This window comes from Schistocerca americana, unplaced genomic scaffold, assembly GCF_021461395.2.
Source record: "Schistocerca americana isolate TAMUIC-IGC-003095 unplaced genomic scaffold, iqSchAmer2.1 HiC_scaffold_41, whole genome shotgun sequence".
In the NCBI taxonomy this organism is placed as follows: Eukaryota; Metazoa; Arthropoda; class Insecta; order Orthoptera; family Acrididae; genus Schistocerca; species Schistocerca americana.
Window position 1 is genome coordinate 2,508,469 of NW_025726137.1, and position 72,089 is coordinate 2,580,557.

Sequence of the window (72,089 nt, forward strand, 5' to 3'; positions counted from 1 at the left end):
TTGTGCTAATATGACATAAACGAACACTTTCCTCAACACTCTCTTGTTATTATCTACAAGCACTTCATGAACAATAAGTATGTTGCTATGGACACAGTGGTAGTACAAGAATCCAGTTGAACATCCTGTAGATTTAAGTTTGCTTATAGGTTCTCATAGGAAGGGATCATCACAATGATATTTGAACTCTGAAAAAAGAAAATCTTGAATGACTCCATATTCAATACACATGACAACTGCACTAATGGTTATTAAAAATATTCCTGAGATTGAAAATTTTGTTATTTTGCATTTTCAAACAAATGTCACAAACAAATGATAACTGAAGCACCTAAATTTGAATCACACATCAAACAGCTTCATAAAATGGTCTCTCCTTGTTACAAGCATGGCCAAAATCAATTCCAGAAATTTTATTTAAATATTTTCCTGGTTCTTAAACTGACATCACAGGCACTTCCCGTATGTCTTATTTATCTCTGGAATATCCCCAAATATGTCCCATTTAGTAGTTCAACAAGAACAACTTCCTTCAGCACGTGCTTCACAGCATTGTAATTATGTACATCATTCATTCTACACCTACAGCAATGAGACCCTCAGTTATATGGACCATGTCAGAAGAAATGCATTGTTTGCACTCAACACAAATAAAAGGAAAATAGAGACTAACCCAGTTATTTGAGAATTTTTTGGTTCCGGAGTAGTTGGGTGATACCTTTAGCCCAAACTGAACAGACCCACGAGTGATTGCCTAAAGAAAAACAACTGTAGGTAATTCCAGGATTTAGATAATGTCTGTTTTATGTTTTGTAGTATATTTCATTTTTAATAACATTAAAAGCTGTTCATGATTTTATAGTGAGTTTTCAGTTTTGTTTTTTCTTTTACATGTCTAGTTCTGTAGGACCGAATTTACAAGCAAACTTCCATGCTCATGGAACATATCAGCACATGAAATTACAACATAAAAGCAATAAATAAAATGTTGAATCCTAAGAGGACATCAAGCTGTAAGTTCATGTAAACACAATCAACAACATGACACAGGAATGAGCTTTTCTTTTCAAGGAACTCCTTGGCAGAATAGAAGAAGTGACCCATGAGGACACTCTTGAGTATTGATTTCAAAGTGTGTGCATTACTTAAGATTTTGGAATTCTTGTGGTAGCTTACTGAAAATGGATGCAGCAGAACACTGCACGCCTTTCTGCTTCCTAATATTAAGTGAAAGTTGCTAATCCTTTGGAATACTATTAACAAGAAATGACAGTAAAGAATATATGTAACTTACCACATATGCCCAAAACCACCGATTTCTGAGCTAAAAACACACTTCAAGAATGGGAAGAGTTATCCCAAAATATATCATGCATCATCAGTGAATGGGAACAAGCAATGTAGACTACTTTTCATGCCCAACTACCACTTACTTCAGATACTGTTCTAATAGTAAACATGGCAGGATTAGGTCTGAACGAGATGCTGCAAAGTGGTTTTCCATGACAGTTTACTATTTGGACATCTAGAAATTTGAACTGTTCAGTCTTACTACTCAAATGCCCATTCTGGATAATTAAAATGTTAGGTTTTGTTGAACCCTTTGTTAGAAACTAAAAACTGAGTCTTACTGTGATTTAGAGTTAAGTTTGTAGAAAATGAAGTGTGTCTTCAACTGCAGTACTTGAAACAGTGCCAATCATTGACACAACATGTACATTAATGTATGAGGGTCACTCCAAAAGAAAGGCACACTACTTTTGTAAAAACACAGTTTTCATTCTGCATCTGTGAAAGTTATACAGTGTGTAGATACATTCTTCCCACTTGCTTTCAAACTGAGTTCAACCTGTTCCCGTGAGTGGAGCCCTCACACCATGTCTTCAAGATAGCTGCTACACTTGACGTTTGTCAGAAGCAATGTGCTCTCATAGAATTCTGGTGCTGTGAAAACAAGACAGTGGTAAACATCCACAAGAGGTTGAGAAAGGTGTATGGAAATGCTGCTGTCGATCGCAGTACGGTTAGTTGGATGGTAGGCAAGCAGGTTATGTGATGAAAGCAGGCACAGCAATATTGATGGTTGTCCTTGCAGTGGCAGGCCTCGTACCACACACACTCCAGACAATGTATAGAGTGTTAACGAATTGGTGACTGCTGACAGTCACATCACAGTGAACGAATTGTCACGCTACATTGGGATAGGGGAAGGAAGTGTTTGCAGAATATTGAAAGTGTTGGCGTTAAAAAAGGTTTGTGCCATGTGGGTTCCCAGGATGTCAACAGTGGCTCACAAAGAAACAGGAAAAATGGTATGAAGTGAACTTTTGGAACAGTACGAGAATGGTGGAGATCAATTTTTTGGAAGAATTGTGATTGGTGATGAAATATGGCTCCATCATGTTTTACCAGAGACGAAGAGGCAATTGATGGAGTGGCATCATGGAAATTCACCCAAGAAAAAAAAATTCAAACACACACCTTCTGCTCGAAAAGTTATGGCTACGGTGTTTTTCAACTCTGAAGGTCTCTTGCTTGTGGACATAATGCCAAGTGGAAGCACCATAAATTCTGATGTATATGTGATGACACTGAAGAAACTTCAAGCTCGACAGATTCATGTTTGACCACATCAGCAAAAGCAGGATGTTTTCCTATTGCATGACAATGCATGGTCACATGTCAGTCAAAAAGCCATGAAAGCGATCACAAAACTCAGATGGACAACACTGAAATACCTGCCTTAGAGTCCTGACCTGGCTCCATGTGATTATTATCTCCTTGGGAAACTGAAAGACTCTGTTTGTGGAACAAGGTTTGAAGATGATGACTCCCTTGCACATGCTGCCAAACAGTGGCTCCAACAGGTTGGTCCAGAATTTTACCATGTGAGTATACAGGCGCTGGTTCCAAGATGGCGTAAGGCAGTTGAGAGGGGTGGAAATTATGTGGAGTAATGAAAATATTGCTCCTAAAGGATGTATCTACACACTGTAAAACTTTCAAACATGTAGAATAAAAGATGGATTTTAAGAAAATAGTGTTCATTTCTTTTGGAGTGACCCACATATGAGTACCACTTACAATAATCAAGAAAGCTAAATATGCTGGGTATGCCTGCCAAAACAAACTGCTGACCCCGGACAAAACCTTCAAAATCGCCAGACATCTGTGTCAAATCACATTATTTTCCTAGGCACACACATTCTGTAGACATAATTTTACCCTGAACTCCAAAACAGTTACCAAAAACTACTTTAAGCAACACCAAATTTTAACATTTTGTTTGTGGAGGACCCCCAACTCTCCTTTTGTTAAGCGATATTCCATTCCCCCAAACCCCTTACTCCCTTCCCACCACATCATTTGTCCACTGCTTGACTGACCCAGAATTGCCTCTGATCTCTAGTGCTACAAGGCACATCATTTATATAAATAAGGAGCAGGAGTGGCCCCAGAACTGACCCTACGTCGCCCCCCATTTAACTGTGCCTCACTCTGATTCCACATCGTAGCCATTCTCAGTGCTATGAAGAACGACCTTTTGTTCTGTTCTTAAAGAGATCAACAAATTGTGAGCCACTCCCCACATTCCATAATGGTCCAACTTCTGGAGCAAAATTTTGTGATTGACACTATCAAATGCCTTAATTAAGTAAGGTGACTAGTGTTTGAAACCTTTTGTTTTATCCATCCAGTACCCCAAAGAGGAAATACACCAAAGAGCCAAAGAAAGAGGTACACCTGCCTAATATCCTGCAGGGCCCTTGCATGCACACAGAAGTGCTGCAACAGGATGTGGCAAGAACTCAACAAATATCTGAAGTATTGCTGGAGGGAACTGATACCAAGAATCTGTAAGAGTACGATGGGATGGAGATCTTTTCTTAACAGCATGTTGCAAGGCATCCCAGATATCCTCATATCTGGGGAGTTTGGTGGCCAGCGGAAGTGTTTAAGCCCAGAAGAGTGTTCCTGGGATCACTCTGTAGCAATTCTGGAAACGTGGTGTGTCGCATTGTCCTGCTGGAATTGCTCAAGTCTGTCATAATGCACAATGGGCATGAATGAGTGCAGGTGGTCAGACAGAGTCATATCTAGACACGTCAGGGGTCACATATCACTCCAATAGAAAATTTCCCAAACCATTAAAGAGTGTCCACCAGCTTCAACAGCCCCCTGCTGACAAGGAGGGTCCATAGGTTCATGAGTTTGTCTCCATACCCGTACATGTCCATCTGCTCGGTACAATTTGAAACAATACTCATGTGACAAGGGAACATGTATCCAGTATCAACAGTCCAATGTCAGTTATGACAGGCCCATGCGAGGCATAAATATTTGTGTCATGCAATGAACGGTTCAAGAGTGAGCCTTCAGCTCTGAAAGTCCATACTGATGATGTTTCATTGAATGTTTCACATGCTGACACTTGTTGATGGTACACCATTGAAAACTGCAGCAATTTGTGGAAGGGTTGCACTTCTGTCATGTTGAATGATTCTCTTCAGTTGTTGTTGGTCCTTTTCTTGCAGGATATTTTTACGGGTGCAACTGTCAGAGTTGATGTTTTACTGGATTCCTGATAATCACGATACACCTGTGGAATGATCATATAGGAAAATCCCCACTTCATCAGTACATAGGAGACGCTGCGCCCCTTCGCTCGTGCACCGACTATAACATCACGTTCAAACACAGATCTCGATAACCTGACATAGCAGCAGTAACTGATCTAATAATTGCTCCAGACACTTCTTTTATATAGGTAGCACCAACCAAAGTGTCATAGTCTGCCTGTTTACATATAATTGTATTTGAATACATATGCCTGTACCAGTTTCTTTGGCACTTAAGTGTAATATAGCATTGTAGAGTTTTCAGTTGTTAGCACAGTTCTGAAATCGAACTGTACATTTGACAGCAAATTATGTGAAAGGAAATGATCAATTATCCTTGCATACTCAGCACTTTCAAGAAATTAAACACTGATAGCATAGAAATACACAAGTTGTAATGTAGGCCCCCAAAATATTAAAACTGCAAAAACAGTAAAGACAAAATCATCAAACATTTTACAGTAAATGTTGAAATAACCTGAAAATACAGGTATAATGATGTTTAATGAAGAAGGCAAAGCACCTTTCCTTCATTTAATTTGTCAAGCGAATGCTGAGTGGTAATTCGTCAAAAAGAGATTGTCAGTTTCAGTGAGTGAGCGGTTCTGATTGTATCCCTAATAAGAATTGTTTTGTACATCTGTTCTCCACTGGCACAACTGCCAGAACTACTGAACACCCCAGTTAGTATATCCATCATATCCTTCCATGTGTCCACCTACCTGTCACTATCTCTGCTACCCTTCTCTTTATATATTCAATATTCCTGTTACTCATTTCTGATACAGCTTCCACATGCCTGATGTGAGTTCTGCAAGCAGTCTCTTATATAGACTTACTCAGTTCTCTAGTAACTTGTGAAAAAGTCTGCCACTCGATTCACTGATGAATATGCTTATGTAATCATTCCACAAACTGCTATACCCAAGTATCTGTACATGTTGACCAATTCAGATCACAACTCACTGACAGCGTAATCACAGGACACTACGTTTCTCCATAATGTGAAGTGCTCAGTTTTAAATTTCTAGACATTTAAAGCAATATACAAATGTGACATGTTTAAAAAGTTGAAGAAAGGATTTAATATTTGCTCACTTCTTATACGACAATGTACAGCAATGAGGTGTGTCACTTTAGTTTTACGTGGTGAGAGAAACTGATTCTCGAAAGAAATCACCAAGCTGCTTCACATTCATAGAAGTACAAATACAAATTCAGTTTAATTGTATAAGTTTGTTTGGATGAACAGAAAGTATTTCTGAAGCAGATTATAATAATTTTAGTTCATCATAAGAGAATACTTGTACTTAAGGTTTTTCATCTTCTAATGAATGACAGCAAACTGATACAGAAAATGGCTGTGTACTTCCATATAATTATCACAACGCACCATGCAAATCAGAAGGGTGACAAAGATTTTTTAAATTGTGCATGCATAGCGTCCGAGTCTTTAACAACTTTGAGTAGTATCACTAATATCATAAATCTTGACAGTATGTTACACAATGTTAGCACTATTAAAACTTAGCAACATTTCACTGAAGACGGAAGGTGTGTGGGAAAAGCAATAAGACTGACAACACTGCAAGTGATCTACCAATGCTGTGTTGTTGTTCTTGTGCGTATTGGTGTAATCATACCTTCCAGATGCTCAGTCCAAGTTACAGATCTGTATAGCTGTCACATTATCTTTGAGAGTGCTATCAGCAAAGTCGGGTTTTTGTTGTGTGTTATGAATATGGAACAGCACAGTTTAATGAGTGGAATGCAGAAATGTGACATTTGAAAAGTTGAAACAGGCCTAAGGGGAACATTTCTTATCAAGAGCACCCCTTTTTCACTGGCACAAATCATTTCTGGAACGCTGAGAACAACTTGAAGATAAACTTCACTCAGTGAGACTTTCAGCTTCAAAGACTAACAAAAAGTCTAATGTTTGTACACTCGTGAGAAATCAAATTGACGTTTAACAATAAGGATGGTGGGCAACTTGTTGAACACTTTCACCATACATCAAATTTTGACTGAAGTTTTGTACATGTAGAAGGTTTGCACCAAAATGGTGCTAAAAACTCCAATTCAGCAGAAGAAATATGTGCACTGATTTTTAGAGGACTACCAATGACCACAAATGATACAGTTACGTGATCACAGGTGATGAATCCTAGATTTTGGAGTATGATCCTGAGACAAAGCAGCAAAGTGAGGAGTGGCACAGAGATTTCCACAACCTTTCTGTTGTGATTCACTAATCTTTCAAAGTGCCGCTGCGCAGTTACGCGCGTCCTCCACATGCGGCGCTGTCTGCCAGCCATGCAGCACCAGCGCCACCTAAGCGGCCGGCCAGCCAGCGGCCGCTAGACTCGGACACCATTCCGATTTGACTGTTAAAGTGTACACACATCTTACTTTGTTTACTTGATCTATGACTTACATATATTGTGTCATCCTTGAAATATATTTGTTCAACTTGAAGTTATAATAATTGGCGGCGAGGTAGTGAATTTTTCTTTTTCATGGTTGACCCACAGGTTTCCATAGCTAATTAAGTCAACTATTGCAAGGTCTCATTGAACAGCAAACACTTCTCACAAATGCGATTCGTAATTTTGTCGTGGCATCTAATGTGGGGTGTCTCTTGTCATGGTCTCTCCCTCCTTTTCCTCCTTACGACGAGACGGCGGAAGACTAGTCTGATTACGAAAAACGTCTACGACAGCACTTCTTGGCATTTCATGTCTTGGACGACCAAACATGTAAGTCTCTTTTCCTTTCATGAATTTCACCTCAAATGTATCGGTTGTTGTCGCAATTGTCTCCTTTGAAAGATCTTGCGTCTTTGTCCTTTGCTGAAATGTGCTCACTTCCGTCCGTATATTTTCAAAAGCATACGCATATGGTAGCCTATCGTGTTGCCTTTTATCATTGTCAAAAACAACCGAATCAGTCCTATCGTGCTTGGGCTGCTGAACTTCACGGCCTTAGTTGAAAGTGTTGATATGTTACTGACATTCACAAAGAATCCTACGCCGATTCCATGGTACGGGATGCTATTATCTGGTCGGCGCCCGACAAAGAAGTCAGGCAACGTGCCCTTCAGTTGGCAAATCCGACTCTAGATGAAGTCCTATCCATTGCTCAGTCTTTTGAAATTTTTCGCGCCGCATGAGCACAAATAGAGGCATAGAGTGACATCGGGGATGTACAATCTCTGTGAGCTGTTGACGAAGCATGCTGTTTGTCCCCGCCAGCCGACGTGGCCGCAGTATGCTCCCAAGTGCAGCTTCAGCCTAGCCGTAAACAAACCTCTAAGAAACTGCAGGAAACCCCACGGCAACTTCCTTCATGTACGCAGTGTTTTACGAAACATTCACGAGAGGATTGTCCACAATGTTGGGCCGTGTGTCACAAATGCACAAAGAAGGGTCATGTGTCATCTGTTTGCAAATCTGACCGCATACATGATGTTCATGAATATGATTCTGATTCTGCTTCTTTGTTGTCTGTCAATAGTACTTCTTCCCTTTCAGGGAAGTTATTCCTCACTGTCCAAATGCTGGGTCGGTATGTTCGCATGCAGGTGGATATTGGTTCTGCTGCCACTATCATCAATTCTCGGACGTATCTTCAGTTGGGTTCTCCAATCCTGCTACCTGTCACTAGGCAATTATGGACTTACAATAAACAGAAGATTTTTCTCTTGGGACAACTTGGTGCTGAGGTATCTTACAAATCTGTAGTTTGTATTATTCCCATATTTGTGGTCGAACATAGTAATGCGGAGAATCTTTTTGGTTTCGATGCCTTTTGTGTTTTTGGGTTCTCCATAGATGACTGTCAATATCGTCTCTGATGCTATTCCTTATGCTCAATTGGATTCCTTGTCAATGACATTTTGGTCCCTTTTTTTGTCCTGGGTTAGGCTGTGCAAACGACTTTGAAGCTCATATCAGGCTCAAATCCACTGCTCAGCCTAAGTTTTTTCAGGCTTGGCCCATTCCTGTGGCCCTTCATGATCGGGTCAGACGGGAGCTGGATTGTCTCACTGCTTCAGGGGTCTTGCTTCCTGTCACTTCCAGTAAGTGGTACTCTGCTGTCATTGTCGTTGCTAAGCCCAATGGTGATATTAATCTTTGTGGCAATTTCAAAGCCACTGTAAATATTAAATGCCTCATCGACACTTACCCTAAGCCTCGACCTGAAGAACTGTTCACTAAACTTGCTGGAGGCCAGTATTTTTCTAAACTTGACCTGTCAGAAGCCTATCATCAGCTTCCCCACAATGCTGCTTCCCGGCAGTTTCTGGTCCTTAACATGCCTTTTGGCCTCTATCAATACCAACGATTGCCATTCGGGATTGCCAGCACCTCTGCTCTCTTTCAGCGATTCTTGGAACAATTATTGCTCACTGTCCCTGGGTGTATAAATTACATAGACTACATTGTTGTCAATGTCTCCACCACTGAAGAACACCTTCAGAATCTCTGCACACTTTTTGTGGTGTCACCACCAGACACCACACTTGCTGGGTGGTAGGCTTTAAATCAGCCGCGGTCCGTTAGTATATGTGGGACCGGCATGTTGCCACTATCAGTGATTGCAGACAGAGTGCCGCCACACAGCAGGTCTAGTCTAGAGAGACGCCCTAGCACATGCCACAGTTGTACAGCCGACTTAGCTAGCATTTTCAGAGACGACAGTTTAGCATAGCCTTCAGCTACATCATTCGCTACGACCTAACAAGGCGCCATATTCAGTTACTATATCTTCTGAACAGATAATATTGTGACGCATGTACTGTCAAGAGCAACGTTCATCATTAATGGATTAAAGTTAAATATGAAACTAATTACATCCGCTTTCTGAATTCTAATTCCTTGTCATGTTCCAGACCTCATGCCAGTATAGTTCTTCTCTCCTCACGGCAGCCTGCGTGAGCTAAGATGCGTGGATTTCGGGCTCCTCTAGTAACAAGGTGTTGGCTCTTCTGCCAACACGACATTTTTTCATGTCTTAGAGACTGCTGGCCTTAAGTGTAATTTGCAGAAATCAAAATTTTTTCCAGCCTCTATCACGTACTTGGGGTTTCAACTCTCTCGGTATGGTATTTGTCCTCTTCAGCAAACTGTCGCTGCAATCAATGCCCTTCCCCCCCTACATCTGTTAAGGAACTGCATGCCTTCTTGGGGAAAATAGCATACTATCACAAGTTTCTACCGTCTACTGCTTCGGTGGCTCAGCCGTTGCATCGCCTGTTGCATAAAAACATGCCTTTTCACTGGTCCATGTCATGCAATGTGGCTTTCCAGAAATTGGAGACTATGCTGAAACAGGACCCGTGCCTGGCTACTTATCAACCTGGCCAATATCTTGTTCTTGCCATGGACGCCTCTCAATACAGAATTGGTGCAGTCCTTGCCCACCATTTTTCTGACGGATCTGAACAACCTATTGCTTATGCCTCCAAAACGCTAACAGATGGCCAACGAAAGTATTCTCAAATTGAAAAAGAAGCTTTGGCCATTATTTATGCTCTTCATAAGTTTGGTGTTTTCCTCAATGGATCCAAATTTCATCTTGTTACGGACCACAAACCACTTGTTTCCTTGTTTCATCTATCAACGTCGCTTCCTGACAAGGCTGCACACCGCCTCCAGCGTTGGGCTCTCTACTTGTCTCGTTTCAATTATGAGATTCATTTCCGGCCAACGGCTCAACATGCGAATGCTGATGCACTGTCTCGCCTTCCCATGGGTCCTGATCTGGCATTCGATAGGGATGAACTCTTGTGTTTCCACCTGGATGGGCCCGAGCAGCGGGTTGTGGACGGGTTCCCCTTCACTGAGGACTGGCTGGTGGCTGCTACAGCTTCTGACCCTACCGTCTCCCAGGTTTTACGCTGTATTCAAAAGGGTTGGCCAGATCATCTGTCTGCTAAGACTTCTGATCCATTGCGGAACTACTACGCTTTGTGTTACCACCTCACACATAGGGATGGTGTTATCCTCCTTTCCACCGAAAATGCTTCACTGCGTGTTGTGGTACCTGCATCTTTGCGTGCTTCGGTATTGCGTCTCCTTCACCAAGGGCACTGGGGTGTCTCTCGCACAAAATCTCTGGTGCGCTGTCATGTGTACTGGCCCAGAATTGTCTCAGAAATCGCACATATGATCACTACCTGCAGCCCTTGTGCGTCACAGGCCACTGCACCGAAGTCATCTTTGTCACCATGGCCTTCGCCTGAGAAGCCCTGGAAGCGTATTCATGCTGACTTCGTGGGACCTTTTTTAGGTGCTTATTGGCTTCTCACTATTGACACCTACTCTAACTTTCCTTTCATTGTCCGTTGCCCATCGCCTACCACCGCGGCAACCACAAATGCTCTAGCTCGCATTTTCTCTTTGGAAGGCCTTCCCTCTACTCTTGTTACTGATAATGGTCCACAATTTGCCTCTTCTGATTTTGCTGATTTTTGTGCCCGTCACAGCGTCATGCACATCATGGCCCCTCCATTCCATCCACAGTCAAATGGTGAGGCTGAACGTCTGGTCTGCACATTTAAGACTCAAATGAGGAAACTGCTGACTTCTTCTGCTGCTGATGATGTGCTTTTCCAATTTCTGGCTTCTTACCATTTCACCCCCATTGGTGACCACAGCCCGGCTGAGCACTTACATGGCCGACTGCCCTGCACGCTACTTCCTCTTCTGCAGCCTCCCACCTCACGGCCGCGGATGCCTTTGCTTGGCCAGTTCACCGCCGGCGACCGTGTATGGGTACGGGGATATGGCAGGCAGCCGAAATGGAGTCCTGGCCGCATCTTACAACACTGTAGCCGACGCCTGTATGAAATCCAGATAGACACAGGTGTTGCAGTGCGTCATTCGGACCAGGTTCAGCCTCGTGTGCCGGCAACACCTGTTCCGGATGCCGCTACACCACCTTCGTCTCTACCTGACACTCAGGATCCTGGAATATCTCATTACTCACAACACAGTCCTCTCACCATCATATCGGTGCCACCACAAGAACTGACGCCAACAGGAGATGTGCCCATGCAGGAACCAGATGACCACCACCTGTCAGAACAACTCTACTTGCCTCCTTCTCCTACGGACGCGGACACATCGCCCTTGTCTCCTGTTATAACAACCGGACTTGCCGCAACGGGCAGATTGGTGCATGGGGCCCCAGCACATGCAACCCCCATGTCTCCTGTCATTTCAACCCGTTATCATCGGGGACACATCCGTCCATACGGGAAGCCTCCTCCTCAAGGCTTTATGGCCAGTCCAACGACACCTATGGATGTTAGCAATCTCCAGCCCACCTCCATCAAGATCTGTGCAAAAATTGAAAGGGGGGGGGAAAGTGTTGTGAATCGCCAGTCTTTCAAAGTGCCGCCGCAGCAAGGCCACCTAAGCGGCCAGCCGCGAGCAGCCGCTAGACTCGAACTCGGTTCTGATTTGACTGTTAAAGTGTACACACGTCTTACTTTGTTTACTTGATCTGCGAATTACATGTATTGTGTCGTCCTTGAAATATATTAATTCAACTCGAAGTTATAACACTCTCTCCAGGAAAAACTGCCTGTCAATTATTTTACAAAGATGAAAGGCCCAGGAAAAGTGTGAATCAAGGGAGACTAGACACTGATTACAAATGAATGCTTCGTCATGACAATGCCCCATGTCACACAACCCCTTCCATCATGAAATGTTTGATCTGAAGAGGCATTCCTAGTATTCTACAGCACCCCATTCTCCTGATTAGATTCCTTGTGACTTTTCTCTTTCCTGAAACTGCAAAATGTTTCAAAAGGAAATCATTTTGGGACTTTGCAGATCATTCAAAAGAACATGACTGATCACATTAAAAGCTGTAACAGTTAAAGCCTTTCAGTGCCACTATCAAGACTGGCAGTGATGACTCCACCAGGGTACAGCTGTCAAAGGGAGCTACTTTGAAAGGGACAGTATTATTGTTCAAGAAATATAAAAACTTGGTAGATAAATAATCAGTATCATTGCTTTTTTTCACACACCTTGTTTGTGCATCTTTCATCATGTACTACTTTATTATCAGTAATTGCAACACCTGCAAAAATACTGAGGTTACTGTTAATACTATTTCCCTGTCCATTAATATACCACATTAACAACAGGAGCCCCGACATATATCCCTGGATGAGCCTGAAGATACATCTACATCTGGCGATGACTAACTACTTGAAATAATGTGCTGCATCCAGCCTAATGAGAAATCTTCCATCTGCTCACAATCTTCAATGGATACCATATATCAGTGATAGTCGATCAGATCACTACCACCCACTAACAGGTACTCTATTAGGTTTTCATAAAATTCTTAGAAAGTATTTGTTAAGTAATTATTATTACATAATTGTTACTTTCTTAGTTTATAAGTCACCATTACTGTAGAACTGATGGGTGGGTAAAAAATTTTACTACCAACAGGAGATAAAAAATTCAACAGAACGTAAAAACAGGTTGACTAGCCTTGCCATATATGGTCATTGTTTCATTTTTTTGTCAAATGCTTTCACAAGTCTAGAAATATTGCACCAACCTGACAGACTTGAGCCATGGCTTTCAGGGTAGTGTGCAAGAAACACAAAACTTGCATTCTGTAGGACTGATACTTTTGGAATCCTTACCTGTTGCCATTGTGGTGGGGGGGGGGGGGGGGGGGGGGGGAGGTTCATTCAGTACAAGTTATCTCAAGGTATCTTACAGTGATTGTGTTTGTGTTTTCTGGATCTCTTCTGCTACCCTTCCTGGAGATCAGTGTAAAATTGGGACACTACTCCTGGATTTTCTTTAGTAAAGGAACATTCTGAAACACTGCACATCATTTCTGCTATTCATGTGCCACACTCCACTCCATTTCCTGTGTCGTCCATAAGTGCCTGGACTAACTTTTGTGCCACTTACTGCCTTTACAACTGACTGGAATTTCTTTGTGTTTTGTGAGATGTCTTTGAATAATATTCTGTTACAGTAATAAGTGAAGGCATCCCATTACTCTCAACAGCCACCCAGATTAATTTAACATCCCTGTCTATAATACTACGCTTTGTTTTATGTGTACTACATAGAATGTTAGTCTCTTTTGGAGTTTCTTAAAGAGACCACAAACTGTGCACAGTTCCTCCCATCACAAACTATTCTATCTATCCAGTACTAGTTCAACTATCCTAAGCTTCAGCTACAGTTCCACTACATCCTCCTCCCCAGAGTTATATGTTTCCAGGTCCCCATTTAAAATAATAATACTACCTATATATGTAGTTTACTAAACATGTAAATCATTATACTAATTTTTGTTGCCCTTATACCTTCAGTAATTATTATAGGTACAAGTGTCTCACTATCAATGACCTGAGTTTCAATGTGAACATGACATGAAGCAACGTCTAATGAGAGACACTTAATCACTATAACAGTACAAATTATGCAATGATTTCCAAACTCATCATTATATTGGTACAACTTACAAACATGAAACTTGCTGGCAGATCAGAACTACGTGCCAGATCAGGACTCTAAGCTGGGACCTTTACCTTTCCCAAGCAAGTGCCACTGACTGAGGAATCCATGCCCATCTTATGGCTTGCCCTCACAGCTTTATTTCCACTAGTATCTCATCTCCTACCTTCCAAACTTCACAGAACTTATCATTACATCACTGTTAGATTTCTTCTTCTTCTTCTTCTTCTTCTTCTTCTTCTTCTTCTTCTATTACAACTGCCCTTTTATGGACACCCAACAAGTGAAGGATTCAACAGATTCAGTGTTGCACAAACAGCTTCCATGAATTCAAACTGTCCCATCTGCCATCTTCAGTGTTCCCAAGGCAACAAGACCTGTATTTGGCAATTTTTCATGTCATAAAAGTCAAAGTAACATTTCACATATCGATGTTAGGCCTCCTAACGCCATCTGTCTGTGAAAACTTCCAGTAACAAGTAACTCCATAATCAAAGAGTGTTTTGAAACAGCATGGATTTCTTTAATCTGTCAATAACTAGGCTTCTCTTATATATTTACACATTTAGCAACTTCCTGTATTACATTATAGTATTCTTTTCAGAAACTATTTTTGCTTCAACTGCAAAATTTAACAAAATGTATTTATGAGGTTTTCATTGCCTGCCACCAATATTTCATTTTTTCTTTGTATATTATCTTTCCAGCTCAAGATATTTGTTCTTCAAATCCTAGAAGAACAGCTTGTGATAGGATGGATGCTCCGCCATACACAATCACTGTGCAGCAGCTTTGATGGAAGCAGGGACTACTCCATAGCAGGTACAAAATAAAGTATAGGGTTGTAGATAGAGAGCTACTGAAGGAATCACGTTTCACTCTCAAAAGGTCGGAACATGAAACCTTGAAATGACTGTTTCCATTGTTGTTGTTGTTGTTGTTGTTGTTGTTGTTGTTCCTGTCTTCAAGACTAGTTTGATGCAGCTCTCCTTGTAAGTCCAACCTGTGCAAGCCTCTTCATTTCTGCAAAACTACCACATACATGCATCTGAACCCACTTCTTTACCGAAGCCTTAATGTCCCTCTGTCATATTTACACCTCACATTGCCCTGCATTACCAAACTGACAATTCCTTGATAGTTCTCATTGGGTTCTTTCAACTGAACCCATCTTTCAATGAAGTTATTCAATAAATTTTCTTTTTACCCAGTTCATTTGATTATCTGCTAATTTGTTATTTGATCAACACCATTCTTACATACACATCAAAAGCTTTTATTCTCTTGTCGTCTGAAATGCTGATCACACACGTCATTTACTACAGTAAAATAATTTTAGAAACGTTCCTGGCATTTAAACTGAAATTGGATGTTAACCTGCCCTCTTTTTCATAAACTGCTATTGCCAGTCTGCATTTAATTGCCCATCTGCTTTGAAAACCATTTCACTGCCCAAATAGCAAAATTCACAATACTTGTAGTGTCTCATTTCCTAACATAATTCCCTGATTTAATTTGCCTCTGTACCATTACATTGTATTGCTTTGTTGATATTCATCTTCTCAACAAACTGTCCACTGCACTCAAGTGAAAGCCTTGGGTCAGTGACGTCATGTAGATTCAGTATTTCTACATTTCCGAAATGCATAAGTCTCTGTTCCACTTATGGTTATTATCGAAAGTAGGACCATTTGAGGGTAAGGAAAAATTTATGACTGGGCTGAGGATTCTTTGATAGGAAGCACACAGCAAGTGTGCTAATTCTGGCATAGAGTTATTGACAGATGTAGAAGTGAAATCTGGTGTGCACTAGGAAAATGTGTCAGGACTGTCATCATTTGTATTGTACATTTGTGGCCTCATCTACATTATTAACCTCTGGCTTCTTGTGGATGATACAGTTATCTGTAATGAAGTATTGTCCAAAAGAAGCTGCCCAAATATTCAGTCAGACCTTTAGAATATTTAAAAGTGGTATATAGCTTGGCAACTTGTTTTTAAATGTTTGCAATGTAAAATTGTGCACTTCACAAAACAAAAATATGTACTACCCTATAACTGAAGTACCATGAGTGACAGTCAGAATCTGTGCAGATAAATGGATGTACCGATACAAAATATGAGGGTGATTGAAAGGGAAGCCTTAGAAGTTCAACAAAATTTCGGAAAGTTGTGCTCTGGGGTTGGTAGGTGGCAGTAGTGTTCCTTGGGACTCAGAACGACAGACAGAAGACAGCACCATCCACAACAATATGGCTGCTTCCCTGTCAACATGCACTGCAAATGAGCAAGACTGCGATGCATTTTTTCTGTAGTGTGGTATCAAAATTCATAACAGAAAGACAGTGCAGTATGATGGTTTGCGTTTGTCATTGCACCAAGGGTATGAGTGGTGTAGGATGTTTGAAAGTGGTCTAATTTCTGTTAAGGATGCCCCAAGACCAGTGCAGGCTCACTGTGTAGTAATGGATGAGAACACTGGGTTAGAGGAGCAGCTTGCAAAAGATAATAGATGCCTGACTCTGAACAAAATAGCTACAAGTTTGAAGATTAATATTGGTTCAGCACAGAATATTGTTCACAATGTACTGCAGTTCAATAAGATGTTTTTGAGTTGGATACCATGTCAGCTGACTGTCGAATCAAAAGAGCATCACGTCAGTGCCTGTGAAGGTGCATTTCTGAGAAAAATTGTTATAATCAATGAGACTTGGGTCCACTTTCACCAATGAGAAATGAAAAATTCAAGCGACGAATGGCAACACACCTCATTTCCGAAACCAAAAAAATCCACACTCAGGTGTTTGCTGGAAAAGTCATGCTCATTCTCTACTAGAATGCAAATGGAGTAATTCTGGAGCATTATGTATGTTGTGGAGTGATGGTAACTAGAACTACTTCTTCAGAAATGTTGAGAAATCAGCAGTAAATGATGAGGACTCTTGACTTTAAGAATACTGCTACAGCAAGACAATGCCAAATTGCACACAGTCCTTAAGAGATTGAGATTATTCAGGAAATTAAATTTGAATGTCTGATACATCTTCCTCATTCACCAGACCACACTCCTAGCGAATCACCTGCTAAATGCACACTCACAAGCAACAGTACATAAGCATTTCAGAAGTGATGAAGAGGTGAAAACCACAGTGCACGACTGGCTACACACATGACCAAAATAATTCTTTCATCTTGGTATCTATGCACTTCCAAATTTGTGGAATACATGCATTCAGCATCAGGGAGACTACATTGAAAAATGACATGTAAGTGTTTTGTCCACTGTTCCAATTAAAAATATTACTACACTTTTAAGATTTTCATTTGAATCACCCTCTTAGAACAATGACAGAGTCTCAATCATATGTAAAGTAGAGTGACAGAATGAGGTTCATTGGCAGATAACGAGGGAAATGCAGTCAGTCTATGAATGACGCTGCATACATTGTGTGGGAACTGTGGCAAATAATTGACATATACAGAAAAGGGAAGCATGAATGGTCACAGATTTGTTTGACCTCTGGGAGAGTGCCATGAATATTCAGAAAGTACTTAACTGATAAATGCTTTAATATTGACAAAAACTCCCCTGTGAAAACCTACTTATTATGTTGGTAGAATGAGCTTCAAGTGATAAATCTGGGAATATACTACAACCCACTATGTACCATTTCCACAGCAGTCACAAAGATGAGGTTAGACTAATTCAGTGTGTAAACAGGATTTAAACAATCATTCTTCCCACTATGCATATGTGAATGGAATGCACGAAAACTGTAACAACGTGCAGTGGAAAATATCTTCTGCCATCCACTGCACAGTGGTTTGCACACCATAAAAGTAACTGTAGAATGAATAAAACTGTAGATCAACTACCTTCCTGTCCCACTCTCTTCTCGACCACAACCGTCTTTTATGTCATTAAGCTCTTGTAACTGCAGTCTGATTTCTGAAGTCATAAATAACTTTTCACTCACTGCATGTCACACCCACTACCTTGGAAATTTCAATAAGGGTTGTAAAGACAATTCTATTAAAAGCTTTCTCTGAATCTACAAATGTTTGGAACACATGTTTGCTTTTCTTCAGCCCTTCTGGGGTAAGTTGTTAGTTTGGTATTGTTGTTCCAGAACTGACACTATTGCTCTCCAAGATATAGTTGTAATGCTTTTTCCATGTAAGAAATTCATTCTTTATTTTGTAGCCATAGCTTATCAGGCTCACAGTTTAGTATTATTCACATGTGTCAGCACCTACCTACTTTGAAACTGGAATTTTTACATGCTTCCTGACATACAAGGATATTTTGCCCATCTCACATACGGCACTTGAGGATCAATAATTTTTTCGTTGCTGAATATCCCACTGATGTCCGTACTTCAGATGTAATGTCACCTACTCCATGGACATTATTTCCTCTTAGGTTTTTCAGTGCTCCATCATACTCCCCTTGCATTATCATATCTCTCATCTCATCTTCACCTACTATTTCTATTGCTGTAATAGTGTCCTCAAGTTTGTTTCCCTTTATACAAATTCTCTATATTTTCTTTCCACCTTTCAGCGTCCCCTTCTTTGCTTGGTACTGGCCAGCCATCAGAGCTCTGGATATTCCTTCAGCTGCTTCTCTTTTCTCCAACGGTCTCTAATTTTCCCCATAGAAGCAACTCATCTTTATCCAAATTATGCATGGCTCTAAGGCCTAGGCCTAGCCATTGTCTTGCAGCCATTTGTGCTTACCCATTTCACAATTCGTCAATTTTATTTTCCAGATATCTGTATTCACTTCTGACTGCCTCATTTGCTTCATATTTTATATTTTCTCCTTTCGTCAATCAAATCTCTTTTTTATTATTATTTTATTTTTACATGTGTGACGTTCTGCTGCTTTCCCTATTTCATCTCTCAAACCTAACTCTTCATCATTTAGTGCATTAATTTCCCTGGTTTAGTTCAATGTTACCTAACACTCCTTCAAACTCTCAAAGATCTCTGGTTTATACAATGTATCCAAGTCCCACCTACTGAATTTCGTACTTTCCCCCACATGAGACACATGAAACTAGTACCTTTTGTCTGCTCACATAATCCCTGTAACACCAAAGATACATTTGCTAACAGCTTACTCACTTTCTGTGAGGGTTCATGATCTACAAGAGTAAACTGCAGCAATGGGAGTGGGCAGGTACAGTTTGCCTAATGTCTGCAGTGGAAGGACAGCAAAGCAACGTCAAGATGCTTTAAGTGTGCATTTTAGTTCATTTATTCTCATGCTAATTACATTCAGCAGATGCCATTTTATTGTCAACAGAATATTAGCCCCATGTAGCACAAAAATACTCTTTCCACTACTTTGTTGCACAAGTTTCACATGTGTGATATACATTACACTGGATTTGTACCTTGTAGAAATGTTTCTTCAACTGCAAACATTCTGCAGTAATTCTTTATCAGTTTTGGAACATTTTGATATTTTTGACTGTTAATGTGTGAATTAGCTATAACAACAACAACACCAACAACACCAACAACAAAGGAATAATGACTTTATTGATGGAAAAATAAGTAAATATTTATCCTTAGTGACAAGAGATAAGATGTCACGAGCTGGAGAAGCCATTTGACTTTGATGGAAATCTACCAAAGCCTGACGAAATGTCAAGCGATGATGAGACTTTTGTCCAACTTACTGACCTAAGATCTGTAATTTTTGTTGTAACTGCAACCGAGACAGACACGGGGTTGAAATGACGGAAAGTGCAGCGGAATACCTGAAGAGGACATGACTATTTTACCTACAGAATATTTTATCAATGGGCTACCCTATCATTAAGTCATGCAGTAGACCTGAATGCTCACTGGAAAAGTGTTGCCTCTAATTTCCCCTTGCTTTCAGAAACTTGCAGGGCAACAGCCTCAACGGGTGCGGGGCAAAGTCAGGACATGCGGGGACCAAGCAGCAATCGGTATTGTAATTGTCAACTGTCGAAGCTGCGTTGGTAAAGTACCGGAACTTCAAGCGCTGATAGAAAGCACCGAAGCTGAAATCGTTATAGGTACAGAAAGCTGGCTTAAGCCAGAGATGAATTCTGCCGAAATTTTTACAAAGGTACAGATGGTGTTTAGAAAGGATAGATTGCATGCAACCGGTGGTGGAGTGTTCATCACTGTTAGTAGTAGTTTATCCTGTAGTGAAGTAGAAGTGGATAGTTCCTGTGAATTATTATGGGTGGAGGTTACACTAAACAACCGAACTAGGTTAATAATTGGCTCCTTTTACCGACCTCCCAACTCAGCAGCATTAGTGGCAGAACAACTGAGAGAAAATTTGGAATACATTTCACATAAATTTTCCCAGCATGTTATAGTCTTAGGTGGAGATTTCAATTTACCAGGATATAGACTGGGACACTCAGATGTTTAGGACGGGTGGTAGGGACAGAGCATCGAGTGACATTATACTGAGTGCACTATCCGAAAATTACCTCGAGCAATTAAACAGAGAACCGACTCGTGGAGATAACATCTTGGACCTACTGATAACAAACATACCCGAACTTTTCGACTCTGTATGTACAGAACAGGGAATCAGTGATTATAAGGCCGTTGCAGCATCCCTGAATATGGAAGTTAATAGGAATATAAGAAAAAGGGAGGAAGGTTTATCTGTTTAGCAAGAGTAATAGAAGGCAGATTTCAGACTACCTAACAGATCAAAACGAAAATTTCTGTTCCGACACTGACAATGTTGAGTGTTTATGGAAAAAGTTCAAGGCAATCGTAAAATGCGTTTTAGACAGGTATGTGCCGAGTAAAACTGTGAGGGACGGGAAAAACCCACCGTGGTACAACAACAATGTTAGGAAACTACTGCGAAAGCAAAGAGAGCTCCACTCCAAGTTTAAACGCAGCCAAAACCTCTCAGACAAACAGAAGCTAAACGATGTCAAAGTTAGCGTAAGGAGGGCTATGCGTGAAGCGTTCATTGAATTCGAAAGTAAAATTCTATGTACCGACTTGACAGAAAATCCTAGGAAGTTCTGGTCTTACGTTAAATCAGTAAGTGGCTCGAAACAGCATATCCAGACACTACGGGATGATGATGGCATTGAAACAGAGGATGACACGCGTAAAGCTGAAATACTAAACACCTTTTTCCAAAGCTGTTTCACAGAGGAAGACCGCACTGCAGTTCCTTCTCTAAATCCTCGCACAAACGAAAAAATGGCTGACATCGAAATAAGTGTCCAACGAATAGAAAAGCAACTGGAATCACTCAATAGAGGAAAGTCCACTGGACCTGACGGGATACCAATTCGATTCTACACAGAGTACGCGAAAGAACTTGCCCCCCTTCTAACAGCCGTGTACCGCAAGTCTCTAGAGGAACGGAGAGTTCCAAATGATTGGAAAAGAGCACAGATAGTCCCAGTCTTCAAGAAGGGTCGTCAAGCAGATGCGCAAAACTATAGACCTATATCTCTTACGTCGATCTCTTGTAGAATTTTAGAACATGTTTTTTGCTCGCTTATCATGTCATTTCTGGAAACCCAGAATCTACTATGTAGGAATCAACATGGATTCCGGAAACAGCGATCGTGTGAGACCCAACTCGCTTCATTTGTTCATGAGACCCAGAAAATATTAGATACAGGCTCCCAGGTAGATGCTATTTTTCTTGACTTCCGGAAGGCATTCGATACAGTTCCGCACTGTTGCCTGATAAACAAAGTAAGAGCCTACGGAATATCAGACCAGCTGTGTGGCTGGATTGAAGAGTTTTTAGCAAACAGAACACAGCATGTTGTTATCAATGGAGAGACGTCTACAGACGTTAAAGTAACCTCTGGCATGCCACAGGGGAGTGTTATGGGACCATTGCTTTTCACAATATATATAAATGACTTAGTATATAGTGTCGGAAGTTCCATGCAGCTTTTCGCGGATGATGCTGTAGTATACAGAGAAGTTGCAGCATTAGAAAATTGTAGCGAAATGCAGGAAGATCTGCAGCGGATAGGCACTTGGTGCAGGGAGTGGCAACTGACCCTTAACATAGACAAATGTAATGTATTGCGAATACATAGAAAGAAGGATCCTTTATTGTATGATTATATGATAGCGGAACAAACACTGGTAGCAGTTACTTCTGTAAAATATCTGGGAGTATGCATGCGGAACGATTTGAAGTGGAATGATCATATAAAATTAATTGTTGGTAAGGCGGGTACCAGGTTGAGATTCATTGGGAGAGTCCTTAGAAAATGTAGTCCATCAACAAAGGAGGTGGCTTACAAAACACTCGTTCGACCTATACTTGAGTATTGCTCATCAGTGTGGGATCCGTACCAAATCGGTCTGACGGAGGAGATAGAGAAGATCCAAAGAAGAGCGGTGCGTTTCGTCACAGGGTTATTTGGTAACCGTGAAAGCGTTACGGAGATGTTTAATAAACTCAAGTGGCAGACTCTGCAAGAGAGGCGCTCTGCATTGCGGTGTAGATTGCTCGCCAGGTTTCGAGAGGGTGCGTTTCTGGATGAGGTATCGAATATATTGTTTCCCCCTACTTATACCTCCCGAGGAGATCACGAATATAAAATTAGAGAGATTAGAGCGCGCACGGAGGCTTTTAGACAGTCGTTCTTCCCGCGAACCATACGCGACTGGAACAGGAAAGGGAGGTAATGACAGTGGCACGTAAAGTGCCCTCCGCCACACACCGTTGGGTGGCTTGCAGAGTATCAATGTAGATGTAGATGTAGATGTATCAGAATGCCAAGGGCATGCAGGCTGATTTTACAAGACCACATCATTGAATCATGCTGACTGCTGTTCCTGCAACTACTTGATGGCACTGTCCTCATTCAGCAACCCACCTAAGTCACACAGCCTAGGCAAGGACCATGGTTAGTGGCATGGGGGACCTTCAGTGACCACTGTAGCAGAACATAATTAATGATTTCTCATGAAGAGACAAATTCTGGTCATATGGTAATGACAACAGTGGCAACATAGTTAGCACACATACATTAGTGGATTACACAGAAATGATATTTGAGGGTATAGTCCAGTCACCAAAGTAAAAATAGGGGAAAATTTGTGCACTCACAAAATTTCCTACAATGCTAGAAGAGTGTGTTTATAAACAGCATCTATACTAAAAATTCCCACCAGTGATGGTGGGGGGTACTGAAAAGTTTAGTTTCCTATATTCTTCTTACATAACTCTACTTCTAGTGAACATACTTTCAAAAAGACTACATTAAATTTGCTAAAAACAAATGTCCTTTTCATTTTTGTCTAGGATTAACATTTTCCACATAGTGGGGGATCGAAAAGTTCCAGATAATTGATGTTAGTAAGGTATTTTTTTTATTTTCAGCAGAATCACTTTATGAAACAACTGTAACTGCTTTCAGACTTGAAAGGCCATCTTCAGATGTTGCAAAGGATGACAAAAAAATCTTAAATTAAGACTTGAAACAGGTGCAATTATCTTCAGTTGATTTACTTGTGAACTCAGTACAAGGTTCTGATGGTAAAAAATTAATGTATATCTCTAAATGATGTGGATTTTTGAACAAATATTTAAAATGTGCCATCAAAGTGCAGTGGAGCATATTAACCCCTTCACTGCTAGATATGTGCCCTCTGCATTCCGTGCAAAGACAACATTTGTTTTGGCTGTACTGCTCGCCAGATGCTGGTGCCCGTGCTGAGAGACGGCATTCTGGCTGATATGAAATACTTATGCCATCTTTCAGGAAAAAAAAAAAAAAAAAAAAAGAAATGCAGATAAGATACTAAGATCTTATTTAAAACTCAGAGGAGAGCTGTATATCTTTTTGTTACCTAGTTATCAAGTTTTATACCCGGAAGACTGTCGCATGCGATGTGTCCACACGTGTCCTCGTACATCGTGAATCGTGTGGTACTAATAGACATCTTGTCTCAAATGATTTCAGATATTATTGAAACAAGGTTTTTACAAATGATATCCCACAATGAGGCACATATGTTGTACAATAAACAATTTTAACACTCTTATTTTCTGAGATACAGAAGTAGCTCAACCACAACAGTGAGGCAAGAGCAGTGTAGGAGACATTCAGAGATCCACAGCACTGTAGGAGAACCTGAGTGGTGTACGTACACACATCCATCGGAACTAGGAAATGACATTGCAGGATGTGTATATGTGCCCACAGCAGTGAAAAGGTTAAGGGAAATATATCGTGTTCCGGGGGTGTAACAGGGTGGAGGCAGAGAAGTGGGAAGGCTGTAGTGTGAGAAGAAGTATGCTGCCAGACTGTGAGCATGCAGTTCACACATTTGCAGGCCTTCAGATTTAAGGTCAAGCACGTGATTCCCTAATCTAGCTACCCAACTACATCACAAGAAGCAAGTACAGGTCGTCTCACTGAGCTGTATCTACCCTCCACAGCTATCCCTACAAATCACCAGTGACACTGTGCAGAGGTGTCCAGGGTTATTTAATTTCCACAAAGTGCATTGGCACTACACAGTACACATGAATGAGTGTCAATAGCAGCACAAAAAATGCTACTCTCAGGATCCACGTAAGTCACTGCACACTGTTCTGTTTATTCTCCTTCATCCTGTGCAGCATGTGCTGCTCTTTTAAGTTTACATACTTTCCCAGCATTTCCTGTCCTGTTCTCTTAAGCATAATTGCTGGTACTCACAGAATGAGCTGAAAACAGTAATCTGCTGTAATGTGTTGTTGGAATTATGTCAACATACCTTAAGTTCTACATCACCTGGGTGACCTGATGCAGGCAAGAATTTCAACTTCTGGACCTCGTCATTTGGTCAGAAAGTTAAGGCCGGTGTGATGCATTTGACAACACTCACACTGCAGAAAGTATTCTAGACAGTGAAAGGAGCCACAAAATTGACACTGTCTAATAAGTATAGATGGCACATTACACTTTGTGCAGGTTCTTCAGTGTGGTAGACAGTTGACAGCTCCAGTTGTCGGGCATTTATACACGACAACTCACTTAACAATTGCAAACGAGTACTTACTTGATAAACTGAAAATAGCTCCAGTATACAAGTGTAACCTCTGTCAAGTTATTTCGCCTATGCACGAAGGGGAATGGAGAGGAAATTCTGGGGGGTATAGTCTGTCTGTAAACATACAAGAGCAACACTTTTAATGTGGGAAGTCGCATTTCCTGGAAGAATATTGCAGATGCCATACAGGATGACTGATAATCAATTAACCTTTGACAGGACAGAGCAGTGTGCAGAGATTTATATAGATTTTGCCTATATGCGGGCCTACGGAACAGGGAACTGCACAACCCCAATATGGACACCTGCCTCCCCTTGCACTGATACATCTTGTTACACCCACAGAACAAAATTTTTCTCTGAATATGACTTCACTGCACTGGTACACACATTTAATATTTGTTCCTAAACCACTTCATTTAATAGTCACATCTTTTATACCCCTGAAATGCTATTTTTAATAATTTGCCATTTTTCCAATGCCTGCAATGTAGGCAGCAGTAATCCTAGGGAGTACCTTATTGTAGAATATTTAATGTAATTTAATTGTGTACTGGGAATTGTTTCTGCCAGAAATTGTGGTTTTTGATGTGTTTGAGAAAAAACATATAAAGTTACCTTTAAACTTCCACCACCACCACCACCACCACCACCACCACCACCACCACCACACTGCATAGCACAGCACACAGCACCAGTGGGGATTCTTAGTATGTTGTCCATGACACTCCTTCCTGTCACTGTACAAATATTTGTGACTACCTGATTTTTCCCCTATTTTTGGTCTTTGTTAAATGGGTAGAAAAGGAAAGCAGAAATGCACTGGTGCATTTCCCAGTGTTCCTTTTCGAAGGAAGGTGATGAACTGCCAAACTTCTCACACCACTGCAAAAATGAGTGATTCAGTTATTTGTGTCAGTGGCATTTAGAAACAGCTAAAAATCCCTAAACCTGAGAAGTGATTTGGGCCCAAAATGAATCTCCATTATTCTATACACAACATACAGCAGAGATTGCTCCCATGTTAATTCTAATATGGTATATTGTTGATCTCTCAAGGAAAAAAATGTTGCCAGTGGCTGGAAAGAAGTTTACCCACCTAGGAGGAGGCTACCAAAAGTGAACCACAAACCTATTGTCATGTTTCACTGATGCCCATCCATTACAGAATACTAAAATATATAGGGTGTATCAAAAAGATTCATCTGCTTTGGCATGCCTGTATTTCTGAAACTAATAAACATATACAATGAGTTGTTTTTTGATGAACAGAAAACTCAAAATGTTTTCTCATATCTTTTTATAGGTCTTCAATATGCCCCCCTTGAGATTCATGTCATATGTCAATGCAGTATTCAAACCGTTCCCACACTGCAGTGAGCATGTCTTGGGCTACAGCTTCAACAGCTGCTATTATGGGACGTCTAGGTTCACTCATTGTTGTTGGTAAGGGAGGAACATAAACAGAGTCTTTATAACCCCCCCCCCCCCCCCCCCCAAGAAATAATCACATTTGCTCAGGTCCAGTGAACTTGGAGGCCAGTAATATAAGGCCGAATCATTTGGTCCAATGCAACCAATCCATCATTGAATAATCCTTTGATTGAAAAATTCCCTCAGTTCCAGTTGCCAGCATGGCGAAGCCCCATCCTGTAGGTAAATGAATCCATTTAAACCAGTCTCCAACTGTGGGAAAAAAAAAAAAAAAAATTTCCGAAGCATATCGAGATATGTGCTACCTGTAACAGTGTTCTCAGCAAAGAAAACTGGACCAGACACCTTTTCATTCCATACCTGATATTCTCCCATGACGATTGTTAACCTTCCCATTTACATTAAATGTTGCCCCGTCACTGAACACTAGACATGGAAGGAAACTGTGATCCTCCATCTTGCCTAGAATGAAATTACAGAATGATTTTGTTTGCGCCTTCACAAAGAGCTTGCAGTAGCTGAATTTTGTACTGTTTCATGTGTAAGTGTCCTCGCAACACAAGCCAGATGGACATCGAGGGCATGTTGAACTGTTGAGCTACATGGTGAACACATTTTTGCCGACTCTTTGTGAAACTATGGTAGATGCATTCAATGGCCATGTCAGACACTTGGGGCTGGCCCAGGGATTCGCCTTGGCATGAACAATTCTGAGAAACAGGTTGTTTGTGCAATCATCTAATGCTCTGTGCTGTAGGAGGATCCACACCATACCTAGTACGAAAGCCATGCTAAACAGTTATTACATACTGCCACTGCACACCATTTTTACTAGAACTTAAGTGGATGCACAGTGCTGCTACCTGGTGGGAGCCATACGAAACTCAAGAGTTTGATTTTTCCAACAGTGTGTTATTCATGGACACATCTCAAATAACATAATAGCTGTGATTTTTTTTTGTTTTTTTGTGCTCAGTTGGTACTTCTTGAAATACCCTGTATTCTGAAATCAAACACAATGAAATTTATCAACCAGAATTATGTCCTAGGTTCTAACTGGTATGGACTGCAAAAACAGCAATCACACAAAAATAAAACTTTGCTATTTTCACACAAAATGCGACAGTTTGAGGCACTGATATGGATACAGTATTCCTTGACTCCAGGAAGACACTCGACTCTATACAACACCCATGAATTTTACCAAAATCATGGCTGGTTGAGTTAAGAACAAAATTGTTACTACATTGAGTACTTCTCAGTAAGGATGATGCAGGGAATTGCCACTCATGGACAGCCATCGACATATGTAGGAGCAATTTCGTGCTTGCACCCTGGAAGTAGGTTGAGACTATATATTTTTACATTGTATATGGTGGTTATAATTAAACTTCCGCTACCTGAGGGGATCCCCATGAAAAATGGTTGATTGTACAACAAAAATTTTGTGTAAGAGAAATAACGCACATCACGATACACAACCAGCAACACAAACCCTGCAGTGCTCAGTCTGAACGTCATTCCTATAATGTTGGGTACCCATACAGTCAATAGTTTCCTGTCTACAGAGGCTCAATTAGTGGAATTTTAATTAGCAGACAACTGAGTCAATGGCATTTCTGGGGGAGGGGGCAGCACTCTGCTGAGATTCAGGCACCTGTCCAGAGACATTCCCCTCCCCCCCCCCCCCCCCCCCCCAGGTCTAAGGTAATCTAATGTAAAAGACCAATGAAGTACATAACAATGCTCCAAATAGAAGTAAACAGGGTGTTGTCAATCAAAGCAGCTCGTCACATATCTAAAATACTTTTAGTTCCTCTAATAACTAATTACTGAAGAAGAGTACAGCATAAGGTACACAAAGTATAGCTCTCATATTGTTATACGTAATCCAGTCAAGAGTTGACATAAGTTAACAACAATCATTGAAATGCCTTGTCACCCACTTACTTGGATGACCAAAGTCTAACATTCATATCATCACTACACCATAATACTCAATTATTTCACCTATCCTTATAAACCCGTTCTTGTATAAAATTACTAGTTTAAATATATTGACTATTCACTTATTTAGGAACAAAATGTAACTACTTTTAATGAATTCATCCTATTTATAATATGTTTATAATATATTTATTTTGTACACTAGCTCACACTACTGATGTCTGACAGTGTTAGTTTTATGCATGGTGTTGTTATATAGTGCCTGAAGATAGCGTTGGTGCAAGGTCGAAACTAGTAGCCCAATAAATGTAAAATCTTAAATACAGCTGGAGGAGTTTCATTTTTAATAAAACTGTATAGATATTGGTGAAGGTTCATGATTTTGACTGCTGCCACCCACAGCAATTTAATAGCAGACTGAATTTAAATTCATTTTTGTATTAAATTCTGGTTCTTCCTAATCACAGTGTTAAATGCTTGAACTATGTATGAGGGTCACTCCAAAAGACAGGCACACTATTTTTTTTTAAAACCCATCTTATATTCTACATGTTTGAAAGTTTTACAGTGTGTAGATACATCCTTTAGGAACAATATTTTCATTTCTCCACATAATTTCCACCCCTCTCAACTGCCTTATGCCATCTTGGAATCAGCGCCTGTATACCCACATGGTAAAATTCTGGACCAACCTGTTGGCTCCACTGTTTGGCGGCGTGCACAAGGCACAAGGTAATCATCATCATCATCATCATCATCATCATCATCATCATCATCTTCAAACATTGTTCCATGAAGAGAGTCTTTCAGTTTCCCAAAGAGATGACAGTCACATGGAGCCAGGTCAGACTGTAAGGCGGGTGTTCAGTGTTGTCCATCCGAGTTTTGTGATCTTCCATGGTTCTTTGACTAACATGTGGTCGTGCACTGTCGTGCAACAGATAAACGGCATGCTTTTGCCAATGTGGTCAAACACGACTCTGTCGAGCTTGAAGTTTCTTCAGTGTCATTACTTATGCATCAGAATTTATGGTGGTTCCACTTGGGATGATGCCCACAAGCAAGAGTCTTTCAGAATCAAAAAAAACCGTAGCCATAACTTTTCCAGCAGAAGGTGAGGTTTTGAATTCCCCCCCCCCCCCCCCCCCCTCCATCTCCTTTGTTGAATTTGCATGATGTCCCTCCATTGATTGCCTCTTCATCTCTGATGAAAAATGACAGGGCCATGTTTCATCACCCATCACAATTCATCTCCACCATTCTTGTACTGTTCCAAAAGTTCTCTGCATACCATTTTTATTGTTTCTTTGTGAGCCACTGTCAACATCCTGGGAACCCACCTAGCTCAAACCTTTTTTAACGCCAACACTTTCAGTATTCTGCAAACACTCCCTTCCCCTATCCCAAGGTAGTGTGACAATTCGTTCACTGTGATGCATCTGTCAGCAGTCACCATTTCGTTAACTCTCTGCACATTGTCTTGAGAGTGTGCAGTACGAGGCCTGCCACTACAGGGACAATCCTAAATACTGGCGTGCCTGCTTTCATCACGTAACCTGCTTGCCCATTGACTAACTGTACTGCGATCGACAGCAGAATCTCCATACACCTTTTTCAACCTCTTGTGGATGTTTCCCACTGTCTTGTTTTCACAGCACAGGAATACTGTGACAGCATGTTGCTTCTGACTAACATGAAGTATAGCAGCCATTTTGAAGACATTCTGTTATGGCACCACTCACAGGAACAGGTTGAACTAAGTTTGGAATCAAGTGGGAAGGATGTATCTACGCACTGTAAAAGTTTCACACATGCAGAATGAAAATTGTATTTTTACGAAAATAGTGTGCATTTCTTTTGCAGTAACCCTGGTACTTTTCTATTTCAGATAGCACTGTACATTTTCATTTCAATGTTTGCAGGTTTTGCTACCACTAATGACATCGGGAGTCAGCTGAGTTATCAATGTCTTAACAGGGTTAAGGGTCTCTGGAAAGCACTATCTTTACAAAGTTAAAACAGCACTAATTTAACATGGTTACTCAGAAAGTATTTGACCTAGCAAGTTGAAATTTTTGCAGGTTATCTATTGGAGTATTTGCTACGGCTTAACAGAGTAATTTTTAAAAGTTTCAGTTCAGTTGTTAGAGATTAATTTCTTCCATTTGAATGAAATTTCTCTATTTTTTTGCCATTTTTTGTTTATAAAGAAATATAAAGGTTTCTGGAAAGAGACTGTGTTAAGTTATGTGGAAGGGACTGTGTTACATTTCCTGAAGATCTGAAGCAAAATGGCTTGGCAGATCCTGAGAAAACATGGAACGTATATGAAAAAATAAAACTTTTAGGAATTGAGCAACAAAGTTTGGATTACCTTTTTAGTGCATTCCAGATTCATAAGATGGATTACCTTCATCTTCTACAAACTCCTCTAGCAGCTTTCTCTCTGTTCTCTTGCTTGTTTTTTTTAGGCTATTTCCTGTCAGTAGCCTGAAGATGTAACATACCTAAGGCAAGCATCATTCATACCATGTTGAAACATACCTTCATTCCTATGTTTTAAAATACTTTGCACCTTACAATGTTGCCATCATTGAAAGTAGCAACAGCATCACACACACAAAAGTGAACTGTTTCCTTTTCTCACAAATACAGTCTTGTGAATTCTTGGCTATGCATTTGTATTTGTATTTCTTTATTGGTCCTGTAAATCATGTTTAGGTACATATTTTGCACGAACAATGTAGGACAAGTCAGGTTGGTACAGTATATACAACATCATACACATTGTTATTTTGAAAGGAAAAATAATTTAAAATTATTCAATACATGTTGAATATTGATGACAAATTCAATATAATTAAACAAAATGATAGACTTAATAAGACTATTTGAGCAGTTAGACTACACTTTTCTGATACTCTAAAAACTCGGAAACAATAGAAGCAGTGGTCAAGCAAGTACTCTTTCAGTTTCACTTTAAACTTTTGTAAATTTTGCATCTGTTGCAAATAGGATGGCATGTGATTGTACAACAGTATGCCAGTATGATACACTCCTCTCTCACAAATGTTTGTACTTACTGTATTGACATGGAAGTAATGCTTCCACCTAGTATCACGAGGGTGGTAATCACTGTTATACTTGAAGATATTTCCATCTTTTAAAATACTTCCTTTTGTGAAATTTAATATTTCATACATATATAAGCAAGGAAGAGGCAATATATTGAGATTTTTAAATATTGGTCTACAGGAGCCTCTGTACTTAGCATGGTTTATTATTCTAACGATCTTTTTCTGTAGCCTAAATGTTTTGTTTGTACCCACAGAGTTCCCCCAAAAGATAATGCTGTACATCAGCAGTGACTGAATACTGCCATGGTACATTGTGATCACAGATGCACAGCTTGTATTTTGTGTAAGGATTCTTACTGCGTACGTAAGTGTGTTTTGCTTTTTATTTACATTGTTAATGTGTGTCTCCCATTTTAGGTTTTGCTGAATATGTATACCTAAAAATTTTGTATCACTCACCGATGATACAGTTTTTCCATCGATTTTAAAAATTGGTCTTGCAGGATGTAGTTTCTGAGAATTGTGGAAATTGACTGTCATTGTTTTTTCATTATTTATTATTAGCTTGTTTGTTCTGAACCATTGTGTCACATTTTGTATTATACTTGTAGCTGTTTTTTGTAGGCTTTCCTCATCACATGATTTGATTAGGATATTTGTGTCATCTGCAAAAAGTACTGTTGTCCCTTTAGTTATTTTTCTGACAAATCATTAACAAAAAGAATGAAAAGAATTGGCCCAAGGACTGATCCTTGAGGAACTCCATATGTATAGTTATGTGCATTACTGTGAAAATTACATTTTTTTTGTGTTTTTATGTCTTTGTATTTTATCTGAGTGATCTGTTGACGGTCATGAAGGTAGGAATGTATCCACTTGTTTGGCAGGCCTCGTATTCCATAGTTACCTAGCTTTTGCAACAGAGTATTATGATCAATTACATCGAAGGCTTTACTAAGGTCAAGAAATATGCCAGACACATGTTGCTTATTATCTACTGCAATTAGAATTTCATTTAAGAAGGTATAAATAGCTGACTGTGTTGATCTGCCAGTTCTGAATCCGTGTTGTGCATCACTTATTATGTTTTCTTTATTTAGAAAGGCTGTCAGACTTCTAAGAAATAGTTTTACAAGAATTTTACCAAAGCCTGACAATACTGATACAGGTCTATAGTTTGCAGCTTCATGTTTGTCCCCTTTCTTGTACGGTGGTGTCACTTTTGCCATTTTCAGATTTTTCGGGAATATACCACTCACAAATGATGAATTGAAAATATCCGTTAATGGTTTTATGATAGATGTTACACTTGCTTTGATGATATTACCTGATATTTCATCAGTACCTGCTGAATACTTATTGGGTAACCTTTTTATGATGACAGATAATTCCTCAGGTGTTGTTGGAGACATGAATAGGGTTCTTGTAAGAATTTTTGTATCTGACTGGAGTGTATTGCTGTCTGGTTGTGAGTTGTATTGTTTGGTAATCAGGTGGTGTGCTACATTATAAAAGTAGTTGTTAAATTTATTAGCCACTACTGTGGGGTTGATTATTTTATTGTTGTTTTCATGACGTTCTGTATTTTTGGGTGCTAATGATGTAGTACCTGTTTCTCTTTTTATGATACTCCAGGTGTCTTTAGTCTTATTCCTGGAATTTTTCATTTGTTTGTCGTTTTCAATTTTCTTTGTTTTTGTTATAACTTGTCTAAGTGTTTGTTTATATTGTTCAAAGTAATTGATAAATACAGGATTTGTGGTTTGGTTTGAGTATTGATATAAGTTCCTTTTATTCTGGCATGATATTTTTATTCCTGTTGTGATCTCTTTATTTGGTTTGTACACAGAATTTATAAGTGACGTTTGTTTGGGAAAGGCTATTTCAAAAAAATATTTGTATGTGGCCATAAATTTATCAAACTTGTCATTTGTGTTGTTTGAACTGTAAACATCAGTCCATATTTCTCTTCTCAAGAGAGAACAAAAGTAATCTATGTTTTCATTATTAAACTTCCTCACAATAGCTCTAGTTTTCTGGGATTTCATGTTTCCTGGAATAGAGATTGTTAGTATTTGGGCATTGTGATCACTAAAACCAGTGTTTGCAGTCTGTGTGTTGCAGAAATATTTATCTGTATTTACAAACACCTGATCTATGGTTGTTGCAGAAGTAGTGGTTATTCAAGTTGGGTTGGTTATAGTTGGTTTTAGGTTAAAGGACTTCAGTACGTCTTTGATTTCTTCTTTAAATTTACAACATTGAAATCTCCAAAAATGATAATACTTTTTAACGGTGTTGAAGTCCTCTAACAGCTCTTCCATATTATTATAAAAAACTTTTTTATCACCATCTGGTGACCTATATACACAGATGATTACAGAATTGCTAGTTGGCAGTTCTAGTATAGAGAGTTCTATGTCTCTTTCTTTAGATAAGCTGTCAAATTTGGTTGTGTTAGTGAAGTCTATATCTTCTCGAACATATATGCAGCTACCACCATGCCTGCGTACTTCTCTACAAAATGTGGCAGCTAATTTAAACTGAGGTAGGTGTGCTAGTTCTATCATGTCTTTACTTAGCCAGTGCCCAGTAAAGCATAAAACAGAAATATCACTCATATCATTTAACAAGATATGTATTTCATTCATTTTATTGGAAAGAGACTGAACATTCTGATGGAACAATTTAAAGTATGAAGCAGGGACTATATCGTGTCTTGCTAGACCACTTACCTCTTTTTTACATCTACTATTGTTAGCTGTAAAAAATCCTCCTTGATTTGAGGTGTGGGTGGTGTCTTCTTGCTAGCGAGTTCCTTGGATTCTGGGCCCTGCCTTTCATGTACTGTGGTGCTTCTAATGGTAATCCACTTGTCAAGTAGCGTTTGTTTCATTTTAGGCACTTCTATTGCACTGGTTTTCACACTGTATTCATTTTGGTGAAACATTGATTTCTTCGGGTAGACTGGTTGATTCAGGGATACATGCATCTGGTTTGTACAATTGTTAATTTTAATTAACATAGACAGTCTATAGCATACTTGCTCCTTACCCTGTCTGTTCAAGTGGAATCTGCGACGTGTGAATTTATCACGAGACAGTCTTTCCATTTCAAAGTTTATGGATATTCTACTTTTGCTGCAAAATTTTGAGCAGTTCACTGTTTGAACTAAATGATGATTAAACATGTCAATTTTTTCGGTTATATGTTCTTTGTCAAATCTTTTGGGAACTGGATGCAAAGTGATGTTTGTCTTGTTACCGAGTTGGAGAACACTTGATAACACATTATCAATGCTTTCCACAATGTTGTTGTAGGAGTCTCCAGTATCGTACGACCCTGCCATTAATGTAAGAGTATCACTTGCGTTCAAGTCTTCTGCTAATTTGTCAATTCGATTAAAAACTTCACAGATAGGAGCATTTGGTTCAATAAAACTTTGAATGTCATATTTTGTGTCTAGTTTTGTCTCCAGAATGTTTCTGCAGTACCTGTCTTGGCTGTCACTCACTATTAAAACTTTCGGATTCCGTACTGCATTCCTCAACTCTTAACTTTGTTTCATATGTTCAGGTGCTTTATCTTCTGGAACACTATTGGAATCGTTCATTACAGTTTCGTTTTTGCTGATTGCCGTATAAACACTGACTTCAGTTACACTTACACATTGCATTGGCTCTTTACCAGGTGACATCAGAACAGTTTCTTTATCTGAAGCTGCACTTACTTGTTTAGACGCACTTTTTCAGGATACCATAGGCGTTGTAGATACATTATAACATGAGTGCATTTTTAGTTGCGATTTTAAATTGTGTGTGTTCGACGCGCTTTTTACGGTACACCACTTTTCACTGCTTACATATTTGATTAGTTCTTGTTCTAGCTCACTGGTTCTCACTAACAGAACGTTTCTATCCTCTTGCAACACTTTAATTATTTCGTCTTTTGATGCTCAGTCTGTTACAAGTTTGTGATCACCATGTGGCACCAAAACACAGTTTAATTTATACTTTTATTGGGGTTTTGAGTTTTTCTGTGAGCATACTTTTTCCACAGTTATGGCGCCGCTAAGTCTCTGAAAACAGGTTATATCACCCCTTTACCATATCAGGCAGACTATGTTTATAGGTGTGCACATCACCAGTTAGCAATCCCTGGTTGTAGTTGCACCAGCTGTTTTCTCCTTTGATGGGGACTTTCATTGGTTGAAAAAAAAAACCAAACAGCCATCTTCACTTCAACACTGTGTGTACTTTGCCTAATAGCAAATACATAATAGTTTTGTATTTTGTCAGTTACACTGTCAGTTAACCTTCCCTTCCCATCCAATCCTTTGCCATCACTGAGGTTTTGTTTTTTTGTATGAAGCTTTCAGTCACCAAAGTCTTGATCCCATTCGTTTCTGTATGTGTCCAATACACACAAATTTCCACACTACATCATTGGCGTACCAGTTCAGTCCTTGAAGATGTCTGAAACTTTTAGAATCACTGCCACCAAATTAATTCACATATCACACTTTACCACACGCAACAAAACATTGAAATATGCTAGCAACACATGCCACTACCATTCCTCCACTACTGCCACTATAGTTAGCTGCGAAATTATTTCATGTGTACCATTGTTTTTTGAGGACATCTACAATTTTTAGATATTACTGCTAAGGTGCTATTTGGAAGACTCATTGTGCCTCAGAAAACTGCACCGACTGTAGCACCCTAGGGATTGTATGCAACGCATAGACACATTAATGTTGTATTCATAGATTTTGCTACCATTTTCGTCATTTTGAGCTATCGAAACACTGTTCCAGAAAGTTGTCATGTATGATCACTTACCACACTTCAATTCCATTTCACTGGCAAGTCCTACATGATTTTTTTACAATGTGTTCCAGACCAACTTCACTACACTGAGTACATCTTACACAGTTTGCAAAAGTTAAGTTGAGAACTGACATATCAAATCTTTCATTCACATCTGATTTTCCCATAAAATATTCATACTTTTCACTAACTGAATGTAGCTTCCCCTGCCAAGTACTTACTTTTCCACTTTCACTGCAATGGGCAGTTGAAGCAAGATAGTTAGGTTCACACACTTCGTTATCATATTTATTGTTTATGGTAATAATATCTACCATTGGCTTTCCTACATTTCTTCTTTTCTTAAAAGCCTTCAGAGGATTTCTAGCCACTTTAGGTTCACCCATGATTATCCTTCAATAAAATAGAGACTTCAATGAACAGAATTCACTACGAATATTTTCAGGGTTACAAAAGAGTAAATAAACATAAAAAAAATGATGATCGAGCGAGTGATATACACTGAACTATTACAGGTTGGCCAGAACACATTTCCTCTCACATATGCATTTACATTCATTAGTACAAGGTTTGACAGCAGTTTAACAGCACCACAGTGGGTCACGCCCATGCAAAAGAAAATTCAAAAATATTTTAAAAATCATTTTAGTCTTCTGAACTGAATAAACTATATATGAATTGAAAGTGGAAACTATGTAGATTTTCAAAATGCAAAAAAGTAAAAATTCAACACTACATGTTTTGAACTGAGAGCATGATCTAGCTCCCGCATAGGCAGCATTGTATCACTCACGATGCTGAGAAGAGAAGGGTATCGCCTGAGCCACCTCCAAATCGTTTCTGATGGAGGAATGCAGGCTGATATTGAGAGGAGCTCAAAATCTCCACATAATGGCAGCCCAAGGTGTTGGAGATAGCAGTAGGATCCGTGATAACATCCTCTGCTACTGCCAGACCAGGAATTGGTGAATGGATGTTGATCCCAGAGAGCCACTGGAGGTTGGCCCACATTACAGAAGATGCAGTAGAACTATTAAAAGACTTAGTGAATGACTCCAGCTAGCTTCTTTGCTATCCTGAGGAATGCAAGGACACTGACCATGCATCTTTTTATAATATATGCAGTTTACTATCATAGGATGATGGTGAAAAATGTGGGGAGCACGTCCCCATGTGCAAATTGCATCTGAGCATGACTCGGTTCACCAAGGGATTGGGACATGCCGCGGTAAAGAGAAAGTGCGATGTATGTAACATTCTGCAGGTTGGGATAACATCTTTAAGATATTGCACCTGGTCGTCATAAATAGGGGAAATGATGTTTGTTGAAGGTCGCCAGGAAGGAGTAAAGCCTCCAGGCAGTCTTAGTAAGCTATCATTTGGGTGTTCACATAGATGGGGTAGGAGTCAGTAAACATGTAGCACATGGGAAATGGTCACTCAAGTATGCATTAGAGAGAATGGATCACTCGGGAAGATGGGGAAGCTGGGCAGCACAGAAGAGTATATTCAAATGGAGATAGGAGTGTGTGGATTTTGAAAGAAAGATGGGTGCTCCTGTATTAAGTAAGAAGAGATTAAGGTGATTGAGAAGGTCAGCCATCTCTCAGACAAGTTCTGGCAGAACCCAAAAGGAGACGGTGTGCATTAAAGTCACTGAGCAGCAGAAAGGAGAGAGGTAGCTGCCTAATAAGCTAGCGGAAGTCTGCCCTGTTGATATCAAATGATGGAGGGATGTGAACTGTACAAAGGGAGAACTTGAAGTAAGGAAGGAAAAGGCGAACTGCAGCAGCTTGAAGGCAGGAAATCAGGGAGATAGGTTGACTATGAATGTCATCCTGTATGAGCAGCATGGCTCCCCCATGAGACGGAATGCCGACCTTAGGGGGGAAGGTCAAAACAGTCTATGAAGAAACGCCTTGGAGGATACTCACGATGAGGAAAATATGAAGGGGTGTCACCTCGGCAGTTGCCAAGTGCCAGCCTTCGGAAACACTCTGCTTCAGGGCATAAAGGCAGGAGGATCTCAATCCATTAGGTCTGCAGGAGCATCAGCATTTTTCTGCTCTTGGCCTGTTGAGTACAGTGCAACAAAATGGCTGGTGTTGTGCACCGGTGACACAGATATCGGACAGACGAGGATATCATGTGGCGACACCGTCAAAGACGACCTTCGATTCAGTGAAGGAAAGACTGGTTGCCTTTGTTTAACTTCTTTGAATCTTTCTGGTTACCAGACAAAGACGTGGATGTTGGGTAGCTGGAGCAACATAGGAACACATCAAGAGTACTCCTTAAGTCCTTTCCATGCTGCCAGTTGTATAGCTGGGGTATTTGTCCCATGAGGCGAACATTTGATGGTGCATTGCACATCTGAAGGATTAGATGGATACCCTACCATACCACTGGGCGATTTCACAACCATGGTGCTAAATTTGAATTTGCATGTCTGCTTGGCCACTTCTTCTGTGGAGTGAGCTGTAGCTAGAACAGTACTGTAGGCACCATATGGTAGAATGCAGGGTGTCTGACGCCAACAACCTGCGAGCAACCACGTAAGACATTTTTCCTTCACCCAGACCTCCTGGATCGCCTCCTTATCGAGATACTTGGGACAATTCTGGGAGGATGGGACAATTCTGCGAGGAGGCAGCACATACACCATTGCAGTTAATGCAGCAGGCTGAAGGAGGTGGACAATCACCCTTGTGCACATTAGTATGACAAGTTGAACATTTGGCCGGATGCCAAAAAGAACTGCTAGTGTGGTTGAAACTATGACACTGGTAGCAGCGCTTAGAGTTCGGAATGTATGGTTGGACCGTGATAAAGGTGAGAAAAAGTGTGTGTGTGTGTGTGGGGGGGGGGGGGGGAGGGGGAGCACAATGGAGGCATCTATCCTTTTTATCACCCATTGGATGGCAGTGACACCCTGATCAGGCAGGTATGTTTGGATTTCAGCCTCAGTCACACTGTGAAGCAGCCTAGTGTAAATAACACCATGGAAAGAATTCAGAATTCAGAGCAGCTTGAAACTAACAGGACGGCTGAGGAGAAGTGAAGTGGCAAGCAGTAGTTGTGCTTGAGAATCAGAAATAGTCTCCAAGAGGAAAGTGCCACTCCATAAAAGAGAGCAGGACTTCACAGAGCCAGAATTTGCATTAACACCTTTCTAAATAATAAATGGATTTACCAATGCAAAGGACTCACCGTCTACAGTAAGTGAAACCACGAGGAACTGTGGTGCAACTGGGATGGTCTTTGAATCGTTAGATCATTCCACTTAGGCTTTGTAGATGATTGGGAAGATGATTGTCTTATTGCAATAAAATCCTCCATGATTGCCAGCATCTCTGATGATGTACTACTTCCAACTGGGGGCCCCATTCTCAAGGCAGCGCACCTGCCTTAGGTGACTGTTCATGCCTCAGGTAACACCTACTGAACACCTGATGGAGGGACCAGTCGGCAATTTGGGAAGGTAGCTGCTCAGGCAATCACCCCTCCCTGGGTCTTGCCTACACTGGGGGGGGGGGGGGGGGGGGTATGTGTGAACCCAACCTGTAGACCCAGGTCTGGGAAATACACGTTACCCTGTTACCTGCTATGTGTCAGATGCATGGGCCAGTCTACAGGAGTACACAGGCAGGAAGAAGAAAAAGAGGAACATCAAATGCTGAAGTGGAAGGAGGACAGGAGAAGGTGAATGAAGAAAGAAAGAGGAATGAAAACACAGTGGTGAGACTGATCCAATGTGAGCCACCGAAAATGTGGAACATATTCCAAAATATACCTCAAACATGTTCCCCAAGGGAGGGTAAAAATAAGAGCAAGGGGACAGATATGCAGCACAGAAAGGAAAATATGCTGCAAAGGCTGGGGCCCTGTGGAAGCCAAGCACGAACCTGTTAAAGAGCTGTGAGCTCCCTGCAGGGTTAAAAAAAAGTGAAAAATTTATGAAAGGAGCTACAGAAAGCTTCTCACCCACTAGCCACTCTCGGTGCCTGCACCTGCTCGGTGCTGAATATTTCTGGAGTAACTACGACTGCAGGCAAAGCACTGTGCCCTCTCACAGCTGATACAGAACAAATGCTCTCTCTACATAGTTTCTCTGCAGATGTATTATTGCAGAATCAAACTGAATCGTTAAAACTATTTTCCATCACTAAGGATTTAATCTTGTATTTAGCTTATGGTGAAAGCGATTTGATTAATTAGATTTACCTCAATAGTTCTTTCTTGCATACCCATTGTTAAAGTTGAGCCAAAATACAATGATCCCTGGTGCTTGTGCTAATTGGCAATGAGTGCCAGTGGTATTTCCATAAAAAGCTAATTTAATTTACAGTGATAATCATGCTAACAGACTATTACAGAGCAGTGAATATATAGCTCTGAAAAGACTGAAATTATATTAAATGAATTCTAAACTATCATTAAAAGAATAAAACATAAAATATTGCTGTCACACAGTAATAGCACTTTTATTAATAAGTGAAATAGCTAACGTAAGCTTACTTTGAATAAGGTTCAGGGTTCATTACATAAAAACAATATTTCAAAGTTAATGCTTTAATAAAGTATGCCTAATACTTTCAGTCAAAAAGTATGTAAAAAGTGGGTTTTAATTGAGTGTTACATCCTAAAAATATTTAGGTATTTGAAAATAATCAATACAGTATTGTAGTAATATATTAATACAGTACTAAACTAGTACTAATATTTAGAAACTAAAAATTTAACATTGTGTATGTATTTAATTCTCTATTTTATAAAGATTTTTAATATTGCTCTAAATGCCATTATTAGGGCTAGAGTGTCTTTATAAAGGTGCAAATGTCAACCACCTGACTGGATTACTGAATACAAAGTTGTTGGTGACTGGTGAAATACCCAATTCATCCATAACATCTTGGTGGGCATGAAGAATAGCCAAATTGTCCAATCGCTTCTGCTCCTTTGTTGATTAGAGATATGACTTCAGACATCTAAGAGTGTTAAATGACCATTCTGATTTTGCTGTCGTGATTGGAACTCCTTGGAGAATTTTAATTCACTTCACTACTTCACATAACATTTCTACAACTGCAGGCTCTTGTGTAATGTACTTTCTTACATCAAGCACATTTTTTAAGACCAGTTGTTTTTTATTAGTGACATCAAATAACATATTCAAGAGTAAGTGCTGCCTCTGAATGTCTAGGTCATTTTTGAAAAACTCAGTTGATTTTTCCAAATTTGTTTCACCTCTGTTTACTAAAAGCAAGCACACTTTTCCAACCCATCTGTAATGACCTGTGTGAGTCCAGTTGAAGCAAACCGCTCTGTAATGCAAGATTGCACCATTTCACATACTTCATTGTAATAGCTTTGCAATATTCCTTTTGGGTTTTGAAAGTGTGTGGTGTGCTGGCTTTGTTGTTTTCATACTTCTTTGGTATACTTTGATTCCTAGGAAGCGAAGGATCATCAACTTTTGAAGGTTTTTCTTTTAAACACAATTCCCAAAAGTGTTCAGAACTATCACACCTTCCATTCAGTATACTAATCAAGCCCTCATATTTTTTCCAGATCAGCAACACTTAGATGAAGGCATTGAATTTTTTCATTGACATCCTCTACTGGGTTCATTGCATGGCAATAAAGACGTAAAAAGAAGTAAGTCTAATTGTAACGTTGACTCAAGGTAGACTGCACATTTGTAACCTGCCTCTGTTTTGTCCTCTGCAGAAAATGTTTCAAAAAACTCTAAAAGTTCTCCACAGTTTTTCACCATTCAAGACACTAGAAGCTTGCATAGTCAATTGAGTTGGCCAAAGGGGTCATAGACCAGCTTGGTTGATGGCGCTCTCACATCAAATGCTTCTGAAAAGTAACATCCTTTTGTTGGATTCCCTACGGTATTTATTAAGTCCTTGGCTGAAGCCATAATATCCCTCATAGATGAAAGATGGTGGAGACTGTCTACAACTGCCAGGTCTAACCTGTGAGCAGTGGAGTGCATATACCGTGCTTTTGGTTGTATATCCAAAAATAACTTTTTTAGTCCTTTGAACTTACCTCTCATATTCGAGGCACCATCATAGTACTGCCCTCTGAAGTTATCTATTGACAAATCAAGATGAGTAAAAACATCTTTTAAAATACTAAACAGAGTGCACTAAAGAGAGTCTCGTTCAAGCCAATAGACTTCATTGATGATTAAGGAATCATTGACAGTATGAACACGAAATGACACTTGTTCATGAACCGAAGCATCACTTGTTTCATTAACCATAACAGAAACATGTTCAGTCTTCTTGATTGAAGCCAATAAACTTTCTCAACACATACTTTCCTAGTAGATCAATAATCTCTTTTTGAGCATCATGGAACATCCATTTACACCCCGAATGCCCTAAGCAATCTTTAAACTCAGGTACATCATTCTTCCGGAGTTCCAACAACTGAAAACATTTGAGATGATATCTTCGTGTGATTTAATTGCTAGTCCTTATTGGTATAAGAATTGCACAGTACTAAAAATTTGTCTCAAGAGCTAAAAGGCCTTTCTTCATATTATTGTCTAACTGTTCACTGAATTGGGAGGCCATACTTTGGTTAGTGATAGAATTTAGTTTCAGAACACCTTATTTGTCCATAAAATGTATTTTCATGAAGATGGGATTTTTCCAAAGCCTTTTTCCAGCTAGAAAATCCTATTGAAGTAAATGCATTCTTTTTTTAAGGAAATTGTAATAAATTTTTAGCATCTGCCTACTTGAAGGTTTTGCAAAAGACTTTTTTAGTAGATGCTTCATATTCCAGCCATGTATAATTGATCAACTAAGACTTCTGAAATGACCTTCCCTTACCAGATTGTCCAGGTTGCGGGCGTGAATAGTTCTTGCCCGAAGACAATGAAGCAATTGATGACACAATAATTGTTAGAGGTTGACTTGCAGTATCAACAACTTCCAAGCGTGCCTTTTTGGTATCACATTTATCCATTGCAAATTTAATTCACAATACACTAAGAGATTAAAGTAAATGAATAAAATATAGTCATACAAAATAGTCCACTAGACACTAAAGTCAGAATACTAAACATGTCTGCACCATGCACTGAATCAAACTACCCACACTGAATGACTGTGACAGCAAGGTGGGCTTTATATCGCCGCAGTGTCATAATGTCTCAAAGCGTCAAGGTGATGCAAGGGCGCAGAGTTCCAGGCACTTATGCTCCAGTCCTTTTGATGTCACCACAGCCTCAGTGCTGGGCTACTGGCACCGGCCTTTCCCCAAAATTTCACACACTGGGTCAAATACTAAGTGTGGCTGCAGCACCGTAACACCATCATGATTCACACCCCTCATTTTCAGTTAACCTGCTTACTACCATAATAATTACTTGTTTTAACTCATTACTGAATGTATTTTAAAAGGTAACTATTGCAAACAAGGAAAATAATAAATTTGAACATAATTTTGGGATTTTAAAAAGCATAATGTAACTAATAATTTTCTAAAATTATTGGGAGAGCTCCCTGCTCCCGCTCCTGCCCGCCCAAACGATTCTTGAGGGGGCTCAGGCCCCCTCGGGCCCATGGAGTCAGCGCCTGTGCCAGGTACTCAGCTTTGTTGGAACACATGCCTGAATAGCTGTGCTTGTCCACCTGAACAAAACAGCAGTCACCAAGTTGATACTCAATAATTTACTTGGTTTTATTTTAACGCCATGGAATTTGATTCCATAAGACACATAAGGTAGTGCAGGTGGGAAATATTATCGACAGTTTTCAAATTATTTTGTCTCTTTTATATATATCACGTGCAAGAAGTGTTATTACTGCAAGATATTTATCTATAAAGTGAGTTGCTACCTTGATAGAATTCAAGATTCGAGGGATATTATTTATTCTTAATAGTTTCAATGTTAATTAATGATACTTGTGCAATTGCACAGTTCCGTTCATCAGTTCAACTTAAGTTGTTAAAACCGCTGCATTTTTGATAGGTTTAATAAACCTTATAAACAAGTTCAACAACATACATGTGTATGTGTGTCTTAAATAAAGCAATAGCAGAGAGAAAATAGTTAGGGAAACATATTAATAACCTTTTGCTAAAATTATCACTGATCACTCTTGTAACACATATTACACCATGGAATCAATTTCAAACTGCGGTAGTTAAGTGTCAAAGAATATTACAAAGTTGTATCATTTATTAAAATCTTACCCTAAAAGAACTTAACAAATACTCGTGTTATATGCCGAAATAAGTTTCCTGAAATTCTTAATTGACATAAGAAGGCAGTTCATGTTTCTGCATGTGAATGTTAAGAAAGAACAACTGAACTGTGTACTCACCATGCACTGCATTAATCCAATAAATGAGACAGCCGATATTCTTGTAGTTGGACCAAGCGCTGGGAATTTCATGATCATCTGAAATCTTGTCCTCAGAGCTGCTGCTGGCACTCTTATCACCATCTGCTTCACCAAGATTAACAATGTTTTTCATATGGGTCTCCATAATTCACCCTCTCTTTCAAGCACCTTCAATATTTTTTTTCGTATGTAGAATCACCACATATCTACTGTAACTTCAGTGAAAGCCTGACGAAAGTTTCTAAATTTGTGGTAAATACCTATGTTACCAATCTTCTTAGGTCATTGGTCCCTAGGGTTATACACTATTTAATCTATCTTAAACTAACTTAAACTAACTTACACTCAGGACAAAACACCTTGCAAACTGTGACAAGGAGCCTCAGACCGCACAGCTACCCTGTGCAGCTCGATGCTCGATCAAGCAATTTTAACTCCTTGCTTTGTGAAAAAGGTGGACACTTATTATTTCTTGCTACATTTCCTTTTGCTTGAGCCCAAAGACACTCAATTGCATTGTACATGCAATGGTACAGTAGCAAACGAATAACCTTGTGACCAGCAGTTCTAGCTGATTTCATCAATCGTGTGTACAAGAGTTTGTGGCTTTTTGAATTCCTAAGGGAGCAAACTGCTGATGTCATTGGCTTCTAGGCTTACACACAACTTAAACTAACTTATTCTAAGGACAACACACACACCCACGCGCAAGTGAAGACTCGAACTTCCAGCAGGAAGGGCCGCGCAATCCACGACATGGTGCTCCTAACAGCGAGACCACTCCACATGGCAGTTACGGGCTTAACAAGCTGAAGCTGCTCTGCCTTTTTTGGTTCATCAGTGCAATTAACATTATGTCACTGCAACCAACTTAACAAATCACCTTTTCTGTTTGACATGGTCGGCAGTTTCTTCACCTGGGTAGAACAATAAGGTGCTTTATCTATCATTATAATAGACTTGGGAGGGATATTTCAAAGACGTTTATCCTGAAACCGTGAGATGTAGCTTGTGGCATTCATTTCTTCATGGATATCTCCTGACTACTTTGAAGGAAAAGCCTACAAAGCACCGTCTATGACTGCCGCACTTGTTCCAGCATGGCAAACAATTAATCTGCCACCTTTCCCAGTTGATTTTTGTAGAACTGAAAGACTTGTGTCATTAGTCCAAATGTGTGAAACACTGTTGTTTGTATTAATTCAAGTCTATCCATAAATATACTTCGTTACAGTCTATAGTGCACATTGTTTCTGAGGAAACTGCAATGCAGAATTACTATGTCCGTCCTCTCCATTACAAATTTATGATTGTTGAATGTTTTATACCTGAAGCCTAAAGAATTCAGAACCTAAGAAGGTGACGTCATACTCCCAGAAAACAGCCCTGCTTCACGAAGAGAAACGATATGATTCTCTCCCAGTTGGCAATTCACCTTTAAAGTGATAATTGTAAATATAGTCCCAAATAGTGCACTGATTAAAATTGTCAGTAGTTCTCAATCATTTCCTACCCTTTCTGTGTTTACCTGACATGCTAAGCTTGAAGTCTTTCTCACCACTAGCAAGGCCTATGCGTTTTCCCTGAGTAACATGTTTCACTATATCAGTTCCAATACCAAGCGCATCGGCTGTTCTTTGCACTACATTTGACACAGGGAGAATAGGTCCTTCATTACGCCTCTCACTTTCAAAGCATTCCTGCACATGAACAACAAATTCCCTCACTGCCATCCAGCACTAGCAGTTGCGACCATTAACTATACTGTCCAGCAGCAACATGGTTGCTTTCTGTTTCTGCGACTGGAGCAGTCTCTTCGCACAGTAGGCGGAGCCATGGATCATTGTGTTTTTGGCCAACACTAAGATCTGGGTTTCTCTATTGGTTCCTAACCATACTAACTCAAGCCTGAATAAAAATAAGCCATATATTACAGATAACCGTACGCTGTTTTCGTTGTTCAAAATGCCACATTATGTCGTTAACAGCAGAAAACGACATACACATCATCATTCATATCGCACTACAGCATCATAATGTATTGTAAGCAATGGTAAGAACAAATTTACTTTACTTTGGTAAGTTTGTTTTGTGACTTGTGTAGAAATTTCACATGGTCTACTATTTGTTTCACAGAATACAAAAAACTGAGTGCTTTGTCATCCGCCGTCAGATTGTTTGCCTGTAATAGGTACACTGTGTGAAGTGTTCCATCCAGGCACAGATGCAGCTGTCCTTTGCAGATGGTAATCAGTGGTAATGTAACTTGGAATTGCCAGAAATGACTGTCTGCATCACAATTTTTTTTCCTTGTGCTGTACTTTCAATTGTTGCACGTAAGTACTCAACAGATTTTCCAACATTTTAAAACTGTGGAATCTCTGTCTTGTCGTTGGCACATTTAATTCACTTATAGTGCAGGTTCAGAATCATAAACTGTAAATTTAGGAATATATTTCCGTGAATATATTTTCCATCCTTCTTTTTGATCTGGGCTTTGGACCAGCACTGGCGAAGTTAAAAAATATATCTTTATGCTGTCTTTTGCTTTTTTATATGTATTTTTTTTCATTTTCAAAGTTTTTTTTTCTGATAGCACTGTTGTATTCATTCTTCATTGTGATTGGCAACTTGTTCCTGTGTGGTAATTTTCAAAACTGGGAACAACACACACCTCACAAATTTTACATTCGTACTTGCTTTTTCGACACATTTTCTGTTTCCAGCAAACAATGCATCTAGACATTAGCATACTTTTCTAAGAATGCTCACTTGTTATACTGTTTGGAAAATGCCTTCCCAAAAACCTTGGAGGAGTATCATCAGAATACCTTCCTCTGCCAGTTTTTCTACGCTCTGATGCATACGTTTCTGGAAGTTCCCTTACCAACGACAGATAAAACTCTAATATCAACATCTTACTACCAACTGATCCCAAATTCAAGTTATATTCTACAATGATTTGTGGTTTCTTAATTTTCTCTCTAACATTCCTGTCAGTCTTTCCTTGTCAACAATTTCTGAGGTGTTACATGTGGTCAATGTCCACACTTCCCTTTTGTCACACCACTTTATGTGTTAGTGCAAATAAATTTAATGTCTTTCCATTTCAGTTTCTGCAGAACATTTGGCATGTTGCATCTGTTCTTATGGATAGCACCACATGTGTTTGTCCTGTAAGTGTGAAGCCAAGAAAATGTCTGGGCTCAAGTACCAATTATCGAGGTAGTGGGTATTGTCCACATTCTAAAAATTGCTTTATTAGTGTAGTTACTAATTTCCCATTCTCATATTTGTAAGTAAAAAATTTATGAATGAATCTGCAGAAAGTTTCCTTACCATCAGTCACTATCTGTAGATGTTGTTACTGTGCAACTGTACCTATCACCCTAGATTCGTAAACCTAGGTGAGAAATTTATGAAAGAAGCTGCAAAAAGCTTTTCTAATGACAGTCACTGTCTGTAGGTATAGTTACTGAACACCTGTACATGTTGAACTTTGTTCATCACTCTAGGTAGAAAATTTATGAAAGGAGCTCCAGAATGCTTCAAATCCATTTGCAACTCCATGTAGGTATAGTTACTGCACAGCCGTACAAATCGCCCTTGATTGTTTCCTTTACACCCGTAACTATATGTAGATAGAGCTACAGCACAGCTGCACACGTCACAATTGATACTTAAGCAGAGGAAAAATTTTTGAAAAAAGGGGCAGAAATGTTCCTTACGGCCAGTTCTTATCTGCAGGTATAGTTATGGCACAGCTGTACGTGTCGAATATGATTCTTAACCAAAGGAAAAAAATTATGAAAGCAGCTGCAGAAAGCTTCCATACCACCATTAATTAACCGTAGATATAATTTCCGCAGAGCTCTACACATTGAACTCTGTTCTTAATCCTGGGTGAAAATTTATAAAAGAAGGTGCCAAAAGCTTCTTACCCACTTGTGACTCCCTGTAGATATAGTTACTGCTTACTCGTACACATCACCCATGATTCTTAACCCTAGGTGGAAAACTGATGAAGGAAGCTGCAGAACACTTTTCTACCACCTGCCACTATCTGTGGTTCTAGTTGCTGCACAGATGAGCATGCAAATTTTGACTCTTAACGAGCTGAAAAAATTTATGAAAGATGTACCACCAGTCACTGTCTCTAGATATAGTTATTCCACAGCTGTACACGTCACCAATGATTCTTGACCTGAGCAAAAATTTACAAAAACAGCTGCAAAAACGTCCTTACAATCAGCTACTATCTGTAGGTATAGTTATTGCCACACATCACTCTTGATTCCTTACCCCAGGTGAAAAAATTATGAAACAAACTGCAGAATGCTTCTCTACCATAAGTCACTATCTGAAGATATAGTTACAGCACAGCTGTGCATATCACCATGACTTAGTACAATAGGTGAGGAAGTTATGCGATAAGCTGTAGAGTGCTTCCTTACCAACATTCACCATCTGCAGATATAGTTAATGCCTCAATTTTCTACCCTATGCAAAAAACTTATAGAAGAAGCTGCAGAAGGCTTCCTACCAACAGTCACCATGTGTTGATATAGTTACAGCTTTAGCTGAATATACCACTTTGATTTTCTACCATAGATGATGAAGTTATGGAACAAGCTTCAGAATGCTTCATTACCAACATTCAGCATCTGCAGATACCGTTACTGCACAGCAATACATATCGCACGATATTCTACCCTAGGTGAAGAAGTTCAGGGTGAAGCTGCAGAAAGCTTCCTTTCCAACATTCACCATCAACAGATATAATTACTGCCTGGCTGTACACATCACCTTCATTTTCTACCCTAGGTGAAGAAGACTTGTAAAAAAGCTGCAGAAAGCTTCCTTACCAACATTCACCATCTGCAGATGTAGTTACTGCACAGTCTTATGTATAGCCTCGATTTTCTACCCTAGATGAAGAAGTTATGCAAGAAGTTGCAGGAAGCTTCTTTACTAACATTCACCATCTGCTGATGTAGTTACTGCATAGCTGTACATAGTGCCTTGAGTTTGTACCCTGTGTTAGGAAGTTATGGACGAAGCTGCTGAAAGCTTCGTTACCAAGACTCACCACCTACAGATATAGTTACAGCACAGCTATATATATTTCCCGATTTTCTACTCTATGCAAAAAACTTATAGAAGATGCTGCAGTAAGGTTCTGTACCAACATTCACCTTTTGCAAATATACTTACTACACAGCTGAACATACATCTATCAATATTCGTAATCCGCTCCAGCTACTGCCGGGTCCCAGTACTGACGAGTCCTCTCCATTTGGCTTGGTCCTCCCACCATTCTTTTTCCTCCACTTGCCACCAGGTCACATGTCTCGTTTTGACAGATAATCTCACTGCCATTTTCCACTGTGTGTTTTGGTGCCCTCTATGTCTTTTTCCATCCATCTTTAGTTCTTCCATAACTTTGGGGTGTCTCTGCCGGTGTATCCTCTTAACATGCCCAAACCATCTTAATCTCTTTTTTTCTTCAATTTTTTCTCTTGTACTTTCCTGTTTAAGGTCCTTCCTAATCTCTACATTCCTGTTTTTCCCTTAACTGTTCTGAGAAATGTCATTTCCCCTGCTTGCGGACTGCTCCTGTTTCTGGTCCTTTGTGTCATTTCTCATGTTTCTCCAGCATAGGTACAATAGGAAAGTAAAAATCTCATACATAAGAAGTTTTGCTTTTTCTGAAACTTCCTTATTCCAAATCAGGTGATTTATTGTTTGTTCGAAATTGGCTCCATTGTGTAACCTCCTATTAATATCGTTTGTTATTCTTCCATCCTTAGATACTTCAATACCTCAATACCTACATAACAGAAACTTTCTACCAATGTGAGGAGTTCTCCATTGAAGGTAATATTTCCTTTAATCCCTTTCTCTCTTCCAAATACCATTCCTTCACTCTTATCTTTATTTATTTTTAATCCATACTATTTTATTATTTCCTTCCACACATCAAGTTGCAACTGTACATCTACCTCTTTATGGCCCCATATTGCCATATCATCTGCAAAAAATCATCATTTTGTCTTTCTCTTTTACTGTACCTCCAACTGCCCTATTCATTCCCTTCATCACAACATTAAAATGTGCAGGAGATAGAATACTTCCTTGTTTAAGTCCTTGACTTTTTTTTTTTTTTTTGGGGGGGGGGGGGGTTTAAGGGAACTCAACTACTGAGGTCATTAGCGCCCAGTCACAATTGTTAGAGCACATAGAATCTAGTAAAACTCATGGGGGGGGGGGGGGGGGACACACACACACCCACCAGAAAGTTCTTACAGAGATGCAGATAAAATAAGTGAAAGAGTTAGATGTCTTTGGACAAGCCAGTCAAAATAATGAAACAAAGAACACGAGCAGCTGCTCAAGCGTCATCAGCTAAAATAGCCTGTAAAGTAGATGGCAGAGACAGGACAACACGAGATTGACTAAAATGGGGACACGGCAATAAAACATGGCGCACTGTTAATGCATGACCACAAGGGCACTGCGGGGCTGGGTCACCGGAGAGCAGGTAGCGGTGGCTAAACCGGCAATGCCCAATCCGCAACCTGGTCAGAAGGACCTCTTCTCACCGAGATGGTCGAGAGGATGTTGTCCAAGCAGTTGGGAATGGTTTTACTGCCCGGAGCTTGTTTCCGTGAAGTGATGACCAAGTATCCCACCACAATGACACAAGCCTCTTACAAACAACCCCACTAACGTCAGATGACGGGACACAATGGGAGGCTGGCCGAGGCAGGAGGACTGCAGCCTTGGCTGCAGCATCAGCAGCCTCATTCCCAGGCATTCCTACATGGCCGGGGACCCACAGAAAGCTGACAGGAGAGCCATCTGCAGCAAAAGAATGGAGGGACTGCTGGATCCGTTGCACCAAGGGAAGGACCGGATATGGAACTCCAAGGCTCTGAAGAGCACTGAGTGAATCAGAGCAGAGTACATACGATGAATGGCGGTGGCGGCGGGCATACTGAACGCCCTGATGTAGAGCAAAAAGCTCGGCCGTAAAGCTGGAACATTGGTCGAGGAGCTGGTATTTAAAGGCAACAGCCCCGATGACAAAGGCATAGCCAACACCATCATCAGTTTTCGAGCCATCAGTGTAAATAAAGGTGTGACTGGCCAGTCACGCACGAAGTTCGACAAACCGTGAGCAATACACTGCGGCCGGAGTTCACCCCTTCGGGAGCGAGCTGAGGTTGAGATAAATATGAACCGGAGCCTGGAGCCAAGGTATTGTCCGGCTCTCACCCTCTCTGAAGGTGGTAGGGAGGGCAAAATCCAATTGTCGAAGCAGGTGATGAAAGTGGACTCCAGGGGGCAGCAGGGCAGACATATACAACCCATACTGGCGGTCGAGAGAATCGGCGAAGAAGGACTGATAAGAGGGGTGGTCGGGCATTGACAACAGCCGGCAGGCATACCGACAAAGCAGTACGTTGCGCCGGTAGGTCAATGGTAATTCGGCAGCTTCAGCATAAAGACTCTCGACGGGACTAGTGTAGAATGCTCCGGTCGCAAGTCATAACCCCCTATGGTGGATGGAGTTGAGACGGCGTAAGAGGGATGGCCGAGCAGACGAATAGACAAAGCTCCCATAATCCAGCTTTGGTCAGACTATGGACTGATACAAGCGAAGCAGGACAGTGCGATCCGCTCCCCAAGATGAACCACTAAGAACTCCGAGGACATTAAGGGAACATGTACAACGGGTAGCCAAATAAAAGACGTGCGGAGACCAACAAAGTTTCCTGTTCAGTGTGAGCCCTAGAAACTTAGTTGTTTCCATGAAGGGGAGAACAACGGGACCCAGTTGTAAGTATGGCGGAAGGAATACTTTATATCACCAAAAGTTGATGCAAACCGTCTTCTCTTCAGAGAACCGGAAGCCATTTGCCACACTCCATGAGTATAGGCTGTCTAGACAACGCTGAAGGCAGCACTCCAGGAGGCATGTTCTCTGGGCACTGCAGTAGATCGTGAAGTCATCGAAAAAAAGTGAGCCCGAGACATTAGGTGGAATGCAATCCATAATTGGATTGATCGCTATGGCAAAAAGGGCTACGCTCATGATGGAGCCCTGAGGCACTCCGTTCTCCTGGAGGAAGACGTTGGACAATACGGAACCCACACATACCCTAAACTTTCGATCTGTTAAAAAGGAATCAATAAAAAGGGGCAGGCGACCGCGTGGACCCCACCTGTGCATAGTGCGGAGGATAGCTCCTCTCCGACAGGTATCATAAGCCTTCTCCAAATCGAAGAACACGGCTACCATTTGACGCTTTCACAAACAGTTGTTCATGATGAATGTCGACAAGGTCACAAGGTGGTCAACAGCGGAGCGGCATCGACGAAAGCCGCATTGAACATTGGTAAGTAGCCGTCGAGATTCAAGAATCCAAACTAACCGAGCATTAACCATGCGCTCCATCACCTTACAGACACAGCTTGTAAGAGAAATGGGGTGGTAACTAGAAGGAAGGTGTCTATCCTTCCCAGGTTTGGGTATAGGAACAATGACGGCATCACGCCAATGCATGGGGAATTGACCTTCGGTCTAGACGCGATTGTAGGTACGAAGAAGGAAGCCTTTGCCTGCCGGAGAAAGGTGTGCCAGCATCTGAACGTGAATGGCATCTGGCCCCGGAGCAGAGGACCGGGACAGTGCAAGTGCACGTTCGAGTTCCCGCATAGTAAAGGGGACATTATAATTTTCCAGATTCAGCGAGTGGAAGGAAGGTCGCTGAGCCTCTTCTGCCTCTTTCCTGGGAAGGAAGGCAGTGTGGTAATGGGCGGAGCTTGAAACCTCCGCGAAAAAGCGGCCGAAGGCGTTGGAGACATCCACAGGATCAACAAGGACCTCATTACCTGAAGTCAGGCCAGGAACCGAGAAGTGGGCCTTAATGCCCGACAGCCGGAGTAGGCCACCCCAGACGACAGAAGAGGGAGTAAAACTGTTAAAAGTGCTGGTGAAAGAGGCCCAACAAGCTTTTTTTGCTGTCTTTGATGACTCTACAGCATTGCACTCGGAGTCGTTTGTATCCAGTACAATTCGCCAACGTAGGATGGCGGCGAAAGGTGCGTAAAGCACGTCGTCGAGCACGGATAGTGTCTCTACAAGCCTCATTCCACCAGGGGATGGAAACGCGACGTGAAGAAGAGGTAGTACGAGGAATGGAACATTCGGCAGCATTGATGATAACAGCCGTGAGGTATTCGACCTGACTGTCACAACTAAGAAAATCGTGGTCCGGAAAGGTCGCCAGGGAGGAGTAAAGTCCCCAGTCAGCTTTCGGTATGGTCCAGCGCGAAGGACGTGGGGATGGGGTGTGGTGCAGGAGACGAACGACACAGGCGAAGTGGTCGCTCGAATTGGTGTCAGAAAGGACATACCACTCGAATCGAGGGGGCAAGAGTGGTAGAACAGATCGAGAGGTCCAAGTGGGAGTAGGTATGAGTAGAATCTGAGAGGAAAGTCGGGGCGCCAGTATTGAGGCAGACGAGATTGAGATGGTCGAAGACACCCGCCAAGAGGGAGCCTCTCTGACAGGATGCAGGAGAGCCCCAAAGGGGATGATGGGCATTGAAGTCGCCAAACAATAAAAACAGTGGAGGAAGCTGAACAATCAGGTGCATCATGTCAGACCGACTGACTGCGGATGACGATGGAGTGTAGACGGTACAAACAGAAAAAGTAAAGGCAGAAAGAGTAAAGGCAGAAAGAGTAAAGGCAGAAAGAGTAAAGGCAGAAAGAGTAAAGGCAGAAAGAGTAAAGGCAGAAAGAGTAAAGGCAGAAAGAGTAAAGGCAGAAAGAGTAAAGGCAGAAAGAGTAAAGGCAGAAAGAGTAAAGGCAGAAAGAGTAAAGGCAGAAAGAGTAAAGGCAGAAAGAGTAAAGGCAGAAAGAGTAATACGGACAGCTATTGCTTGGAGTGTGGTGGTCAATGGGATGGGATGGTAATAGACATCATCCCGAACGAGCAACAAGACCCCACCATGAGCTGGAATACCGTCCGCAGGGGAGAGGTCAGACCGCTCCGAGGTATAGTGGGTAAAAGCAATACGGTCAGTTGGGCGCAACTTGTTTTCCTGCAGACCAAGGACGAGCAGACAGTGCAGGCGGAGGAGCAGTTGTAATTCCTCCCGATTGGATCGAATACCTCTTATGTTCCAATGTAACAAAGCCATCGCTAGTCAGAAAAGAAGGGAACGAAACGGGTGAAGAGCGGGTCACCTCGATGGCCGCGGAGGGCCAGGTTCGAGGGAACAACACTACATCCGGCGGGAGGCGGATCCTGTTCCATCGAGTCATCGCCAGCTGCGGCCGCTTTCCCAGGTTGCGTAGGAGGGGCAGCATCATTCGCCGACGAGAGGCCAGCTGAGCGCCTGGCAGCAAAGTGAAACTGAGGACGGCTGGGAGCAGCGACTCACGGATGGAGCGTCAGACGAAACGGGCCGGGGTGGAGAGGGGAATAAAGACTTCTTCTTGGAGGCCTTCTTGGAAGTCCGATGAGGCACAGGGATGGTGGGCTGGACCCAAAGAAGGTCCTCACACGCGGGGTCCGTTTTGGAAGGTCGGACCTCAGAAGCCGGGGTCCGGATCGTTTCCCCGATAGACGCCTGAGAAGAGGATCGCTTCTCAGGCAGCGGAGGGGGTGGAAGAGGAAGGGTGGCCCCTGGGGCAGAGGGGGCAGGGGCCGTGAGGGAGGTGGATTTGGAAGGGAGGGATTTGGGGGGCAGAGGCATAGACCTCGGATGGGGTGAGGAGGTGGAGGGGGGACAGGATAGGGGTGAGGATACTGTGGAAGGAGTGGACACAACTGATGCAAATGAAGTTGTCAACGTCACGGGATGGAGGCGGTCATATTTCTTGCTGGCCTAGAATAAGAGAGACGATCCAAAGTTTTAATTCTTGAATCTTCTTCTCCATCTAATATGCGGGGCAGTCTAAAAATCTAGGCGAGTGGATGCCAGGACAATTGACGCACCGAGGTGGTGGGGTGCATGTATGTTCCTCACGAAGAGGACGTCCACAATCGCCACAAAGGGGCTCAGCCTCACATTGTGACGACATGTGCCCGAAGTGCAAACACTGAAAGCAGCGCATAGGAGGCGGGACGTAAGGTCGCACGTCACACCGGTAGCACATCACCTTTACCTTCTCTGTGAGAACGTCCCCCTCGAAGGCGATGATAAAGGCCCCGGTGATGACGCGACGGTCTTTGGGGCCGCGCTGGACTCGCCAGATGAAATGCACGCCTCGGCGCTCCAGGTTGGCCCTGAGCTCCTCATCAGATTGCAGCAGGAGGTCCCGATGACAAATAACCCCCTGCGTCCTATTCAGTGCCAGATGCAGGTCAATGGACACTGTGATGTCCCCGAGTCGGTCACATGCCTGGAGCGAAGCCGACTGTGTGGCGGAAGTGGTCTTTACAAGAATGCACCCAGAACAAATTTTACTGAGAGCCTCGATTTCCCAGAAGATTTACTCGATGTGCTGGACAAAGAACATGGGCTTGGAGGTGGCAAACGTCCCCCCCATCGGTCCGAGAATAGAATAAATAGCGGGGGAGGTACTTGGCCCCAAGCCGGCGGTCCTGTCCTTCCTCCCAGGGAGTGGCCAAGGGGGAAAGGGCAGGAGAACCAGAACCAGAGACAGTACCTTTCTTTTTAAAAGACTCGGCCGCAGAGCAGCCTGATACATGTTGACGTTTTATCTGCGAAACGTCCGCCCCGATACCACCCACTCTGACCAGGGGCTCTCCCCACGGGCGCCACCCAGCCGCAGCAAGGGCCACCTGGCAGGACAACTGTTGCTGGGAGTCCTGATGCCCCAAGGAGACGGGCATCTACTCCTTGGCCGACGTGGGGAGGGTACAGCTCAGGTATCGGCAGTACGATCCATGTGTAGTCAGGGGCTACAACCTAGAGGGTACATGACAACCCCACCACAACGGGCTGGCTACTGTGCTGGATTTCGGGTGCCATGGAAAGTCCATCATGATCGTAGGTGCAGATGGGGACGCAATATGGGCGTAACTTGCGTAACCCATCAGGCGTTTAGGCCCAATTTGAGGAATAGTGGGTGTGGTTACAACGCCGTTACAATGCTGAGTGCCAAGGTCTTAGTGCACTGAGGACCAGTGAGACACCACATAAGGCGTCCTTCCCCAAAAGGCTCGTACTTCTGTAGAATTTTGAAAAATGGAAGTCAAACTCCAAGGGGGGCCATCACATGGAAGGCCGAAACGGTTGAAACTCCTTTTAGTCGCCTCTTACGAAAGGCAGGAATACCTCGGGCCCATTCTTACCCCGGACCTGCAGGGGGGGCTTGACTTGTTTGGAAGTAAACAGAGTTCCCCAATGATGTTCTAGTTCTACAATTGTGTTCTCTGCACATTTAGTTTATTACATTAATGCATCTGTCATCTACATGCATCTTCTTCTTTCATCACAGAGTCTTTCCCTGTCAACAGGGACACATCCCTATCCTTTGTCTATAAAAACCATTATCACTATTTTTTTAAACTCCCAACTTTCTTCCGCCAGTTGATAGACAGAAAATATTAGGTTGATTGTGCTTCTTCCTTTCCTAAACCCATGCTGTTCTTCACTCAGCCGTTTTATATGTTTTAACGTATTCGATTTAGTAAAGTTAATTCAAAAATTTTGGCTGTATGACTCATAAGGGTTATACCTCTGTGATTTTTCCAAAGCCTTTTATTGTACACTCCTGGAAATGGAAAAAAGAACACATTGACACCGGTGTGTCAGACCCACCATACATGCTCCGGACACTGCGAGAGGGCTGTACAAGCAATGATCACACGCACGGCACAGCGGACACACCAGGAACCGCGGTTTTGGCCGTCGAATGGCGCTAGCTGCGCAGCATTTGTGCACCGCCGCCGTCAGTGTCAGCCAGTTTGCTGTGGCATACGGAGGTCCATCGCAGTCTTTAACACTGGTAGGATGCCGCGACAACGTGGACGTGAACCGTATGTGCAGTTGACGGACTTTGAGCGAGGGCGTATAGTGGGCATGCGGGAGGCCGGGTAGACGTACCGCCGAATTGCTCAACACGTGGGGCGTGAGGTCTCCACAGTACATCGATGTTGTCGCCAGTGGTCGGCGGAAGGTGCACGTGCCCGTTGACCTGGGACCGGACCGCAGCGACGCATGGATGCACACCAAGACCGTAGGATCCTACGCAGTGCCGTAGGGGACCGCACCGCCACTTCCCAGCAAATTAGGGACACTGTTGCTCCTGGGGTATCGGCGAGGACCATTCGCAACCGTCTCCATGAAGCTGGGCTACGGTCCCGCACACCGTTAGGCCATCTTCCGCTCACGCCCCAACATCGTGCAGCCCGCCTCCAGTGGTGTCGCGACAGGCGTGAATGGAGGGACGAATGGAGACGTATCGTCTTCAGCGATGAGAGTCGCTTCTGCCTTGGTGCCTATGATGGTCGTATGCGTGTTTGCGGCGCTCACCTGCACGGCGACAATCAGGACTGCATACGACCGAGGCACACAGGGCCAACACCCGGCATCATGGTGTGGGGAGCGATCTCCTACACTGGCCGTACACCACTGGTGATCGTCGAGGGGACACTGAATAGTGCACGGTGCATCCAAACCGTCATCGAACCCATCATTCTACCATTCCTAGACCGGCAAGGGAACTTGCTGTTCCAACAGGACAATGCACGTCCGCATGTATCCCGTGCCACCCAACGTGCTCTAGAAGGTGTAAGTCAACTACCCTGGCCAGCAAGGTCTCCGGATCTGTCCCCCATTGAGCATGTTTGGGACTGGATGAAGCGTCGTCTCACGCGGTCTGCACGTCCAGCACGAACGCTGGTCCAACTGAGGCGCCAGATGGAAATGGCATGGCAAGCCGTTCCACAGGACTACATCCAGCATCTCTACGATCGTCTCCATAGGAGAATAGCAGCCTGCATTGCTGCGAAAGGTGGATATACACTGTACTAGTGCCAACATTGTGCATGCTCTGTTGCCTGTGTCTATGTGCCTGTGGTTCTGTCAGTGTGATCATGTGATGTATCTGACTCCAGGAATGTGTCAATAAAGTTTCCCCTTCCTGGGACAATGAATTCATGGTGTTCTTATTTCAATTTCCAGGAGTGTATTTTTTGAATATGGGTACAATGTCTCCTCTTCTCCAATTGAAAGGTGTGGTACTAATCATTAACACACTTGATAGTACTCTGCTGTACATATAGCCTTCACTTTCTACTCTAGGAGAAGAAGTTATGGAAGAAGCTGAAGAGAGCTTCCTTACTAACATTCAAAACCCGCAAATATAGTTACAACACAGGTGCACGTATCACCATGATTTCCTACCCAAGGCAAAGATGTTATAGAAGAATGTGCAGAAAGCTCCGTTACCAACACTCAGCATCTGCAGATTTAGTTACTGCACAACTGTACATACTGCAAAGGTTTTCTAACCATGGTGACTAAGTTATGGAAGAGGCTGCAGGAAGCTCCCTTCCAACATCCAAAATCTGCAGATACATTTCCGGCACAGCTGTATATATCACACTTATATTCTACCCTAGGTGAAGAAATACTAGAAGGAGGTGCAGGAAGCTTCCATACTAACATTCACCATCTGTAGATATAGTTACTGCACAGCTGTATGTACCTCCTTTGTCTTCTACCGCAGGTGAAAATGTCCATCAAGGTGCTGCAGAAAGCTTCCTGACATAGATTCTCCATCTGCTGATATAGTTACCGCACAGCTGTATATACCTCAATTATTTTCTACCCTAGGTTAATAATTACTGGGAGTGTATTAAAATTTGGACAGGACATTAAAATGTGGCATACTGCCAGCAATTGCCCACATGGACAGAACAGCGTCGGCGCAGCCGTCGGCAGATGGCGATGGCTGAACCGGCAGTGTCCAATTTGTAACCGGGCCAAAACGACCTCCTCCGGCCGAGAAGGGTGTGAAGAGGTCGTCCAAGCCGTGGGAAGAGGTTTCAAGGCCCGTAGCTTGTTGTCCGTAAGTGCAAACCAATTGGCATGCCACAGCGATAAAATGCGCCGACAAATGACCCTGCTACAATTTGATGAAGGGACACAACAAGAAGCTGTCTGAGGCTGGAGGACCGCACCCTTGGCCGCGGCATCCGCAGCTTCGTTCCCAGGGATACTGACATGACCAGGAACCCACCTAAAGCTAACCGGAGAACCGTCGTCCACCAGCTACTGAAGAGAGCGTTGGATCTGGTGCACGAAAGGGTGAACCGGATACGGATCACTGAGGCTCTGGATGGCGCTCAGGGAATCGGAGCAGATAACATAAGCAGAATGTCGGTGGCAGCAGATGTAAAGAATAGCCTGGTAGATGGAAAATACCTCAGCTGTGAAGACTGAACAATGGCCATGGAGTCGGTATTAGAAACTGTGTGCCCCGACACTAAAAGTGCACCCAACACCCTCATTGGTCTTAGAGCCATCTGTATAAATGAAGGTCATATTAGTGAACTTCGAAGAAAGTTCGACAAAATGGGAGCGGTATACCGAAGTGGAGCTAACCTCCTTTGGGAGCGCGCCAAGGTCAAGGTGAATGCGAACCTGAGCCTGAAGCCAAGGAGGTGTTTGTCTCTCGCCCACTCGAAAGGTAGCAGGGAGTAAAAAATCAAGGTGCTGAAGGAGGCGATGAAAGCGAACTCCAGGGGGTCGCAGGGCAGAGACATACAACCCGTATTGACGGTCGCGAGTCGTTAAAAAAGGATCGATAAGACAGGTGGTCGGGCATTGACAATAGCCGACAGGCATACCGACAAAGCAGTATATTGCGAAGGTAGGTTAGTGGCAATTCACTGGCTTCATCATAAAGACTCTCGAAAGGACTAGTATAAAACGCTCCGATCGCAAGACGTAAACCCTGATGTTGTATAGAGTTGATGCAGCGTAAGATGGATGGCCATGCAGAGGAGTATACGATGCTCCCATTATCCAGCTGTGAGCGGATGATCGGAGCAGCCAAATATGACACATGTGGAGACCAGCTAAGTTCCCTGTCAAATGTAAGAACTAAAAATTTTGTTGTCTCCACGAATCGGAGAGCAACGGGACCGAGTCGTAAGGATGGTGGGAGAAACTCTTTGCAGCGCCAGAAGTTTATACAGACTGTCTTCGCAGCAAAAAAACGGAAGCCATTGCCGACACTTCAGGAGTGAAGACGGCGCCGCCGAAGACGGCGCCGCCGAAGACGGCGCCGCCGAAGACGGCGCCGCCGAAGACGGCGCCGCCGAAGACGGCGCCGCCGAAGACGGCGCCGCCGAAGACGGCGCCGCCGAAGACGGCGCCGCCGAAGACGGCGCCGCCGAAGACGGCGCCGCCGAAGACGGCGCCGCCGAAGACGGCGCCGCCGAAGACGGCGCCGCCGAAGACGGCGCCGCCGAAGACGGCGCCGCCGAAGACGGCGCCGCCGAAGACGGCGCCGCCGAAGACGGCGCCGCCGAAGACGGCGCCGCCGAAGACGGCGCCGCCGAAGACGGCGCCGCCGAAGACGGCGCCGCCGAAGACGGCGCCGCCGAAGACGGCGCCGCCGAAGACGGCGCCGCCGAAGACGGCGCCGCCGAAGACGGCGCCGCCGAAGACGGCGCCGCCGAAGACGGCGCCGCCGAAGACGGCGCCGCCGAAGACGGCGCCGCCGAAGACAGTGCCGAAGACAGTGCTCCAGGAAACACGTACGCTGTGCACTGCAATAGATGGTAAAATCGTCCACGAAAAGGGAGCCTGACACATCAGCTGGGAGGCAATCCATTATTGGATTGATCGCTATGGCGAAGAGAGCGACGCTCAAAACTGATCCCTGTAGCACCCCATTCTCCTGGGGAAAGGCATCTGACAGGACAGAACCCACACGTACCCTGAATTGTCGATCCATTAAAAAGGCATGCATAAAAGGAGGGAGGCGACCGCAAAGGCCCCATGTATGCATGGTGAGGAGAATGCCCACTCTCGAACAGGTGTTGTAAACCTTCTCCAAATCAAAGAACACAGCCGTGGTTGGGCGCTTCCGCAAGAAGTTATTCATAATGAAGGTCAACAAGGTAACCAGATGGTCAACAGCAGAGCGGCGCCTACGGAATCCACGTAGTACATTGGTAAGTAGGTGTCGAGATTCAAGCAGCCAAACCAAACGAGAGTTGACCATTCACGCCTTCACCTTGCAGACACAGCTGGTAAGAGAGATGGGTCGATAACTGGAGAGCAAGTGCTTGTCCTACCCGAGAGTAGGATTCGGCACAACAATAGACTTGCTCCAGCATGTGGGAACATGACCCTCAACCCAGATGTGATTGTAAGTACTAAGAATAAAACCTTTACCCGCAGGAGAAAGGTTCTTCAGCATCTGAATATGAATAGAATCAGGCCTGGAGCAGAGGACCGTGACCGGGCAACTGCGTTTTTGAATTCCCGCATAGTGAATGGGGCATTATAACTTTCACGATTCGAGGAGCGAAAGTTAGGTGGCCTTGCCTCCTCTGCCTCTTTTCAGGGGAGGAAGGCAGGGTAGTAATGAGTGGAGCTTGAAACCTTTGCGAAAAAGCAGCCGAAGGCATTGGAGACATCCTCAGGGGCGACAAGGACATCATTAGCGACCGTCAAGCCAGAAACTGGTGAGTGGACCTTAGTGCCAGATAGCCAGTGCAGGCTACCCCAGACAACAGAAGAAGGAGTAAAACTGTTGAAGGTGCTTGTGAAAGAAGCCCAGCTGGCTTTCTTGCTTTCTTTAATAACACGACGACACTGTGCATGTACTTGTTTATAATTGATACAATTAGCCATTCATAGGGTAGTGTTTAAAGGTGCATAAAGCACATTGACGAGCACGTAAAGTGTCTACATGCTGCGGTCCACCAGGGGACCGGTGCGTGACGTGGAGAAGAAGTAGTGTGAGGGATAGAATATTCAGCAGCAGTGAGAATAACTTCCACGAGGTGTGTGACCTGACTATTGCAACTTGTGAAGGTTTGATCCTGAAAGTTCGCTCTGGAAGAGAAGAGCCCCCAGTCTGCTTTGGAGATGTTCCAACATGTTGAGCACAGAGAGGGGGTATGATCCAGGAGATGGATGACACACGGGGAGTGGTCCCTCGAATATGTATCAGAAAGTGCATACCTCTCAAACCGGTGTGCAAGTTGGGTAGTGCATATAGAGAGGTCTAAATGGGAACAAGCGTGAGATGTGACAGAAAGAAAAGTAGGGCCGCCAGTATTGAGGCAGACAAGATTGAGCTGGCTGAAAAGGTCTGCTAACAGGGAGCCCCTCGGGCAGGATGCTGGAGAGCCCCAAAGGGGATGGTGGGGACTGAAGGCTCCAGTTAACAAAAATGGTGCAGGTAGCTGAGCAATAATTTGCATCATGTCTGCCCTGGTAACGGCAAACAATGATGGAGTGTAAACGGTACAAATGAAAAATGTAAAAGTGGGGAGAGTAATTCAGACAGCAACTGCCTGCAGGCCGGTGTGCAATGAGATGAGATCATAGTAAATCTCATCCTGGACCAGCAACATAACCCCTCCATGAGCAGGAATACCTGTCACAGAGGGTAGGTCAAAACACACAGAGGTGTAGTGTGCAAAGGCAATTTGATTGCATGGGCGTAGCTTCGTTTCCTGGAGGGCTACAACGAGCGGACTGTGCAAACGGAGCAGCAACTTCAAGTCCTCTCGGTGAGAGCGAATGCTGCGAATATTCCAGTGAATAAGTGCCATCGTGAGAAGAAAAAGAAAAATGAGAAGCAAGAAGGGGTCACCTCGAAGGCCGCTGAGGGCCTGGCTTCAAGCGAGCACTGCCGCCGCTATCAATGGGTGGAGAGTCATTGTCCATTGGTTCAGTAGGTTCATCTGCCATCTTGTTAAGATGGCCAAAAGGGGGAGCTTCCTCCACCGTTGAATGGTCAGATGTTTGGCTACCAGCGGTGTGGCCAGGCAAAATGGACGACGGCCTGGGGCGGCAACCGCTACGTGGCACAGGAGAAGAAACGCGCCATGGCGGACAAGGAGAACTTTGCTTCCTATGAGCCTTCTTGGAAGGTCATTTAGTGGAAATACTGGTCGATGGCCGGGAGTTTGATGTACGTAGCAGGTCTGCATGGGACGGTTCTTTCTTGAAGGCCTGTGCATCTGACTTCTGGGTCTTCGTCTTGGCAGAAGCTGATGAAGGTGCTTGTGTCTTAGGGGTGAGGGGAGGAAGAGGAGACATTGACCGGGCGATCTTAGCAATGGCCGAACGGACGACCGTAGTGCTGAATGTCAGATTGCATGTCTGCGTCGCCACCTCCCTGGTAGTCCGAGGAGAAGCGAGGACAGTACTGTATTTCCACGCTGGGAGCAGTGTGGGATTCCTACTAGCAAAAAGCTTGCAAGCAGCTGAGGTGGACACTTTCACTTTGACACGAATGTCCTGTATACAGCGTTCATCCTTGTATATGGGACAGTCACGAGAGGACGCTGCATGGTCACCCTGACAGATCACACAATGAGGAGATGGAGGTGGACAGTTACCCTCATGGGCATCCCTGCCACAAGTGACACATTTAGCCACATTAGAACAAGACTGGCGAGTGTGATTAAAATGCTGACACTGGTAGCTGCCTGTAGGTGTTGGGACATAGGGGCAAATAGAAATAACGTCGTAGACCGCTTTGATGCGCGATGGCAGCTGAACACTTTCAAAGGTGAGGGAAAGTGTCTGGGTCAGTACAAGGTCATTGTTGACCTTTTCCATGACCTTATGGAAAGCCGTCATGCCCTGTCCAGTGAGTAAAGACTGAATCTACTCATCAGTCAATCCATTGAGTGATCTAGTATATACCACACCACGCGACGAATTCAAAGTGCGGTGAGCCACCACCCGGACACGGAACGTGTACAGGAGTGTGGCCCGAAGCAGTTTTTGTGCCTGAAAGGCACTCTCAGTTTCTAATAACAAGGTACCGTTACGCATCCTGGTACAAGACTTGACAGATCCAGCTATGGCATCTACGCCCTTTTGGATAACGAAAGGGTTGACAGATGAAAAATCCTTTCCGTCTTCAGATCGAGAAACTACGAGGAACTTTGGGGCAGGCGGTAGTACTTTTGTCACTGATGGCTGGTCAAGGATCCATATTTCGGCAGAAGTTGAAAGAGAAGAAGAAGAGAAATCCATTGCCGATTGCGCGCTCCATCCTTGTGCAGACCCTCGCAGAGGGTACTCCCATCTTAGGTGAATGTTTACACCTCAGGTCACACAGAGAAACGGACTGAGAGAACAATCAGCATGGTCGAAATGTGTCAGCTCAGGCAGTCACACGTCCCTGGGCCTGGCCATTACCAGGGGGTACGTGCGTGCCTTACTTGTCTACCCAGGGCGAGGAATAACGCGTCACCCCATCACTGGCTATGTGTGCAAACCTGTGGGTCTGCCTTCAGGCACGCAAAGGGAGGAAAGAAGAAGAGGAAAAAAAAAAAAAAGGGAGAAAGGTAGAGAAAGGACAGACTGTCTCAAACGACGAGGCGGGCACCAAAGGGTGACAAGAAAGCAAGGAGAAGGCAAGAAGAAGAAGGCAAGGAGAAGAAGGCAAGGAGAAGAAGGCAAGGAGAAGAAGGCAAGGAGAAGAAGGCAAGGAGAAGAAGGCAAGGGGAAAAGTAAGGAAGACAGTGAGAGGGAGAAGGACAAAGATAGGAACCAAACAAAGGAAGGAAGGAACCAGAATAAGTGAAAAACCAAAATGACGACAAATAGAATTCGCGGAACCATCCATCTCCGGACGCAGCGGCAAACTATCCCCTTGAGCGGGAGAGACTCCTTTTAGTCACCTCTTATGACAGGCAGGAATATCTCGGGCCTATTCTAACCCTTGGACCCACAGGGGGAAATTACTGGAAGGAGCCGCAGAAGCTTCCTTACCAAGATTCACCATCATTAGGTATAGTTACTGTACAGCTGTATATATTTACTTTATTTTCTACCATAGGAGAAGAAGTACTGCAAGGTGTCGCAGAAAGCTTCCTCACCAATATTCACCATCATAGGTATGGTTACAACACAGATGCATGGTTCATGTTTTTTCCTACCAAGGTGAAGAAATACTGGAAGAGGTTGAAGAAAGCTTCCTTGAAAAAAAAATACACCATTTTTAGATACGTTTACTACACAACTGTATATAACTACAATATTTTTCACCCTAGGTGAAGAAGTACTGGAAGAAGCTGCATAAAGCTACCCTACAATCATTCACCATCTGTAGATATTATTTCTGCGCAGCTGTATATATCTCCTTTATTTTCTAACCTAGGAGAAGGAGGGCTGAAAGGCTCAGCAAGAAAGCCTCTTAACCAACATTCACCATCTGTAGATGTAATTTCTGCACAGCTTTATATATCTCCATTATATTTTAACCCAGGTGAAGGTGGACTGGAAGCAGCTGCAGAAAGCCTCCATACCAACATTCACCATCTTTAGGTGTAATTTCTGCACAGATGTATATATCTAGTTATTTTCTAACCTAGGTGCAGGAGGACTGGAAAGGGCTGCAGAAAGCCTCCATACCAACATACACCATCTGTAGATGTAATTTCTGCACAGATGTATGTATGTCCTTTATATTCTGATCTAGGTTAAAGAGGATTGGTAGAGGCAGCTGAAAGCCTCCTTACGATTATTCACCATGTGAAAATGTAATTTCTGGACAAATGTATGTATCTAATTTATTTCTAACCAACGTTAAACAGGAATGGAAGGGGCTGCAGAAAGCCTCCTTACCAACATTCCCTTTCTGTAGATTTCATTTCTACACAGCTGTACATATATCTCCTTTATTTTCTAACCTAGGTGAAGGAGAACTGGAAAGGCATGCAGAAAGCCTCCTTAACAACATTCACTATCTGCAGATCTAATTTCTGCACAGCCGTACATATCTCCTTAATTTTCTATCCTAGGTGAAGGAGGACTGGAAGGGCCTACAGAAAGCCTCCATACCAGCATTCACCATATGTAGATGTAATTTCTGCACAGCTGTATATATCTCCTTTATTTTCTAACCTAGGTGATGTAGGGCTGGAAGGGCCTGCAGAAAACCCCCTTACCAGCATTCACCATATTTAGATGTAATTTCTTCACAGCTGTATATATCTAAATTATTTTCTAACCTAGGTGTAGGAGGACTGGAAGGGGCTGCAAAAGCCTCCTTCCCAACATTCACTATCTGCAGATGTAATTTCTGGACAGCTGTACATATCTCCTTTATTTTCTAACCTAGGTGAAATACGACTAAGACCCTGCAGAAAGCCTAATTACCTACATTCACTATCTGCAGATGTAATTTCTGCACAGCTGTAAATTTCTTCTTTATTTTCTAACCTAGATGAAGGAGGACAGGAAGGGCATGCAGAAAGCCTCCTCACCAGCATTCACCATATGTAGATGTAATTTCTGCACAGCTGTATATATCTCCTTTATTTAAAAACCTAGGTGAAGGAGCACTGGAAGGGGCAACAGAAACCCTCCTTCCCAACATTCACTATCTGCAGAGGTAATTTCTGCACAGCTGTATATATCTCCTTTATTATCTAACCTAGGTGAAGGAGGACTTGAAGGGGCTGTAGAAAGCACCCCCACCAACGTTCACTACCTGCAGATGTAATTTCTGCACAACTGTATATAAATACTTTATTTTCCAACCTAGGTGAAGGAGGATTGGAAGGGCCTGCACAAAGCCTCCATACCAGCATTCACCTTATGTAGATATAATTTCTGCACAGCTGTATATATATACTTTATTTTCTAACCTAGGTGATGGAGGACTGGAAGGGTCTGCAGAATACCTCCTTACCAACATTCACTATCTGCAGATGTAATTTCTGCACAGCTGTATATATCTCCTTTTATTCTAATCTAGGTGAAGGAGGACAAAAAGGACCCACAGAAAGCCTCCTTACCTACATTCACTATCTGCAGATGTATTTTCTGCACAGCTGTATACATCTCCTTTATTTTCTAACCTAGGTGATGGAGGACTGGAAGGGGCTGCAGAAAGCCTCCATAACAGCATTCACCATATGTAGATGTAATTTCTGCACAGCTTTATATATCTCCTTTATTTTCTAACCTAGGTGAAGGAAGAAGGTAAGGGCCTAAAAAAAGCCTCCTTACCAACAGTCACTATCTGCAGATGTAATTTCTTCACCGCTGTATAGATCTCTTTTACTTTTCTAACTTAGATACAGGAGGACAGGAAGGGCCTGCAGAAAGCCTCCTTAGCAACATTCGCCATCTGCAGATGTAATTTCTGCACAGCTGTATATATCGCCTTTCCTTTTCCAACTTAGGCGTATGAAGACAGGAAGGGCCTGCAGCAAGCCTGCTCACCAACATTCACTATCTGCAGATGTAATTCATGCACAGCTGTATATATCTCCTTTATTTTCTAACATAGCTGAAGGGGGACAGGGAGGGCTTCCAGAAAGCGTCCTAACCAACATTCACTATCTGCAAATGTAATTCTTGCACAGCTGTGTATATCTCCTTTACTTTTCTAACCTAGGTGAAAATAATAGAAAGAGCCCCTTCCAGTCCTTATTAACCTAGGTTAGAAAAGTAAAGGAGAAATATACAGCTTTGCAGAAATTACACCTGCTGATAGTAAATGTTGGTAAGTGGGCTTTCTGCAGGCCCTACCTATCCTCCTTCACTATCTGCAGATGTAATCTCTGCACTGCCGTATATATCACATTTTCTTTTCTAACCCAGGTGAAGGAGGACAGGAAGGGCGTGCAGAAAGCCTCCTTACCAACATTCGCTATCTGCGGATGTAATTTCTGCACAGCTGTAAATATCTCATTTATTTTCTAACCTAGGTGCGGGAGGACATGAATGATGTGCAGAAAGACTCCTTACCAACATCCACTATCTGCAAATGTAATATCTGCACAGTTGTATGTATCTCCTTTATTTTATAACCTAGGTGAAGGAGGAGTTAATGGGGCCGCAGAAAGCCTCCTTACCAGCATTCACCATATGCAGATGTAATTTCTGCACAGCTGTATATATATCCTTTATTTTCTATCATAGGTGAAGAAGGACCGGAAGGGCCTGCTAAAAGCCTCCTTGTGAGCATTCACCATATGTAGATGTAATTTCTGCACAGCTGTGTATATCTCCTCTATTTTCTAACCTAGGTGACAGAGGACTGGAAGGGGTAGCAGAAAGGCCCCCTACCAACCTTCACATTTTGCAGTTGTAATTTCTTCACAGCTGTATTTATCTCCTTTATTTTCTAACCTAGTTGAAAGAGGACTGAAAGGGGATTCAGGAAGCCTCGTGACCAACATTCACTATCTGCAGATGTAATTTCTGCACAGCTGTATATATCTCCTTTATTTTCTAACCTAGGTGAAGGAGGACCAGAAGGGGGTGCTAGTGGCCTCCATACCAACATTCACTATCTGCAGATGTAATCTTTGCACCGCTGTATATATCACTTTTTCTTTTCTAACCTAGGTGAAGGAGGACAGGAAGCGGCTGCAGAAAGCCTCCTTACCAACATTCACTATCTGCAGATGTAATTGCTGCACAGCTGTGTATACCTCCTTTATTTTCTAACCTAGGTGAAGGAGGACTGGAAAGGGCTGCAGAAAGCCTCCTTACCAACATTCACTATCTTCAGATGTAAACTCTGCACAGCTGGATATATATCCTTTATTTTCTAACCTAGGTGAAGGAGGACAGGAATGGCCTGCAGAGAGCCTCCTTACCAACATTCACTATCTGCAGATGTAATTTATGCACAGCTGTAAATATCTACTTATTTTCTAACCTAGGTGAAGGAGGACTTGAGGGGGCAGAGGAAAGCCCCTCTACCAACATTCACTACCTGCAGATTTATTTTCTGCACAGCTGTGTATATCTCTATTACTTTCTAACCTAGGTGAAGGAGGACAGTAAGGGCCTGCATGAAGCCTGCTTACCATCATTCACAATCTGCAGATGTAAGTTCTGCACAGCTGTATATATTTTCTTCAATTTCTAACCTAGGTGAAGGAGGACAGGAAGGGGTTGCGCAAAGCCTCCTTACCAACATTCACTATCTGCAGATGTAATTTCTGCACAGCTGTATATATCTCCTTTATTTTTTATCCTAGGTGAAAGAGGACAGGAACCTCCTGCAGAAAGCCGCTTTATCAACACTCACTATCTGCAGATGTAATTCCTCCACAGTTGTGTATATCTCCTTTACTTTTCTAACCTAAGTGAGAAGAATAGAAAGGGCCCCTACCAGTCCTCCATAACCTAGGTTAGAAAAGAAAAGGAGATATATACAGTTTTGCAGAAATTACACCTGCTGATAGTGAACGTTGGTAAGGAGGCTTTCTGCAGGGCCTCCCTATCCTCCTTCACTATCTGCAGATGTAATCTCCGCACAGCTGTATATATCACTTTTTCTTTTCTACCCTAGGTGAAGGAGGACAGGAAGGGCCTGCAGAAAGCCTCGTTGCCAATATTCACTATATGCAGATGTAATTTCTGTGCAGCTGTATATATCTCCTTTACTTTCCAAACCTAGCCAAAGGAGGACCTGAAGGGCCTGCAGAAAGCCTCCTTACCAACTTTCACTATCTGCAGGTCTAATATATGCACAGCTGTATATATCTCCTTTTCTGTTCTAACCTAGGTGATGGAGGACAGGAAGGGCCTGCAGAAAGCCTCCTTACCAACATTCACTATCTGCAGATTCAATATCTGCACAGCTGTATTCATCTCCTTCATTTTCTAACCTAGGTGAAGGAGGACTGGAAGGGGATGCAGAAAGCCTCCTTACCAACATCTACAATTTGCAGATGTAATTTCCGCGCAGTTGTATACATCCCCTTTACTTTCTAACCCAGTTGAGGGACAGGAAAGAGCTGCAGAAAGCCTCGTTAACAACATTCACTATCTGAAGATGTAATTTCTGCACAGCTGAATATATCTCCTTTATTTTCCAACCTAAGTGAAGAAAACAGGAAAGGCCTGCAGAAAGATTCTTTATTGACATTCACTATCTGCAGATGTAATTTCTGGACAGCTGTGTATATCTCCTTTATTTTCAAACCTAGGTAAATGAGGACTGGAAGGGGCTGCAGAAAGCCTCCTTACCAACAATCACTATCTTCAGATGTAAATTCTGCACAGCTGAATATATCTCCTTTAAATTGTAACCTAGGTGAAGGAGGACAGGAAGGGCCTGCAGAAAGCCTCGTTGCCAATATTCACTATATGCAGATGTAATTTCTGTACAGCTGTATATATCTCCTTTACTTTTCAAACCTAGCCAAAGGAGGACCTGAAGGGCCTGCAGAAAGCCTCCTTACCAACTTTCACTATCTGCAGGTCTAATATATGCACAGCTGTATATATCTCCTTTTCTGTTCTAACCTAGGTGATGGAGGACAGGAAGCGGCTGCAGAAAGCCTCCTTACCAACTTTCACTACCTGCAGATGTAATTTCTGCTCACCTGTATATATCTACCTCATTTTCTAACCTAGATGAAAGAGGACTGGAGGGCCTGCAGAAAGCCTCCTTACCAACATTCACTATCTGCAGATGTAATTTTTGCACAGCTGCATATATCTCCTTTATATTCTATCCTAGGTGTAGGAGTACTGGAAGGGTGTGCAGAAAGCCTCCTTACCAGCATTCATTCACCATATGTAGATCTAATTTCTGCACAGCTGTGTATATCTCCTCTATTTTCTAACCTAGGTGAAGGAGGACAGGAAGGTCCTGTAGAAAGCCTCCTTGCCAACTTTCAATATCTGCAGAAGTCATTTCTGCACAGCTGAATATTTTTCCTTTACTTTCTAACCTAGGCGTAGGAGGACTAGAAGGGGCTGCTGAAAGCTTCCTTACCAACATTCACTATCTGCAGATGTAATTTCTGCACAGCTGTATATATCTCCATTATATACTAACCTAGGTGAAGGAGGACTACAAGGGCCTGAAGAAAGCCACCTTACCAATATTTACCATCTGCAGATGTCATTTCTACACAGCTGTATATATATCTCCTTTATATTCTAACCTAGGTAAAGGAGGACAGGAAGGGCCTGCAGAAAGCCTCCTTACCAACATTCACTATCTGCAGATGTAATTTCTGCACAGCTGTTTATATCTCCTTTATTTTCTAACCTAGGTGAAGGAGGACAGGAAGGG